The sequence below is a fragment of the Nothoprocta perdicaria genome, unplaced genomic scaffold (assembly GCF_003342845.1).
Source record: "Nothoprocta perdicaria isolate Ctin4 unplaced genomic scaffold, notPer1 scaffold_49, whole genome shotgun sequence".
NCBI lineage: Eukaryota > Metazoa > Chordata > Aves > Tinamiformes > Tinamidae > Nothoprocta > Nothoprocta perdicaria.
The window spans coordinates 3,614,327-3,685,168 of NW_020455743.1; the positions used below are offsets into that span (position 1 = coordinate 3,614,327).

A 70,842-nucleotide genomic window follows, 5' to 3' on the forward strand; every position below is an offset into this window, starting at 1 on the left:
CCGGACGTGTCCTGCCTTGACGGAAGCTCCTTCTGGGGCAGCGGTGGGGAGGAGGCCAGTGGAAAATTCCTGTGCACAGCAAGAATCCTCATGGATCACATGTATTGGCTTTCCATGTTTTTTAACTGTCCAAGCCACGAGAAACAACTGCAGCAAGAGCCTGGACTGACCCAGGCTATGCTCCGGGAAGCAGTCTGGAGGACCAGGACCTTAATGCAAATGGGAATGAAGCCCATTGAAAACATCCATCTGAATTCCTGCTGGGATGCGGATGACCTGATCAGATATTTCAAACTCAAATCCAACTCTTGCAGAAAAGAACACTTAAATCCAAAGGGAGCTACGGAAAATGTGCCTAAGTACCGCAGCGGGTGCCCGTGGGCCCTGCTGCTTTGCCGGGTGAGGCAGTGGGCGCATGCGGGCACAGTGTGTCCGGGGGGCTAACAGGCGCCAGCGAGATTCCTCTGCGGGAGGAAACGCGCCCCGACATCGGGGAATGCCGGTGCGAGATGCAGGAGTGAGCAGCCAAACGCGGGCCGTGCAGAGGGCAGGAGGCACCGCGTTCCCTACCGCTCCCCAGCTCGGCACCTTGCTGGGGGCAGCTCCTCTGGAAGCTCGCTGCTAACGCCCAACTCCAGCTTCGTTCCTAGCTTCCATCCTGACTGGAGAGAATGGAGGAGGAGGAGGAGGAGACGCCGACGGAGAACGCAGGTGACAAGGAGCCAGGCACGTTCCCTTAAACCAGCTGTGATTCTGAAAAGGAGAATCATGATCATTGCACAGGTGCCAAACGCAGTGAAGGGAAACAGAAGACGGGCAGTAACAACAGTGTGCAGAGCAGCAAACCAACCTAGGAGCAAAGCGGTTTTAATTATTTTTTATTTCAGCTTTCCTTAGTAAAAATCAAGGTAACAATCTGGGAAAGAACTGATTCATTTTTTAAATGCAGTGTGGTTTTTAAGTGCAGAGTCACTAGAGCAATTTTTTTTTTCAAATTTTTCAAGTAATTTCAAATTTGGAACAAGTATTCTCTGTAAATAGTTTATATATATCATATACATAATTCCTTTTTTTCTATATAGTCTTTTTCGTGTAAGAACTTGAATCATCTTGCCTACAGACAGAATTAATAAAAACACTGCTTGTGGGAGTGGGTTATTTTCTGTCATTCACCAGTATCAGTTTTCAAAGAGTAAATGGTTTCAAATGCCCTTAAAACCACCTTAATTCTGCCCATTCCAGATAATCCTCAATCTACACAAAGCTGGAAGGGGCAAATTCCCGTATTCTGTGCCAGCCATTCTGCACATCCATGGGGTCAGAGATGTCACAGACAGGATACGAGGGGATGGGCTATAAAATGCCCTTCTGTCGTATCAGTCACCTGGCCACCACCAGCCCCAAGGGCCCCCAGCCCTCCCGAGCTCAGCATGCATCCCTCTGGACCTCCCACTACATCCTAATTATTCAGGGAAATAGTATTTTATTATCTGCTTCAATCTAAACACCTTCCTCCTTTCTTTCTTTCCTTTCTTGCTTGCTTGCTTGCTTCCTTCCTTCCTGATCTGTTTGACCGTATCATTCCCTGGAGCCTTAAAAAGCCACCGAAACCGTTCTCCTTCCCCTAACTGACATAGTAAGTTGAATATCTAGGATTTTCTCCAGTGCCTGGCATATTAATGGCAAGCAATGGTTTAGCAGTCTGAACCACAGGCCCCACCAATATAAGTCTGACCCACAGCATCCTTGAGCATGTGCTTTACATTAAGCACCTGACCCAAATGCCATACTGAGTTCATAGAATCACAGAATGGTTAAGGTTGGAAGGGACCTCAGAGGTCATCGAGTCCAACCCCCCTGCTCACGCAGGGTCACCTAGAGCACGGGGAACAGGGCTGCATCAAAGCGGGTTTTAAAGATCTCCAAAGAAGGAGACTCCACAACCTCTCTGGGCAGCCTGTGCCAGGGCCCTGTCACCCTCACAGTGAAGAAATGCTTCCTTAAGTTCCTTAAGTTCCAGCCTAATTTTTAATATCCCATCCAAATTTATATCTCAGCACCTGAACATTTTGCCTTATCAACAGGGAACTAAAATGTCTTCCTGCTTAATTCATGATGCTGTAAATTATTTTTGTAACATTGTTTTTTTTTAAAGGGATATCAAACTGAAGAGCAGAAAAGCAGAAATGTGTAATGGCATTCTGGCGTGACCTTCTACTACGATATTGCCGACTTTATTTATCAAGGACAATGAGGGAATATTCATATGCCTAAGGTAAAGTCCACTCATGGAATAATTTGCTAGATCACAGTTTACCCACTGAAGGGTGCAAAGCAAAGCAAAATACACATGCTTAAAGACCTAAAGCAAAATATATGTGCCTTAAGTCTAACAATACTTCATATTATTTCAATTTACAATTTCAAACCACACATAAAGCTTGCTCCTACTAAAAAGGAACAGAGTAGAAAACTGCTCATTTAGGTTCCCCTCCTTGGACACTGAACACACAGCACCCAAATGCTACAGATCAATCTTCATACAGTCTAGCACAGCTTCTGTGCCTCACGTCAGGCTAACATATAGCACAGAATGAAGCCGGACAAGGTACTATGTGCAACTGCAGTAAATGTATGTGAACAGCAATTGATTTTGAAATGTTCTTGACGCCTTCCTTAGAGAACATTATCACTGACTTAGAAGTGGCCTACACATGGCTTCAGGTCTCTAAAGGACAGGAAACTCTGACCTCCTTAACTGGTGAAGCATTATTTTTCCCATTTTCAGTTCAGCGGCAAAATCTATATAATAAAAAACTTTTATAGTTGCTTAAAATACAGTGGATCAAGAATATATGGAGAACTGTGTTTTGAAATGTGTCAAAACATCTGTAGCTCTCTTAAATGACAACTTCATTTACTTTCAGGGTCATAAACGGCACCACCTGTTCCATTCTTTGACAGGATAGTAACTCCACCTCTTGCTCCGCCAGCTCCTTTTATGTGTTAATGTGTTCCTAGGTCTGCAGACCTCAGAGATCATTTGTCAGGACCCTGTGGAGAGAAGTCAGCATCCTGCTGGCTCAGGAGGGCATCTAGACCAGGCTGCTCTCACTTGCACAAACTGGCACCAACGCACTTTTGACTCCATATTTCCTAATCTCAGCTACTTCATTCCTTAAGTTCTCCCGGATAGAAAGTTCTCAGGAACAACCTCACATTAAGATTTTTCCCTTTTGAAGAGCCAGACTCACCTCAAGGATGTGTTAGTTTGAAGAAAGGACTCACCCAGAGGAGGTTTTGTTTCCTGTCCATGTGTGCGAATGCACATGTGCACGTATCTCATAACTGACCCCACATCGCCCAGTACAATGCACTCCTCAATTACACCGTGCTCAGAGGGTCACACATGGTCAGTATGAAGGGCCAAGAAGGGGATTTTAATAAAGAAAAAAAAAAACAGGACTTAAAAATATTCCATAAATATTCCATCCAAGTGTGTACCTGACTTCCTAGCATATCAGCGTGTCACTAAAGAGGAACTTGTTTCTGGAGGGAATATCTGTGCTCCAGGACATCCAAGACATAAAACCAACTTCATTAATGGGATTTAAGATCTCCAAGAACTTTCTTAACAGACTTAGTGCTTGAAACGTCAACTGTATATATTACTATCCAGAGCTTTCTTCAGCTGTTGCTTTTTACTGTGAAATCTTACTCTGAAATAGCGTAAATTCAGTTGTTGACTAATTATGTATCAACTCATACCTTAGGCATATCTATAGAAGTTGGGATTTTCCCTTGTTCCTGTTTTTTCTTTATCCTTGCAGTAACCTCGTATATTACTTAAACATCTGTGACTGACATCTTTAGCTCCTACACTCACCACAAAGTGCAGTGAGCAACTAAAGAGCGGAGCTTTATGCGTGGAACAGAAGAGGCTGTGAGACTGTGGGAAGCATCTGACAGCAAGTTGTTCACAAGGAAAAATGGGGAAAAAACAGGAGGCAATTCAATAAAGTAAACAAAAAGGTACATGCTTAGGCAGGAGTTATCAACTTGCAAGGTGGGAAACGACTAGTTAGAGAGAAAGTTTATAAGACAGATTTGTGTTTATGGCAAATCAAAAAATTACCATTAACACAGGCAGTTCCATCTGCACGTGAGGAGGAACTTCTTTCCTTTGAGGGTGCCAGAGCCCTGGCACAGGCTGCCCAGGGAAGCTGTGGAGTCTCCTTCTCTGGAGATCTTCCAAACCCGCCTGGATGCCGCCCTGTGCCCCGTGCTCTGGGTGTCCCTGCTGGAGCAGGGGGTTGGACTAGATGATCTCTGGAGGTCCCTTCCAACCTCAACCACTCTGTGAATCTGTGTGACCATGATGTCACACATAAGGAGGTAACCAGTAGATAGGCACGTATCAACAGCAAGGTACCTCAAGGTACGCACTGTATGAGCTATGAAGTTATCTTTTGGCTTTGCTTAGTGCTAGCAATGTTTTGCCTGGCGTATTCTCCATTCTGGGCACTGCTCTTCAAAAAAGACAAAATAAACTGGAGGGAGGCCAGAGGGGAGGGCCAGGCATGGGAAAGACTAAACGGAATGAAGCTCTTTAGGCTGGAGAAGACTGAGAGGAGACAAGTTTATAGCTGTCGAGGGCTTTAAAGTCCTGTAGGTCCGTGCTGAAATGGACAAAAAGAAGCAGGGGGGAGAGTTCCCCCTAGCAAAGTCCATTGAAGCTGGACTCTAGAAAGCTCCCTAGCAGTAACACAAGGATCAGCTCCTCTACGCAGACTGAATAACCTACAGCATTACAAAGCTTTAAGGACAGGTTAAGGAGACACCTGCCAGGAGTGGCGCAGTTATGGATTATCCGGTCTTTCGGCCTAGGGGAGAAGGCATGAACTCATTTTCCGCCCACATTTTCAATCACTTCTGGTCAGGGGAAGGTTGCAGCCCCAGGCACCCTTGGGATTACACGTTGGCAGTACGAGTTCCTGCATGAGGGTCAATCAACTCCGGCATTTTGGCAGTCTTTCCAATGCTCCTCTGGAATAACATGTTTGGACACCTGAATTTGATCCTCTGCAGGTAAAGACAGCTGCATATTAAACTCTCACATCAAGCAACTCCAAATGTACCTAAAGGCAAGAGGCATCGGAGCACCTTGCACTACATATAGAGCTGCTTGTAACATTGTAGGATGTTTAAAGAGAAGCAGCCAGGATTATTAATGCATCTGGAGCGCAGTACATAAATATCAGGCGCAATAACAGAGCGGCTCTTACCCAGCCATGTGTTGTTGCAGGCAGTCACATATTCGAGTAGTACGTGGCTACTCTCTAAAAGCATGATTTGTTAATAGAGGTTTAACATTTCCATCACATCCAGTTGCTGAGATAAGCTAGGACAAACCAACAACAAAACACAGACAGGAAAAAAAAAACGAAGCAAAACATCACTGCTAAAAATATTTGCTACTTTCAAGTAAAAGCATCAGTTGATTTCAGATATTGATTTTTGTTCTTGTACTTTGAAACAGTTCCAAATTCCAACTCCAAAGAAAATGTTACAATTAAAATCTTGGATCTCACACTGACATCAGTTGTAAAAGAGCCACACTTGCGCAAATCTGGAATTGACAGTGTTTTACTGACAGACAAATTAGTAAGACAAAAATAACTATTTTGCTTTGATGTCAACAGTGGAGCCCGCAGCCAGATTTTTTGTTTCCTTAATCTGTCAGCCCATGTCGGAACCACACACAGAGCTGCAAATTAACCACTGCTCTCTGATCGTGTAAAAGCACTTGTGCTTCGTTAGAATTCATCTTGAATGTAAAAAATAAATGGATACAACCTGCTGGATATGGAAGCTGCAGACTGTGATAGACACTTCTGCAGGGAATAAACTCCATCATCCTGCTGGTTTGAAGGGTTGGTTCAAGCTGAAGGAAGGAAGTATTCCCATATTCTAGGAATAAAAAAGCTAAGGCTAAGGTTCAGGTAATGCTCTTTTGAAGTTACATTTTTTTTTTACCAATGAGGCCAAATGTAAAATGTCAAACTTCCTGCTCTGCTCACAGCCTTGGCATTTGTCAATAGCCATGGGGGGATTTACCAGCTTATAATAAACGGACAGTAAGACACAGAGCTACTGCAGAAACTTAATACTTTTCTCTCAATGAAAAGCCTTCAGACACTAATGGCTGCTTTGATCTACACAGAAGCCCTTGCTAAAATTAGTCTGCTTCTTCAAATAGAAAATGGGAAAATATGTAAGCAGAAGTAATTCTGCCAGCACTTAATACTCCTCTCCCCATTTTCATCACAACTCCCCACATTTCTAGCCTTGCTCCCCAAGCAGGCAAGGCACAGGTGACCCAGCATGACTGTCTGCCTGCCTACCAGTCATTTCCCACCATCATTTTTTATCCACCAGCTAATTTCAACAAACTAGGACAGGAAAGAGCCTCAAAGCCCTTAAATTCCTGAGCTTCATGCACCTGGGAGGATGGAAACTCAGTGCCCCCTGGGCACCTAACCCAAAGCTACTTCAGCTCAGCCCCATGCAGCGCCATGCTGCACGTGCTGCCAGCCCCACGAAGGGGTACAGCCGTGACACGGAGATGGGGCGAGAAGCGCCCACGCAGCACAGGCTTGCGAGTAACGTGGTGATTATGGAAAGCATGGAAATCAATAAGGAACCCGACAACTTTGCTTCTACTGCCCATGGGCCAGCTTAACAATAAATAACAAGTAATAATAACAAATGCAAGTCTCTGAACACAGGTTTCCTGCTAAAAGCACTGGAAACGCTGTTAAGCCAGCCCAAACAGCCTCTAGCAGAGCCTGCTAGAGGGCTGAATCACTGACTCTTGCTGGGAGGTTAGCAGGCAGCTCACACCACTAAGTACACATCTGTTCCCGGAGCAGAGCCTGGGTACGAGCCCAGTTTGTCACTATCACAGATTCACAGGATGGCTGAGGTTGGAAGGGACCTCTAGAGATCACCCAGTCCAACCCCCTGCTCCAGCAGGGACACCCAGAGCACGGGGCACAGGGCGGCATCCAGGCGGGTTGGGAAGATCTCCAGAGAAGGAGACTCCACAGCCTCCCTGGGTAGCCTGTGCCAGGGCTCTGGCACCCTCACAGGGAAGAAGTTCTTGCTCATATGAAGACTGAGCTTCCTGTGTTTTAATTTATACCTCTTACCCCTTGACCTGTCACTGGCCACCACTGAGCTTGGCCCCATCCTCACTACTTTCACCCTTCAGCTCTGGACAGATGTGAAACAGAGTGTAGGAACAAAACTGACAACCATGGGGGCATCCAAAAATCTTGAATGCAAGATTTTATCAAATTTTTTAAAGTATAAAACTATAACAAGTATTTTTAGTTTTTTTTCCCATTTCTCTTTGGCTTTGGTAGTCCAAATACTGTTACACAAAGGAGGTGTAGCAGAAAGAGTCATCCTCACTTCTTACTTGCTTGCTACATCTCAGTTGCTAACCCTGCAGCAGCAAAACACTCTCCATTTGGACAAAAGACTCTCAAGAGCCCTGGAGACGTCCCTCTTCCGCATGCAATTACTGACTCCTTTTCAAGAAATGCTGCAGCATCCTTATTCAGCACTTGTAAAGGACAGTATTGCTAACCCACCAGATTCTCTTCTGGATTTGCTGAAACCCCAGATAATTATCTTTTTGAAAAACGTTTGGAACATTACCAATAAAGTCTGATCCGGAAAAAAAAAAAAAAAAAAAAAAAGAAAGAAAGAAAGAAAGAAAGAAAGAAAGAAAGAAAGAAAGAAAGAAAGAAAGAAAGAAAGAAAGAAAGAAAGAAAGAAAAAAAAAAAAAAAAAAAAAAAAGAAAAAAGAAAGAAAGGGAGAGGGAAAGAAATCCTATAGTGCCTATTCTTATTCTTGCCAGTAAAAAGTATCTGGCACAACCTGTTGAAGTAAAAGGCACCCAGTGGCAAGAGACTGATGCTTAGGTTTTCACTGGTAAGTTGCTTGATCCAAAGCCTACTGCAGTGGAAGGAGGAAAATACAGCTGTGTTATATTCCTATGCTAACTTCTGACTTCCTATGAATTGTGCTGGGGGGGAAAAAAAAAAAAAAAAAAAAAAAAGTACCTCTGAGTTCATGCTTTAAATACGCTTAGCTACCTACTCTGAAATGAGGATCTCACTTTCATCACTTTAGACTCAAGAGGAACTGGAATACGAGGAATCCCAGCTGCGTCCAGAGCTATTTTCAAGCTTCTTTAGTACCTTACATGTCTAAGAAAACCTTTTCAATTAATACTGACGGACAAATAGATTTGACAGCACCTTGTCTCCCAACTCTCACCATGTTCAGAGACCAGGCAGAGCCAGGACTCTCTCTTGCTTCCCACGTTCCTGATATTTCGCCTCTTGCATTCCATAGGCCAGGCATTTTGTACTGCTTTCTTTGCTGCCATCAGCTCTGGCTGGAAACTCTTTCCTCCTGCTCTGTTTGTGTAGCTACTTTGATGGCTTCTCCTTGCACCTTCCAGTGTGGAGACTGAAGCTTCATCTACCACCAGACCCACCTCCAGAACTGGTGTCAGGGACACACAGCTGACCAGTCCTGGATCTCGATGCCAAATTCACTTGTGCTAGTTTACATAATCACAGATACACACGGCTGTGGTACATTTGTACCATGTGAGAGTTGCTCTTAGAAAATCTGCTTCAGGCTTTTTCTTTCTTTTTTTTTTTTTTTTTTTTTTTTTTTTTTTTTCCAAACTGGAAATCAGGACAGTGGCCTAGAAGATGAGTTCCTCCCAAGCTCTGCTTGGCTTGCGAGTGGAGGAAAGGGGCCAAAGATGGCCTGGTGCCATCGCTCGTCTGTCGAGGACATGCTTAGCTTTCCATGTACATCAGCCTCAGGCTGCTCCTGCTCAGATTGGGCTACATCGTTCAGGTTTGGCTGCCGCAGCCCCACAGGGGCTGTCCCACAGCCCAGAATCGCTCGCCAACCCTCTGGCCACCCTTCCCTTCCCTTCTCTAGATGACTCCTGCAAATCTGCCACATATCCCTGAGCCAAATCTTTCGGCAGCCCAGAGGCGAAGGAGGATGGAAAAGCGAGTAACCTCTTTTCCTCACAGACGTGCCTGGCAGCAGAGCTTGCCGGTGGTGAGCTCCTCTGGGTTGCTGGACAGGTGGGAAGAAGGTAGAGCAGGGATAACGCAAACAGAGCAGGGAGAGGCTGCCTTTACCTTTGGCAGTGTGAGAAAGGAAGCAACGCCAGGCAGGACTGCCCAAAAGCGTGAGCAAGAAGCCCGAAAGGAGGCAGCCTGACCGCATGAGGTTTTTGGCTTCCAAATCGGGGTTAGTCACTCCCACTTCTGGGCTGAATTCTGCCAAACCTCCACTTAGGAAGCTCCGCTGGAAGCAGGTGCTAGGGCGAAGGGGGAAGCCGCCGCGCTCCGCTCTGCTGGCCCTCACTCGGCAGCCGCCGCTGCCGCTTCGCAGCGGCACCGCAGCGCCCGCGCCAACGGCCGCCGGCCCCAACGGCCGCCCGCGCCAACGGCCGCCGGCCCCAACGGCCGTCGATCCCAAGAGCTGCCCATCCCAAGGGCTACCGGCCCCAACGGCCGCCCGCCCCAACGGCTGCCCATCCTAACGGCCGCCGGCCCCGAGAGCCGCCCGCTTCATCGGTCACCGGCGCCAACGGCCGGCGGCTCCCGCGGCAGCAGGAGGCGGCGCGAGGCGCCCCCTTCCCGCCCCCCTCCGCCGCCTTCCCTCCCTCTGCCCTTCCCGCCTCCCGGCGCTCCCTCCCTCCCTCTCCCTCCGCCTGCGCAGCCCCCGCTGCCGCCCGCTGCGCAGAGCGCCCGCCGCGCCGCGCCGGCCGGGGCATGGCGAGCCAGCGCTGCTTCGCCAACCGCTTCGATGACTACCAGGGCAGCCCGGCGGCGGGCAAGGAGGCGGCGGCGGCGGCCGGCAAGGAGGCGGCCGTGCCGCTCGTGACGGCCACCATCGAGCGCATCCTGCGCGAGCTGCCGCCGCTGGGCGCCTGCCAGGGCGGGCTGTACGGCGGCGTGGCCGGCGTGGCCTACATGCTCTACCACGTCGCGCAGTGCCCGCTCTTCGCGCCCTCGCGGGACGCCTACCTGCGGGCCGCCCGCCGCCTCGCGGACGCCTGCGTGCGCTACCAGGAGGGCGGCGGCGAGGCGGACGCCGACACCCGCGCCGCCTTCCTGCTGGGCGGCGCCGGCGTGTACGCCGTGGCGGCGCTCGTCTACGGCGCGCTGGGGCTGCCCGAGGCGGCGCGCGCGCTGGGCAAGTTCCGCGAGCTGTGCGAGCTCTGCGCGCCCCTCTCCTTCCTCGAGTGCGGCTCCGACGAGCTCTTCGTGGGCCGCGCCGGCTACCTGTGCGCCGCGCTCGTGCTCAAGCAGCGCCTGGGCGTGGAGGTGAGCGCGGCGGCGCGGCGCGGCGGAGGCCCGCGGGGTCCGGGGGGAGACGGGGCGCCGTGTCGCTCTGAACGCTTCGGAGCTGGGCGCCCCTGCGCGCGGAGGACGCGGCTGAGGATGCCGTGGGTCTCGGCGGGGAGGGGTGGCTGCCGCCGCCGGCTGCCCCCGGGGGTGGTTGATGCTGCCCGCGCCGTTTGCCGTGGTGATGTTGCGAGCGAGTGGCCCGGGCTGTATGCGAGCGGGCGTTCCTTAAACCGCGTTCCCGTTGCCTTGTCGTGTCCCATCTTTGTTTCCCCTGTTAGACACGGATTGCGAGTTCCAGTGCTTCTGGCATCGCTGCCTCCTGGGAGGAGAAGCGAATGCTACGAGTAAATAAATGCAGTAAAACCAAGGAGCTCTGCCCTATCCAATACCAGCCATTGCAGCTGGAGTCCAGGGAAATCCATTTATTGTAGATACCCATCTCGAAAGGGCAAGAAGGATGTTAAATCCATTGATTGTTTTTGACCAGCTTGCGCAAAAAAAAAAATTTACAGCCCGAAACAGTTGAAGTAGGAGATGTGCTAAGTGTCTCTTTGGCCAGGATTTTGTCGGAAGAAACAACTGTAAAGGGGTTGTGTTCTGGTGCGAGTGCCATAGCCATGCCTTTGCAGTCTGGCAGTGTTTTCTTGTCCTGTGGGGCGCATGGCTCTTTGTAGCTGCAGCCCGAGGGTCTTGCACAGAGCAGAGCGAGCAGCAGCACCGGCCTCAGGGGACGCATGGTCGTCCTCGTAGTGCGGGTTGCTCTGGTGCTTACGATGGCAGGGTGCACGCTGCCCGTAGGAGAGAGCACCCTGCTCCATCTCTTTCCCCCTCCTGTTGGTCTGACACCCTAGAAGCAGGTGTAATCTCCTGGTGCCTTCTGACCGCCCTTCCGAAGAAGGGAAGAGCCCTCCTCCCCGCTCGCCCGCTGGCTGAGGGTGTGAAGTCACACTTCAGCGCAGCGGTAAAGAGCTAAACTTCCCCACAGCCAAACACAGGTCTGCACGTGTTGTGGGCTCCCTTTGGCAGCTGGGTGTGAGGGCAGCGGTTTGGCATTTATTTTGACAGAGTCACAGCAGATGACAGTCGCTGGAATACCCTCAGTCCAAATCCTGTCTCCTCCTGCTGACGTTTTCTGCAGTAAGCCAGGCATCCTTTCCTAGCATTTGTTCTTGTTACCACATTGTAATTTTAAGTGTGTAGCGAAAGAGAGAAGCAAACTAATTATGACTGTTAAGTGCTAATAAAAATAACTTTTTTATTATTGATTTTAATAAAAAAACACTAGAACTTTTAATTAAAATACTTTAAGCCTAAAGTTTTTTTTCTCTTTTGCCCTTTGTAATAAAATAATGATCTAGAGCCATGTGTAGTCATAGCCAGGCAAAATCTGTATCCACTCATGAGAGTTCCTGTTCTAACCCAGAACTGCTTTAGTTAGCAGACTGCCAGGCCAGATCCTGCATCTTTTTACACTGGAAAAAAAGATGCCCAGAGCAGGTGCACGTCGTTTATTACTCAAGGTCAAACAGTAAGTGAGTTACGACCTAGAATAGCAGCGATGTCTTGTGACTGTAACGGCTAGAAAATGCCATCTCCTGTAATTTGATTGTGCACAGCCTCACCTGGATCACTGCAGTATGTTTCCTTCCTTGCCGTGTTCCTTTCCGAGGCTGCTGTGCAAACGTTTCCAGCACCAACTGAAATCCATCCCTTAGGTCAAACTGTGGTCACTGCAGTCTCTATGGCTGTCTTTTTTGATTGTTTGTTTCTTTGCTTGCTTGCTTGCTTGCTTTTTTCTTTCTCTGGATCATTAAATATATGAGAAATCGATTGCCCTTGAAAAGCAGTTTTGTGAACAAATTTTACAGTTTCTTTTGAGGGCTTCATGTCTTTTCTGGGCAGGGAAAAGAGGAGGCTGCCTTATTTCAGTAAATGCCAGGTTAGCTCAGCTCTCCTTCCCACGTTCTGCAGCTCTTTGCTCAGCAGTCTGGGTGTTTCAGAGCTTCTCCAGAAAGTTCACGGGCTGCCCAGAAAGATCCAGTCTGTTGAGCAGCATTGATCTCAGGTGAAGCCAGGATTCCCATTCCACTCATTTTCAGAGTTGGAGGCTAACGCAGCATTTTCTCCTGGTGAATATTGATTCGCTGGGGTGAATTGGAAGGCAGACGTTTGCATGAGTTACTTTTGCAGTTACTTTGGCGGGTGAGACTTGGTGGGACTTGCCATAGTCATGCACGAGGATGCTGTTTGTTAGGAAAGGTGTTTGTTTTGAGCTGCTTCTGCTACACTGTAATCAGTGCTTCCTGGAAAGAACCGGCTAAAATATTGTTTTGGCAGAAACAGTGTTTCCTTTTTATTTGTGACATATAAACAAGATGCATGTCCTTTAACGTTTGTGCTTTCCTTAGCCTCAGCGTTCTCCGTGTTCAGGGAAGTTTTGTCTTCCATTCTATCTTCTTTAGGTACATCTGATGCTTCTAATGTTACCTTCCACAAAGATGTTACAGGTGTTTAGCACAGCTTAGGTTTGCTTTTGGTAACTGACTGGTCCAGTGGGGTTGACTGTCTTCCACTAGCTTTATTTCAGTAAAAATGATGCAAAAAATGCAGAAAAAAAACATGCAGCACCCAACAGCAGGACACCACGTAGGAGGCAAAACAGTAAAAAGCAGCAAGGCAGCCCTGTGCTGTGGCTTCAGTGAAGGGGCAGTAGTTTTGAGTCACATCTCAGATGCTGTAAGAGACCCTTCCTTGCCTGTACCCAGAGGGCTGGTCTGCTGAACGAGCCCCCGAGGCAGCAACATAGTCAAAGCAGCCAGTTCCCTGCTCTGAGTAACTTACTGATTAACTCATCTCTGAGCGGAGTAAGTTTTCTGTCACTACCCATGTTTTCTACCCATATATTGGGTCACATGGTGCATGGAGAGGCTGCAGAAGGGCAGTGCTCTTCTGGAAGCCCTCGTGTGGCCATAGGGCCCTGCCAGGAAGCCTGTCTTCCCTGGCTGCCGTCTGTGACCAGAGCGTGTCACACAGGCCACAGCACAGACTCAACGTGAGATTTTGGCCATGCAGGATTTAAATGAGATACCAGTAATGATAAAAAGCTTTGGACCTTAGCCTACCTCTTTTAAATACACATGTACTCTTTTATCTGTGGTTTTCCAGACCACACACTTAGGCTAGATTTTTAATTAATTTGTTTAAATTGCTGAAATTAAATCAGGAGTTTGATTTTATTTTTTTTTTAATATAGAGGGAAACAAGGAGACTAATTTATATCTGTTTGGTTTTGGAAAGCACTATGAAACAGTCTGGGTCTAAATTTCAGAACTGCTCCATTTATCTTCAGTAGAATAACACAAACCTGTTTATATATTGTCTATTTATTTATTTATTTATTTATTTCATATGTATGCAGATTCTCAGCCTGAATAACCTAGAATGGTTGGCCCCATGGATTCAGTTCTGTACAGCAGAAGCTGAATATCCAACTGCAGAGACAGAGACTATACTAATATACTTTGGAGAATGTTGAATTGAAGTGTATTGTTTAACTAGCAATGGCAAGCATCATAACACAGACATTGCAGAGTCGATCCTGCCAGCATTGGGAGTTTAATGGACTCAAGTTTGTCTGTACACATGTATTTTACTGGAGAAGTAAGGACTTTGACAACTAATAGCTGAGGAGTGGTAGCAGTCTGCCATTCCTGTCTTCCCTAAGGACAGTCTCGTACAAAAGCTGTGTCAGGTTTCTCTGTACTTCTTTGTGCTGGTGTAAAAAAGATTTGCCTATGCAGTATCATCTTTTTGCTGACAAAGCAAGCGAAGCTGTGCAGAACCAAAGTTACAGCATCTCTGTTGAACAAAAGAGAGAGAGAGTCTTACCCAGGAGAATCTTCTGTACCCAAAATGAATCTCTCTGCCACCCCTAAACCCTTTAAATTTCACATTCTGGAAATTAACTCTTAACCCTGGACAGCTCAGGCATCCTCCTCGTCCCTGCGGAGAACTTTCAGGTCACACTTTTGGGTCTGTCAGCACCACTCCTTAGCCTACTGGAAGCACCTGTGTTCCACGCAAAGGGTCCTTCCCCCCTGCCTGGCAGCCAGGGCTGCCTCTGCAGCACTGCCGGGCTCGGGATTGAGATCTGAATTGCAAAAACCAGGGATCAGAATGGGGGTGGTTTTGTGGACACAGTGCTGCTCAGTCCTCTGGGCCTGGTGAGTGTATCTAGTGCCTCCTTTCTCCAAGCAGCCAGAGCCTTCAGAGCAGCTGGACTGAAGAACCAGGGAAGATCTCTGGTGGAGACGGAAGTTTTGGGGTGGCACCTAGTGCTACCCACAGCATTAGTCACTTAAGGTCAGTTTGATGCAATACAAGAAGTTTTTCAAATGTGCTGCCTTAATAATTTCTAGATTTTTATATTTTATGGTTTGTACATATGCCAACGATCCCTTTGATACAATTCTGTGTTTCATCAGCTTTCTCTGGTTTTTAGGTCTGTAGTGATTCAGGGCACGGTGTTTTTGACGTGATCTTCACAAAGGACATAGAGCTTCACCCCTGCAGTTGTGCAGTGCGTGTGTTGGAGTGCGTGAAAGGAGAGACAGTGAAGAAATGGAAAGAAATGAACTTGGAAAGAGACTGAAAAGAGAGGAGACTATAACAGTCAAGAACAGAATGAGAAAAAGGTAGAAGAGTAAGATACTGACAAAAAAAAATATAGAAATCTGGAAAGGAGTAATAGAATTCACAGTTAAATGGAAGAAAAACAGGAAATAACTTAGACCCTGGAGCAGGAGAGATTAAAAACCTTAAATTGGGTCCTCTGGCAAACTGGTGTGAGAGAGTGACTAATGGACTTGACTTAAGAGGAGCACTCAGCAGAAGATTCAGGGGCAGGGAGAAAGCAGCCTCAGGAAGGGCTAGAGGAGTAAATGCTGCATAGGCCGAGGAAAAACAATTTTTTGTCTGCTTAGTCTTTGCTTGTGGCACTTCAGCTACTGTATTTTCTTTGCATAGGTTTATATGTGTGTCTACTCACATAATGGTTGCCTTTATATCCAGTGCTTGATGATACCAAATGTAAAATTGTTTGATATTATATAGTTTCTTTCTCTAAGGCATAACTGAAATCACTACTTGATGTCTGGAAGTAAATATGGAGATTTCCTGAACATTTCTGTACTTATGACTTGTCCTAGTGTGTGCAGATACAGTAAGTTAGTAGGTAACCCAACCTGCAGTGCTGTTAGGAAACCTTACTTGTCAGACTAGCGAAAAAAAAAAGTAAAAGATGGAACTGCTCTGAAAGCAGAGAAGAACACAAGAGGTCAAGAACAGTTGCCAGTGAAAAAGTAACGTGTTCAGCACTTTGCAGCATTAAAATGGTGGGGTAAAATTAAGTCTTAAGTATCTTGGCAGTCATTTAATACTCATCATTAGGACGTTAGAAATGTAGGTAAACCAGTGCCCAGCTGTGCACCCCAAGTAGCAGGGCTCAAATACAGAAATGACGCCCTTCTCTCCTTCCACCTTCTTAAGACAGTCGGTCCTGCCTCCCCTGTCTGCTAATGCAGCTGGGCAGCCTCAAAACCAGCCCTTAGCTCTGTGACCAGCCGTGGGGAGAAGGCCGAGGAGGTGCCGGTGCCAGGGGCTGCTCTGAGCCCGGAGCGCAGCCCAGGCGAGGCCTGTGCTGCAAAGGGACCTCTTGCTTGTCAGCCAGCCCCACCATCGCCTCCCCCGCTTCGTGTCTGAAGCTGAGTTTGCTATGTGCAATCAGGGCACCGCTTCTGATGCGGCAGGTTGTCAGAATGCCTCTTGGTCCGGGCCCGTCAGGCGCTTCCTCAGCCTCGGACAAGCATGAGATTAAGCACTGAGTGCTGTTGCGTAACCTTCTGTCCCCTCCGCCACAACAGAGCGCGAGGAAAATACCCTGTCAGAAACAATCATTTCTTATCTGTATCCTAGGATTATTTCCAAGTAATAGTTACTGAACTGATTATTTTTTGTCCAGGAGCAGCAAGGCAAAATAATTAAAATAATTAAAATTGTCATTTCAGGCAAACATGATCAAGAAAAATCTTAATAGCAATCCAAGCTGTTACTGAGTCATTTGGTGTTTCTCAATTCAGAATATTACCATATCTGAGAGCAGACCCATAAATCTGTTTTTTTCAGCAGATCAGCATTCCTGAATCCCTCATTTTAAAGTGTTACTATCTCTTGATTCAGAACAGAGCATCACCACTGAGACAGAATGGGTATCAGAAAACAGAGTGGCCAAGGAAAAAAAAAAAAAAAAAAAAAAAAAGGAAGGTAGAGGTACTTTCCAGATGTTCAGGGCGTTTAGCTGTTTTGTGTGGCTGGTGTGTTCTTCACAGAAAACTTTGGTTTACTCACTGGCACAGAAATGTTTATGACGCTGAAGGATTAATTGTGAGAAGCATAATTGGTGACGGTGAGTTAGGGAAGTGCTGGCTGGATTTAGATTTAGGACTGTGCACGGTCTTGGCACAGGCTTTTCTAGTTGAACAGAAAGGTAACTTCATGTTTCCTCCAGGTCTTACTTCTTTTGTACAGTTGAGCGAGATGTTTGCATCTCACCCCAGCCTGACACTGACTCACATCTGCCTCGTGATGTGCCCTAATCCAGATCTTTTAATAGGCTGTTGCTACACAGCCGGGTATTTTAGGAAAGGCCAGCAAATAGGAGGAGTAGGTAGAGGTGAAGAATGCCAGGGAATCACTGAACCACAGGCTTTGTGCTGGCAAGGGCAAAATGGGAAGCTCCTGCAACTGGAGGAGCTTTGTTACTTAGTGCCAAATAGTTTCCCTTCCTTTCCGCCCTGAAGAAAACCGAGGGTAGGTCATTCTGCTCTGTAACACTACACGTGCCCTGATAGATTGAAGGACATCTATGCAGAACAGGGTTCCTCTGCTGAAGTACAGTTGGAACAGTGTGTGTGAGAAGACCGTGTTAAGTCATCCTTTTATCCATATTAGAAAAAAATGAGATCTAAAGGAGTGCATGCAGGTTAAGCCTCTGCTCTTCTTGTGATTTGCCTTGGTTGCTAATGTAAGAATGCAGGTTATAAGCACTTCTGTCACCACCAATTCTGTCTTGCAGCCTCGTGGTTGTCCCGGGAGGTCTTTGGGCTTCGTGAGGGATGTTTCATATGCTCTGGGACCCACCACCAGCACGAGGCTATGGAAGCCTATCCTTTTCTCTTTATAAATAACGTTTCTTATGGCTTCATTCAGCATCTCCAAAGGTGGTTTTCGGCTTTCCAGAAGTAAAGACTGTCCTGTAGAAAATAATACCGTGTGCAGAGATTGGAAACATCATCCTTGCCATGGACATTCATGAGTGTGTCATTTTCACTAAGGTTTTAATCTCTGCCATCTTCTCTTTGTAAAACTAACCCCTAATTTCTCAGTGTTTCTAACTGCCATCTCTATATTTTTGAGTATTACATCTCATTGCTTTAGTTTTGAAGGTTGAAGAATGGAATAAATCAAAATTGCAGTTATAATAGCAGTGGGTCCCAAAATACATGTTCCCAAAGGTAACTCTTTAAATCTAATGACATATAAGACAGTCCAATATGACATTGAGGAATATTCTTAATGACAGAGCAGCAAAACAATCTCCCTTCAGACTATTTAAATATTGAATAAATATTTGGGACTCCTCCCAAATCAAGTGAATATTGATTGGTTTGTAAATGTTGGTTTGTTTGTTCTTAATCTTGCAGAGCAGAAGCAGTCAGGAGCCATCTCCTACCAGGCTGCCATTTTTGTACAGAAGCATTTTGATGATAAAAATATCTGTGAATAATGCTTATGTAATTGCTACAAATTTCGCCAGAAGGGAAAACCTAGACAGAGTTATAGTAGGAGAGCATCGAGCCCGTTTTGCTTTTGGTCTCTAAAGATTACAGAACCGATAGTTTATTTTGGTGAACAAGTATTGTGGTTTTTTTTTTTTCAGTGAGGTAAGTTAAGTCAAATCAAATTCAGAGTTAAATCTGAAGATATTTAGAGCAGTAAATTCACACACACAGAGCCTCAGTGAGTTAATGTTTCCTCCTTGCTGTCAATCTTTGCTGTACCAGGGGATGGCAAAATTTTTCCCCCAGTGGCTAAGTATTAAGATTGACAAAATTGCTCCTAGCATTTGCAGACAAGTCTCCTGATGCTGAACAGCTTTAATATAAAAGAAATTTTAAAAAAACAACCCCAGACTTGGAGTGTGCTGTGATTGAAGGGCACCTTCAGAGTCTTGCGTCCCTGCAGCACTGAGTGTGTTAGTGAAAACGCCCGGATGATCCTATGATGTGGATTGTACTGCACAAGTACAGGAGGGCCAGAAATGCCCTAGCAATGCCAGGGGAAAAGTATTGCCTCAATTCACATGTTAATCAAGCACCTTGGATATCTCTTTGCCAGTAGTCCCATGTTATGTGAGACTAGGCTTGGATGTGGCAGGGGAAGGAGGCACCTGGAGAAGCTGAGCTATGGGCCAGAGGTGATAAAAGATTCTGGTTTCTGTGCACAGCCAGGACATCAGTCAAGTGCAGGGGCTTGGGGCAAGGTCCTTTTGTCATCTCCTCTCCCTCTTCCCTCCCTCCTTTCTTCCTTTCCTCCCTCCTTTCCACCTTCACTCTTTTTTTTCTCCCTCCCTCTTTTTTTTTCAAAAAAAATCCTTTTGCAGGGCATCCCCCAAAGTAGTCAGCAGCTGGAAACCCTTCCGTGTCCTCCTGAGGCCTCGAAATGAAGTTGCCCTAATCCAAAGGGCATCAGTGCACTGTAAACATACAGAATAAGACACCTGGCAGATTTAAATACCTGTAGTTTAACACCATAAGCTTGACTGGGAAGCACACCTTTTGCCATTCCTAGCTCCAGATCCTGCTTGCCACGTCTTCCTGTCTCTCACCTTCTCTGCACAGGGCTGTGGGGAATAGCCATGTGAAGCAACAAGTCCCTGGAAACGGAGCATGGGATTGAGCACTCCCGGGGGAGCTACAGCACGGGGTGCTTGGTAGCAGGAGGTGGTAGTGGTTCCTGTTAGTTGTTCACACAGCACTTGGAGACGTTCAGCTGCGAGGTAACAGCCAAGTGCACTCACGCAATGACTGTTGTCACTGCTGGTCATGGGGCGGCTGGTCTTGTGACGGCTCCTCCTCTTCCTTGGAGAACTCCTTGGAGTCACATCCAAGTCGTATCTGCAGGCCCGGCAGTCTCTTTTTCCTGAGGTGTGTTGGCTTTGCAGACTGTCACATCGGGGGGTGAGTTCTGCAAAGGGAAGATGGAATAACACTGTATTTTTTTATTTCAGGATCAAATGGTAAACTTTTAACAAAGCAAACAGTACCATTGTGGCCTCATCAGTCAGTGACTATGTTTTCCAGAGTGTGGCATCCCACGCTTCCTCGGGTTGATCCCGTCACCCTTATTCTGCCCTTGAAACATGGCACTATTGAATTCTAAGTGGCTGTCTGTATTTGAAGTGTGACTTGAATGCGAGCTGGCTTTGCAGGCGTGTTTAGAGACAACGAGAGAGGCACGGGGTGCCACTGGCAACTCTCGCCACTGGCAACTCTTGCTACTGTCCTTGCTTCAGGATTGGCTTTGTCCCTGGGCAGCCCTGGAAGGCAGCATGGAGATCCTTGGGCTCACTGCTGGCTGCTACCACCTTTGGGAGGGAGGTAATGTTCTCACGACTGAAAGGACTCGCTCTCCTTCATCTCCTTTCCCTCCGTTACTCTGTCAGCATTCTTCTGGTCGCTTAAGTTGATATTTCTACTCCGAGGCTTGTCGGCATGACACAAGCTGAGGATCATGCTGCCAACATGGAGCTTTCTGGAATTATCTTTGCTTGAAAGTGGGGCCGGTCCCACTTCAGAGTGACTTGCTTGTGCACCTGTGGCCTGCGAATGGTCCTGGCCTGTGGTTTAGCTCACTGAACCTTTGCAGGTAGCCACACTGCTCCTCAGCAGCCAAGCACTAGGCCTACCTCTAGGCATCAGGCGCCCTGTAAATGCCTACACTGTGCATATAAAGCAGCAGGACTGGGGAGAATTAAGAAGTCTTGCGAGACAAACAAGATCACTTGCTGGAAGTAACAGACTTAGGGAATTAGGGGCTGATGGAAGAACAGCGGCCACTATCTTGTTTACATTTGAATGAGGCTTTTGAGGCGGTGTCAAAGATGATCGTCCCTGGGAACCTGATTCGCGCTGCCTCGCATGAGGCCCTTGTTTGTGGAGTTCAAATTGGCTGGAAGGCTGTAAGCAAAGCCGAGCATAACTGCTAATAAAGGGTGCGAACTCAAACTAGGGAGATTGATGTAGGATTCAGCCTAATAGGTTATCTTCATTAATGCTCCAAAAGAGGCCATTTACTGGATAAGAACGACTTAGGCTTTCAGACGGAGACAAGTGCCAAATTCGCTACACAGGCAGAGGAGAAGTAAGAAGACAGTTCAAGAGATTAAAAAAAAGAGCTAAAATGAAGTCTATTTTTAGCAATGTGAGTACATGTATCTGGGGAGAATTACCTACAATACTTATGCTCTGTGCTAGGAAGAATCTGAGAGCCAAGCACTGAGGAGCATGAGAGGGCCAGAGTTACTCGTGTGTCTAATTCATGTGAGTGTTAACATATGCTCTACATAGCTCTTGCATTGCAGCTTGCACATCTGGATGTAACGTGATAGCTCATCAGAGTGCTACACTTTGATGTAAATCAGCATCCCCGGTTTCCTTGCATTTATTCTGCCTGGGAAGGAAGTGCTCTTAAAAATGAAGTGCTGATCAGCCAGTCCTGATAGGGGACCATGCAATGCAGCACCGAGGAGGCCAGTGGAGTTTGGACTGCCTGCACAGATGCACCATCCCACAGAAACATCATGGTTTCCCACTGTGCTTCTCTTCAGATCTTCCCATTGCCTAAAATCTATTCTAGATGCCCAAGTCCAAAAGTTTTATCATCAAAATTTTGTCTTGCTGCTGCCTAAGGTTGGAGGTGCAGATGTCCAAGGCAAGTCTCCCTCCTGCGGCATTGGTTGAAATTGCTTGAGTAAAATACTCAAATGTGCTGTTTTCAGGGCCTGAAGGGAAGTGCCCAAAACTCCAGGCTCTAAAGTCATTCAGTTTCTCTGTCACCCACGTGTGTTACCTAAAGCACCACCATGGACATCATCTGTACAGACAAATACGCCTGCACATTGCACACTGCTTGTGTGCGGTGAGGAGCTGGTTCCTCGCAGCCGTCCACGAGCAGAATCTTCTTGCAAACTGCAGGCTCACAATCTGCGGGCGAGTGGGACACGTCTTCAAATAGCAGGAGTCTGGGGACTAACTACTACTCACATCAGACCAGAGACATGGATCTGTATTCCCCATATCGACCTGAGTGCCCCACTCTTTGGGCAGTAAGAAACCTACTGCTGTGATGAGAGAGTAACCTGAGCTGTTGGTGTTTCAGTTTGGGTAGAAGAGGACAAAATGGAATGAAAGTTTTGCCTGTGACTGTCCTCTGAGCCACTGCCCTCCTCTCCCATGATCTCCTTTCTTTTTTTCCCTTCTGTCATAAGGCTTAGAGAAGGCATATTTAGTTCTTATTTAGTTTACTAATCTTATGAATGAAGTGTGCTCACTTGCAGAGAGAGAGAGGAGGTGAATATCTGCAAAGCAAGCCTAAAGGCGTTGCAGTTAGACTAGAAGTTGCTGCATGGGGAAGATAAGAGAACTGGATGCTGATGACGGGTGAGTAATTCAGTACTTTTAACATAAGCAGAAGAAAACCATAAGACTGCCTCATGGCATATAGCAAAAAAATGTGTCTTCTTTTGCTTTGAAAGTAGCTGGCATATTTTGTGAGTTGCAGCCAAGTAAACAATGCTAAACATAACACTGAGGAAGCCAAAAAAAGGGAGAACAAATAACTGTTCAAACAAATAAGGCAGAGACTTCATAAATAAATGGATGTACTTTGGCTTGCACTGTAATATTTGATCAGTTAAAAAGTTGTAATATGTTTTTGACTGGTATGCTCCAACCGTAAGGCCATAGACCTTAAAGAAAAAAAAACATGCCCTGAAAAACAGTGGAAATTTGACGTGGACACTACAGTCAAGGCATATCTGCATCCATGAACCTGAACCAAGACTTAAGAGAACAGCTTGAACAACAAATTAATTCTTTTTGTTAAAATGGATAGCAAATGCAGTAAATAAAGTAGTTTTGTCTTTGTCCAGTATATTTTGATGTCAGGTATTTAAAAGCCAATCTGTCATTTTGTTCCTTGGTTTTTAGTATCTTGTACAATGTATTTGCAGAGTAAGTAGCTTTGCCGTAAGAGCGATGGATCCCGTCTCAGAAGAAATATAAACCTTAATTTGGAAATCTGGCTTCAAGGCAGCAGTGACTCATACCTGCGCTGAAATCAGTGAGCTCCTTTCATTTAGAGACGGAGGAAGGAATATTGGGCAGCTTGTTATGGGAAATAATCTTCTTCAAAATATTAATTGATGTCAAGCAAAATTCCTCCAGGAGTTCCAGGAAGGTCTCCTGCTTGCTTACAAACCTAGCTTTATTCATGGACTGTGCATATCCTTGGATTGAAGCACAGAAAATTGCTTTACTGAGTAGGACTTAAAATGTTAGCGTGTATGACTTGAGATGTGGAAGTGAAGGCATGAGCTCTGCCCTCACTGAGGAGTTGAGTGTTGACTCTAATGTATTTTTTAGGTTTCTCTAATCAGCTTCAGAAAGCAGGGTCAGCACTTTACCCTGCCAAGGGAACCGTATTCTTGTAGTCTCGGTATTAGAGGCTAATCTCAGGACAAAATTAACAGTGGTCTCAGAGGACCGCGAACCTGCTCGACAGCGTTACTGGCAAGACGTGGGGCTACAGTAATTTGGAAGAGTAATTACACGGCATAGCAAACCTGGTTTATTGATCTAATTACTAGAGTGAATTTTTGAAGTCCATTCCTGGGGGTCATGAAATTGCTTCTTTTTCTTTTATCTATGTTAAGACTGATACTAGATGAGCCAGTAAAATCTCCAGCTCTTCTATAATACTTGCTAGGAATTACATTCCCCAAGTCAAGACCCATTCAGGTCAATGAGGACTTTGATATTAAAAGCTGCATGAATGATTTAACAAGTGAATTGACTTTGACAAAACGGAAAAATAGATGCTGGAAGGGACTGTGCGGCTCCATTCCATCACTCCGAGTGATTAAGATGACAGAATTACTTAAGATGAGTTGCACTACAGATGTGCTTAAAGATACTGTCAAACAGATAGCAATCCATCTTTCTCAGTCTCTATCATGTACATTTTTTGTATTGTGTGGCATAGTTTCTTCCATTGTAATCTCTTGTTTCCATTCTGCTTTTCCTTGATCTTACTCAAGCAACATACCCACTTGTTTGTTGTTGAAACAAGTGCAGCTTCACTGACATACACAACTGCACAACTGATATATGCTGCAAGCGGTGCCTGTGACAACCCCCAAGGAGGCCCTCGAGCCCGAGAGACCATGCGGGCTTCATGCAGTCAGTCAGTCATAGAGATACTGCTGTGAAGGGTGCAGTAGAAGACCCTGTAACCATAGGAGTCTGCCATGTGCAGGCTGCTTATGCTCTTCTCCAGGCCAGCTCCAGGCTGAATTTGTGTGTGCAGACCATTCTCTTCTGTCACAGATAATTAGCACTGACCTCAGGGACCAAGAGCTCTTTTATTCTTCATCTTCCTCCCCCTCTTTCCCTCCTATTCCTCTCTCCCAGGAACCGTTATACCAGTAAGTTTCTGTTTTGTGGCACCTTTGCCAGTGTAATTTTCATTGGCATCTTTCACAGGAGCCCCCAGCTGCCCTTCAAATCCAAGGCCAGAAACAGTAGAACTGCAGAGCACAGAGCCTCTGAGAGATCGCTGCAGGAGTGAAGTTCTGTAAAATCAGATCTCAGAAAGGATGCACTAGGTTGTCTGTTGTCCCTTGTTCTTCTTAACCAAACACTAACAAACTGATCCTGTCCAGGCAGACCTGCCTAAGCTGCCATAGGAAATGACAGTGTCCAAGTAAGCTGCACTTGAATCACTTTAAGTTGAGACCAAGGGCAGTGCCAGGGCTCCTGCATGTTTGGGAGCGCTCTGCCATCCACGGTACAAAGTGTTAGTCTTTTGCAGCGAGGACTGTGTCTCATGAATCCTCTCTCCTGCTGCATGGCAGAGTTGTTGATGGCTCTTATGCCTAGGTTATAAGCACTGCACATACCACGGCAGCTCTGCCACAAGAAGAAACATCTGTGGAGAACATGAGGGCAAGGATTCCCCTCACAGGAGCCAGCAGACCTGCTGTTACGGGCAAGTAAGCTGATCCAAATGCATTGGTAGAGCATATGTTGCTTGCTTGCCGGCGTAGGAGATGGGATGGGATGCTGGGGCAGCACAGCCCCAACACACCAGGCCGCCAGTTGCTCGGTGCAGGGTGCATCGTGTCCAGCCTGGAAGGTGTATGGGCACGTAATGAAACATGGCCAAGAAGGCTGGCAGAGCACACGAGAGCTCTCCCATCAGCATGGGGCTGCAGCTTGGCGCGAGTCCACGGCAAGCCTCATGTGCTGATGCACTTTCTGACTGAGGCCAAAGCCAGGGAAAGGGTTTCCCACTGATGAAGAGGCTGTTCCATGAATAACCTTCCTCTTGTTTACGCAGGGAGCACACACAGAAGGGAGGCAATTTCTAAGCAGCACCAATCTGTGCTCATTTGTAGCTGTCATAAACTGCAGCGATGTCTGGAGGAGGCCGGGTCCAAGAAAGGACTTGGGTAGCAGGCAGGGGACCACCAATATTATCCATTCTGGGCAGATGCCAGAATCTCTTCCCCAGGAATGGCTTGGCCATAGCTTGTGAGCATGACCAGTAATAATAAAGAAGGAAAACAATTTAGCTTCTCTGTTGAAGAAATTTTGGATAGAATTCAGTAAGGTAAAATTAGTCCTCTCTGAAGTGTATAGCTTATTTAATTGTAAATCTTATCTGTATCATTTTTAAATACACTAATTAATTCAGAATCACAAACTGGTTAAGATTGGAAGGGACCTCTAGAGATCATCCAGTCCAACCCCCTGCTCCAGCAGGGACAGCCAGAGCACGGGGCACAGGGCGGCATCCAGGCGGGTTGGGAAGATCTCCAGAGAAGGAGACTCCACAGCCTCCCTGGGCAGCCTGTGCCAGGGCTCGGGCACCCTCACAGGGAAGTTCTTTGCACGCAGATGGAGCTTCCTGTTACCCCTTGTCCTGTCACTGGCCACCACTGAGAAGAATTTGGCCCCTTCCTCCCTGCATTCTCCCCTTAGGCATTTGTATCTTTATCAGATCCCCTCTCAGTCTTCTCTTTAGGCTGACCAGGCCCAGGTCTTCCCTCACTAGAGAGATGTTCGAGTCCCTGGGTCATCTTCATAACTGCATTTGTCTGCCAACATTAAGTCCTTGGCTCTGTGTTCCGAGGAGACTCTAATGCCCCGCTAGGAGGGACGGGACAGCAGTGCAGCGGGTGGGCAGGAGGCGCTCGGGAGAACAGGAAGGAGCTGCTGCTCTGTGGCCGTGCTCTGCCTGCGCGTCCTGCAGCGGTGCTAACACATCGTCAAAGGGAACCGAAGCGGTGCCTTTCCTGGTGATGTTACAGCGTGACGCCTGTTGGGTATGAAATGGTACCGTCCCTAGTTCGGGGAATAACTTTATTCCTCAAACAAAGTTTCCAGGACAGCTAAAAAGCTCATTAAAGGTGGCCTTGACCTTGCCTGGCTGGAATGCAGCCAGCTGCACAGTCTTCTGCAACCCAGTTCTGAATATTATGCCTAATTCCCAGGCTCCCTCTGCTGGCTTTCTGGAATATGGCGCTAGTGACACAGCTTCCCTTAGCTCTTCTAGACTGACCCCTTTTCTGTCAGCTTGTTTGTGATACTCTTTACAGCACGACAAAAAGCTTCAGATCAGGGATCAGCCTCAGAAAAGGGATCAAATTCACGTAAGTGACTTTTCAGAAGTGCCTCAGGGAGAGGGCTGATGTATTAATGTATATTCAAAAGATTCTATCTGCACAGAAGGCTTTCTCCCTCATAAAGTAAGTGTACGTGTTGCCTCCGAAAACTACTTTTATGTGCAGAAAACATGTAATATTCATCTATAAGTAGATACTATAAGCAGATACGCTCCAATGCCTTCTGTTACATACGTTCAGGAAAGATTTGTTAGAAACAAATCTAAATCTCTGAACTCAAAGTTTGCAATCTGCAAATCCATCCGATATGAATATGCAGCTTTATGTAGCCATGCTTTTCAAAAGGTAGATGATGATGCCAGGGATTAGTAGCCAGCATTCCGAGGAATGATAAAGCACTGCAAACTCTACTGTAGTGAGACGCAAAGAAGACTGAGTTCTGCTTCCTTCTGCCTAATCCTCAAGGTCAAACTGGCTGCCTGCAATTTGGAAGACGCAAATTTTTGGAAGATGCAACCAAGGCTTAACGTTGGTATAAACGGTAGATTATGAACTCCCTCTTGATGGGTGAAAAGGAGCTGGGAAATCACTTACTTGCAGCTAAACAGTCCCGGGCTGCAAAAGGCTCACAGCAAAAAAAGCACAATGTTCCGTGGTTATAGGCACAGCCCATCCTAGCTGTTTTTTATCAGGGATTTACTGACCACCGGGCAGTAAATAATTCACAAATTTGTGGGATGCTGTAGAGGAAGGCGGCACATGGTCCGGAGTGACACGCAAGGAAAAGGGAGAGACGGTGGACACAGCCCTAGCGGCGCCCGTGGCTCTACGTGGGGCTCCTGGGGGCAGTGCGAACCTAATGCAAACACCAAGGGCTGCGGCGCTCCCAAGGTGTTGTGCTTAACACGGAAGATACGTGGGAATGCAGCTGCCACCAATGCAAACAGAGGAGCTTTTCAGCAGCAGGCAGCATCGCTGGGCAGTGCAGGAAAGCAGGAAATAATTCCGGCAACCACCCGAAATGGAGACGGCAGGGGAGGTGTAAAATCCTCTGCGTAAGGTCTTCTGAACTGGGAGTTAGTGAAGACACCAAAATGAACAAACACTTCAGTGACAGGTTGGGGCATCTTTAAAAGCACCAAAGGAGATTGCTGAAAGTAAAATGACCGGCAATATGAGATGTCTTGGTGTCAGTAGTCTTTTGGATTAGTATTGATATAACGAAGAACAGTTTTGCCTACTATGTAGCCAATTCATATTAAATAATAGTAAACAAATTTCTCAGATACCCAGAGATCTCAAGCATGATTTTTTTCCTGACTGCTATATTTTATTATAGGCTTTATTCTCCATATGAGAAACATCTCACAAGTTTCACCAGAGGATGCGGTATCAATAAGTAGTTTTTCCTTTCAGCCTCTTTCTTTGCTCTTCCTAATTAAACATCCAGCTTCAGTAATTCTCTGGGGCAAGGAGGAATTGTGACTACAACGAAGTGAAAATGAGCATTAGGGGCCCAAGCAGCCCTAGGTCTGCTTTGCACTACTGCAGTGGGAAAAAATGAAAGAAATCTTGCAAAGTTTTATCCGAGACTTTGCTGAAATGAAATGTAGCCACCCAAAGGGGATCTGAAATGTGATATCTAATCATTAAACCTTTAGAAGGCCACTAATAACCAGCATCTCTATTCTCAGTGAACCAGTTACTGGAATAAGAGGTAAATAAAAGTCTTTCATATCAAAATGTTTTGGAAAAGGAGGCAGCAGCCTTCACTGTCTGTGGAGCCAGGTGCTTGTAAGAAATGTTTGGAGTCCTCACAGATGTTTGGAGTCAAAGCAGGGCTCAGTGGTAAGAGAGAGAGGGTTATTTTAACAGAAAAAGATAAAATTCATTTCCGTTTTCTTTTTATTGATCTGGAAATGTCTCAAGATGGATTGATTTTAGTCATGCCTTTTAACTGCAATTTGAATGGTCAAGCTAGAAACCTTGATTTAAGCAATCAGTTTGCAATTAGATTTGCATTTAGGCTTTTTGCATTTTGGGAAGGAGGTGATATAAAACAACATATAATAAATAATAAATAATGAATAATAAATAATAAATAGAGAACAGTTTCTTTATGCCAAGAAATACACTAGAATACACTAATTTCTTTATGCCAAGAAATACAGTAGAAAGAATACACTATGTATACACTTAAGTAATCATGGAGCTTAGTATCTTTAAGTGTTACAGAGCCTAAAGCTTAACTTTGTACACTTGTATTAAAAATAGTGAATGATGCATTCCTTTGTATGTGTCACTACATTACTTCGTAGTGTATAAAGGTGGATTTTGGTAGAAATAAGGGTCCATTTAAAATACACACATCAGCATTTTAAAGGGCTCCTGAAGTCAATTAAAAATTAAATGTGATGAACATAAAAATAAGTTTATCCATGATTTTTATTGAAAGCTAGTTGATTTCTAAAATGGAGGAACCATAACACACAGAAAATGAACCAATATTTTTTTTCCAATCCTTGCTTTTCAGAATTACAACTAGAAGATATTACTCTTTGCATTTATTTTTAAAGATTTTTAAATCTTACTAATCCTTTTACACAGTATATGATTTGGAGGATTAGATTCAGGACTGCAAAACTATGAAATCAGAACCCTAAAGAGAATGCAGTGTCTGCCACCAGCAGTCTGTGATTTGCTCACTTGCTTAGAAATTAAACTACCTTTGTAAATTCAGTGAAGCTAAAACAATTCATTTAAAATTGATGAAAAATGAGTAGAGTCTTAGCAACTTGTTTACTTCTATTGCAGGGAAATTACAGATCATTTATCAAGACCAGAACTAGGTTGTCCTCCAAGTTGTCCGAGTATTGTCATCATCTGGAGTAACTATAACGAAAGGCGTTGCTATCAGGGAGCAAGATGAGAGAGGCAAAGAACATTTTTCATAGGGAAGTTCCAAGTGGTATTAATTATTTGTAGCATCTTTTCTCTGTCGAACAAGAGTATATAGCTGATAATAAGCATTCCCACCATATTTAATGCTGAAGATGTTTTTTAATCTTAGAGAAGTAATTGAAAGTCCTCTGAAAATATAAATTATATTTTCAAAGGAAATGTGTTCAGAAATGTTTTATAGACATGCTCTTGACATTCGGGTTAGTTTTAAGACAGCTATTTGTCTCATCAAAGCTATTTATTCAGCCTTCTTTCCTGCCTTATTTGGACTTTTCTTTCTCAATTCTCTTTTTCTTTTCTTGCGTTTTCTTTTTCTCTTCAAAATACTGCTCTCATACTGGTTGTCCCTCAAGCCAAAAACACAACCACAGGTGACTGACGTAATGAGGGTGGGTGACATGCGGTGGTGGCTGACACAGGGAAGTTGCTGATGGGGCAGTGCAGAGCGAAGCACAACCCTCGTAGCTGACGCCTGCAAAACAGATTCTGTGTTCAGTGCTTCAAGCCAGCCACTCAAACAAGTTCATGGCTGGTGAAATACAGGATTTGTCAATCCCGTTAACCTTCTGGCACCTCGGAAAGTGGTGCCCTTAGATGTCTTATTTAGGACTCCCATTCAAACAAAGGCATTTGACCTTTTCACGGTGATGACGTTCAACAAATGTAACTGGCTTCTGTTCCTACAAGTCTGCCTTCTGCATCATTTTCATTAGCATTTTCCAAAGTAAGAATGCCTGATTTTTTATTCAATAGCGAGCTATCTCTAAAGCCAAATATTTAGTATTTATATAGAACAGAACACACCATTTTTTCTTTTTTGGAAGAACAACTGTGCTCTTCAGTAGGTCCTGATAAAGCCCATAACATTGACACTTTTCCTAAGCCCATCCCTGCTGCATGTTCCTAATCTCTGTCCGTGCAGCCTCCGGGCTGTTGCTGTGCGGCGCGACTGGTGCTCGCGGTCGCTGTCACTGCCGCCGTGAGGTGGCGAGGGAAGGGCGGGACCGTCTCAGCGGGCTCCTCTCAGCCCATCTGCGCGGCCGGAGATTTGACACGGGCCTTCCCGAGACGGGCTGAAGCTCTGTTTTGAGAAACATTATGGGAATTTATTGTGTTATGTAAGGGAGTTTTAATAGTGGGGTGTGTTATGGCACGCTCCCGTGGTTAAAGGCGTTACTTTATCTTTCACACCAGGAGAAGAGCAGAAGTCTGGAAGACGTCTTAAAAAGAAATTATAATGGACTTTGTGTTTGTTTTGATGGTTCTGTCTAGGTATTGACTCCAGCACAGATAAAATCCATTTGCCTGGCCATATTAGAGTCGGGAAAGCAATATGCAGTGAAAAAGAGGAAGCCATTCCCGCTCATGTACTCCTACTACGGGACGGAGTATCTGGGTGAGTAGAAATGAGCAACTGCATCTTAGTGATGCAGCGCTCCGATGCTTCGGCAGCAAACGCTTTGGAGAGAAACTGTATAAAACATCCTGTGTGGGATGGATTGCTACTGAGTTGGGACCCATTCCTTTCTTTTCCTCAAAGTAGTGTTTCTAGCCATGTTTTTCCCTGAGGGGAGAACAGGGCTCCAGCTGGTCAGCCCCCACCGGCCAGGAGCAGCTTAGCACATAGTTGGAGCTCATCTGAGGCACTGGTGACACATCATGGAGCACGTGGGGTCCTCGAGGTGCAGGATCACAGCGCAGGAGGCACGAGATGGGTTTGCAGACGTTAGTGCAGTCTCTGGCAGGGGAAAGGACAGAGAAGTGACCTGCTGACCAGAGAGTGTGATCCTGCTCCACAGACGCTGGCAGGGGCAGACAATTCTTGCCCTGCACTTCAGGTTGCAGCTAGTTGTTGTGCTAGTAAATGGAAACATCTTTTGTGGTCCAGGTTCAATTTAGCTTCAACGAAGACCTCAGAGTAATGAACACAGTTCTGTGCCTAGAAAATGAAATATCTTTCAGTTGAGACACAGTTCAGCTTCATGACTCAAGTCACTTATAGGGAGAGCAGACAAACTCCATGTGAAATTTTTGCTTAATTGGAGGAGTGGAAAAGGCAGAGGTGGTACCAAATCATAGTGGCATGTACCTAAAATACGTCAGGACACAGAACCCAATTGTACCCTCCCTTTCTCCCTGCTGCTGTTCTTTCCAGGCGCAGCACATGGGCTTTCGTCAATCCTCCAGATGCTGCTCTCCTATTACGAGTACCTCCAGCCAGCAGATCAGGAGCTCGTGTGGCAGAGCGTTGACTTCCTCATGGACCAGGAGCAGAACAGCAACTGGCCGCCGGAGCTGGGAGAGACGATTGAGCGGGAGAACGAGCTTGTCCACTGGTGCCATGGAGCTCCAGGTCCTTCTCAAACTGATGCTATGAAATAGGCAGATGCCGATCATGTTGGTTTTCCACATTAGGTGATTCCATGTACAAGATAAGCCAGGTTAAATGTGTCTGATTTTGACAGTTTATGGGGAGCAGGCAGATTTTTTTCCCCCTTGCAGTTAGGAGTGATTTATGTCTTGCTGAAGCAGCTGCAAGGGCAGACTTTAAAAGGCTGCGTGATCAGAGCTCAGTGAGCTCTGCCCGGTGCCTTGGCGTGAGCTGCATGTTCCGCGCTCTTGCTCCCTGGAGTGACAAGCCTTTGAAGAATGGCACAGGTGAGTTGAAAGGGAGCATCTGACCAGGTGGAAAAATTGTGAACAAAGCTACACAGGTGCAGAGACAGCCATGAGTTGTGGGAAGGCCTTCAGAAGAGTTCCTGCCCCCCACACTTATCAAAATGCAGGTTTACACCTGCAGGTATTACATAGATAAAGCAGAAATCAGACCCTAGAGGAGGGTTTGTAGTAGCATGAGCCTTTTTTTTTTTTTTTTTTTTCCTGAAATGTACCCATATGCAACTGCTTTTGAGACAGAAGAAGAGTTCTTAGTTTGGGTTGATGAACCAAGGGCGATGTCTTACATGATCAAAATGTAATTCTGTACCCAAGTGATTGTGGCAACCACTGCTGCATATTGAGACAGTGTTTTGCTGCTGGGCGGAATTTTGTGGCTAACGAGTCATGATTCTTTAACCTGAACCCCACGGGTTGCAGGAAAGCCGACTTCTTCTGAAGGGTGTTGCCGAGCATCAGTGCATTGCTATTAAAGATGCTCCTTTTAAATTACAAAAGGTACCTCACTGTACTAATTGTTCATTCTGCTGGTGCTTTATCTTTTTCTTGGTATGATTAATGAACAAGCTTCTTGCTTGTTCCACTCTGAATGGAAATCAGTTTTTGCATATTGATTTTTTTTAAATTATTTTTAAGAGAAGGAAACTCAACTTGTGGGAGAGCTGGACTAGTGATGAAACGTGGGGGGAGAAGCCCTCGTCCTCGTATCTTGAGAGTGGCCTTGGCCTGGGTTTAAGTTACTGCCGGCGAAAGCAGTGAGACTGAACCAAGGAGACAAAACCCCAAAGGCTATAAAGAAGTTATTATAGAAGAGGCATTTTACAGCTATTTAAATTCATTAAATGTTATTTTTCTCTCCTATAAAATTTACTCTTGACTGCGGGTAATAAAACTCAGGTAGGTTACAAGAACATTTTTCAGCTGCTCCAGTGCGTGTTCAAACCACAATTGAACATTTCCTAAGGGGTTTGAGTTGGCTTTATTTCATATGAATTTCTTAACATTACATTGTGCAGCTGCGCAATTTTGGTTTGGGGGAATTATGATTAATATATTTGAATCCTTTCTTAAATAAGTGAAGGAACAAGAATTCAAAACCAGTAGTAGACAGTGCTAAGTGCTTGCTGTTTTAAAGGCAAAAAATGCAACTTAAATTGCTGAAGGACTGGGAAAGTTACAGTAAACCCTGAAATTAAGTTAGACACTGAGAGGATTGAAAGTGCTGTTGTTAAAGACAGTGGCTGAGTTTATCTTACTGCATGCTTTGAGTGTAGCAGATAGCATCTGCCCCTATCTAGCACATAGACTTGTAATACACGCACATATAGGGCACGAGGCCGCATTTTTTTGTGTGTTAATCTTGCAATTTATTATGCATTCTTTTAAGCTCCTGGCTGTGCTTATTATAAAGGACAATTTCTCTGCTGTCTCCTAGGCATTGCATACCTGTTTGCCAAAGCTTACCTGGTGTCCAAGAAGCCCCAGTACCTGGACACTTGCATCCGCTGCGGGGAGCTGACTTGGCAGAAAGGCCTGTTGAAGAAGGGACCAGGGATCTGCCATGGGGTGGCCGGCAGTGCCTATGTGTTCCTGCTCCTGTACCGGCTCACTGGCAACTCCAAATACATTTACAGGGCACAAAAGTTAGTTCCTTCCTACCCTTCTGCATGCAGGGTGGTAATCCTGAGTTTCAGGAGCATTTGAGGGGCTGCTGCTAGTCTGTGATCACAGCGCTCTGATGAAACACAGAGGTTTAAACCTCTCGTGTGATCCTGTTTCTTGGAAGTGGAGTCTGAGTCGTGGGGCAAATGCACTTTGCAGAGTGCCCCAAAGTTCTGGTTCGGGGCTGCCCCAAGTTTGATTTCAGTTGGTTTCAACTCCCTTCCTGCCCAGAAGCCTGGGATTTTTCTAAGGGAAATCTGAGTGGGTTGGTGGAAAGCAGTGTTGCACCTCCAGGTCTCCTTGTATTGGGAGGTCAAAAAGCTACCAAGTTACATACCCAAGTCGAGGAGTGGGATAAAATGAGCTGTTGTTTATTATAGTAATTCATTTTGATTTTCAGAGCATTTGACATTGTCCCTATAAAAGTGGAAAACAAGGAAATAAACACAGCTCTCACCCTAGTCTTAACCAGATGAGCCTTGTGCTGCTCATCTTGCTTCAGTAATTATGCCATATTGCAGCAGATAACTTCTTTAATTTATATTTCTGTGATTTACTTTACATGTTCAGAATGATGGTATTCAGTCTTCATAACTGTTTTTCTTTCAGCACAGAATAATGAGGATAAATGGTGTGGTAATTAGGGAGACTTCTTTTCAGCCCAATGTTTTACAGGAAGAAGATTTCATTTTAGTTATTTCAGCATTACACAATTAGTTACATCAATACAAAACATTGCCTGAATTCCACTAAAGTGATAACCGGTCTAAGAGTTATCAATAAGTTAAACAAATGTTTAATGAGATGTATTATAGAGACATAGAGAAGAAGTTTATAGCTCTTAAGGAAGCATGTGCAGATTGCAGAGGTCCTGCTCGTCTTGAGCTAATGATGTCAGTTTAGTGTGGAAGCCAGCGCAAATCCGCAGGTAAGGTTAAATAACAAACATCCTATTTTTTTCAGTTGCTCACAGTACTGAAGCGATGCTTTCAAACGACGAGCAAGCGGATACCCAGGGATGCCAAGCGCTGAGAAGCTTCCTTTGCTTTTCTGTTGCCTAGGTTCGCAGAGTTCCTGTTCACGGAGGAGTTCAAGGCTGGCTCGCGGGCGCTGGAGAGCGTGTACAGTTTGTACGAAGGCTTCTCGGGGACTGTGTGTTTCCTGACCGACCTGCTGCAGCCCAACCAGGCCGAGTTCCCGCTCTTCAGCGTCTTCGTGTAGCGGGCGGCAGGCGGCGAGGCCGCGGCCGCTTCCCCCGCCCGCCCGGAGAGGTTCTTTGCAAAACAAGCCCGTGGCACCACAAACGCCAGCCTTAATGTCGCGGGGGGCAGGCGAAACGGGAGACACCCGGGGGCTGGGGAGGGAGGCGTGGGGGGGGGACGAGGATAAGATAAAACACGGTTCTGTGGAAAAAAAAGGGGGGGGGGAGGGGAATGACTGATGGGGGGCGATATTTAGCTGTGATGAGAAGCAAAATTCTTCTAATTACTCAAGGGAGAGAGAAAGGGGCATTATGTAACTTTTAATGTGGTGATTACACAGGGAGGGGAAAAAAAAAAAAAGGCGAGATAGACTTATAGGAACATTCAAAGAAAAAAAAGCAAAGTGATCTATTCCGTGGGTTTTAAGAAGAGACCTGAGGAAAGAAATCTTTACGCAGCAGCGCACGGGCAGAAGGAGGGTGGCCTAGATATGTCACTGCGCTGCACAAACGCAGAAGCTGCGACTTGCTACGTCAGCCCCATTTGCTAGTACTAGAGACGTGGTAAAAACGCCCGTACCTTGGAGCTCCTTCATCAGCCCCTTCATCCTCGCACGCGTGCACGGGTAGCTGGGCGGTCGGCGGGCGCCGCTGCGGCGGGCGGGCTGGAGGCGCGTGCGGGTGGTGAACGTGAGCGCGCGGGAGCTCGGCGGCGCCGGGCAGCTCAGGGGGCACCGGGAGCTGCCGTCACCCGCGCCCGCCCGTGGGTGCAGCGGGCACCTGCTTTGCTGCCGCTGCGGCCCTGCTACATAACTACCCGTCAGCAACGCGAACGCGTCCTTTAAAGCATCCCCTTCCCTCAAATAATCATTTCCCCTAGCGGGGTCTCTGAATAGTAACGTACAGGTTGCACAGGGTGGAAAAACGGTCCTCCTCCTGAGTTGCTCAGTGCGAACCCTGCAGATTGAAGGTGAACTTTGGATGGCAGTATGGAGCTTGAGAAAATCCCGGGAGAGCTCCAAATGGCTTCTTCCCTTGGGTAACAAAATTATGCGTCTGCCCAAATGATTTGTAGCTGTAGGAATCCAAGGTTTGCTCAACACTAGTTGCACTAGCACTTAAGGGTTGCATTTATATCCTATTTTTATATACATTGTAGATATATGATAATTGAAAGCTAAAGAGCATAGGTCTGTACTCAGAAAGCTATAAGAGCAAATATCTGTATTTAAAATATACTTGATTTTATTTATTTATTTTTATTTATATTGAAATACTGGAATACAGTTACCTTTAAAGACATATGGGGGAGAATGGTGGGTCAAAAATTGCAGCTAGAATGAAAAGGCATCTACATGCACTGCTAACATGGCAGCCTCCCTCCCTACATTCTCATCTGGAGGAGAATCCAGCTCGCTTTATTCTTAATGCCTAATCCATCAGAGAGCTCCCTTGATTGCAGAGTGGAGTCAGGTCTTGCAGTCCTTCTACACTGAATACAGTAATCCCATTCCTACCTATGCCACGGTTATTTTAATGGGATGACTTGCCTTATTATGAGCTGCAGATTAAGATTGCTGCTGTTCAGTCTTGCACTCTGGGGCTCTGGTTAGTTACTTCAGCCCAGGAGTAAACATTTCATTGGTGAATAAAGCATCACCATTCAGTATTCGTTTCTCAAATACTTGGGAATCTTTTGATGAACAAAAGTGTTAAAATTCAAAATATGGTTGTTACAAATTGTTTATTCTGGGGGATTAAAGATCTTTTAAGATGGCCATTAATGTCCCCTAGCTTCATTAGGCTGAGTGAGGAGATGTGCTCACATAGCAGTGCCCATTTCGTAGGGTGAAACTCTGATTTCCTCTGTGTGAGGGTAGCTCCAAGGGCAATGGGGATGCCCATAAGCTTTGCACAGCTGGGTTCTAAGGCTCCTGTGAGATGACAGCAAAATCTATTTTCAGCAAGGCAGATTCTAAGTCCATCTGGATTTTTATCTACTTGCTGTAATTTGGGTTTTGGAATACCCAAATTAGGAAGTTAGGAATATACTTCTTAACTTGAATCTTTTTAAACAGATGGCTAAGGAAGGCAAAGCTTTTAGCCTGTCCACTTTGCCCTGTGATCAAGACCTTTTCGATCTGATAGAAGGCCAACCTTACTCAGCTAACACATACAAGTAACTGTATTTGAGCCACACCATTTAGGTAGCCATACAATTAGCCATTCTAATTGTATTTTATTTTAAGACATTTAAGAAATGAGTTCTGCTATGATCTGGACTCAAGGCTGCTGTAATCTTACACATATTACAAGCCATGTTATCTACAGATACATACTTAAAAAAAAACCAAACCACCAACTGTTTTGATAACTGAACATCAGAAAAAGCTCCCAGACTGAAGCCATAAAGGAATCTGTGCAGACCAGCACAGTGATCATCACCTTTTGATTCTGTTTCCAGTGCTCTTTAATTTTCCCTGGGATACAACATTGAATTGTATCCAGTTAATTGTTTCTCAAGAGGTGCCTGAAGGAGATCCTTGCTGACACTTCAATAAATCTAGAGCACAATAAATAAATAAATACAGTAATTTAGATCCTGACCAAACCAAGAGCGCTCATGTTGTAACACAGAAACCACCTATATGTTACAGTGTACCATAACAGTTGTTAAGATCGCTCTGCTTCATATGTTTAACTTCCAGCGGTCATGTTTGTATTTATCTTTTAATGTAATTCTTCACAAATGGCAAGAAATGTATGTTAAGAATCCAGCATCAGGCTTCTGGGGGTTTTCCCGCTGACTCTTTATGGAATGAATTCCCTCTGGTTGCCGTTCAGAGAACAATCTGGTTTGCTCTGTATTGCCCTCTAAAGCACCAGCCAAACAATCTTCTCTCTTTGCATCTCTTCTGTATGCGTGCGGTCCTTAGCGTTGGGTTTGGCTTCATGTGGTACGAATGCTGGGAGAAGGAAGAGAGGGCCTGTGTCCTTACCCGCTGAGCAACGGGAAGGGTGATGGCACTGCTTGGTTTGCAGACCCCTGTCCCAAGTGGAGCGCTGCGAGTCCGCACGAGCCTGGCCCTGCCTTCAGCAAGAGCAGCGTGCAAGCTTTGGGGGTAGGGTATAAACAGCTAGCACACAAATCCAGCCTCTTGGGATGAAATCCAGCCTCTCGGAATACATCTTTTAAAATCTTGGGGTGTCCTTGGGGTTATTGATGAGCTTCACCAGGCAGCGCCTTTGGCGCTTGGGGCTCATTCTTGCTGCTTCATGGCTTTTCTTACCTGACCTAGCTGGAATACGGTGGTTATGTTGGGAGGTAGTGCAGTTAGAGCTTCTGACATGGTGAAAAAACATCTATGGGCTCTTCTGAAAATGTGAATCATTACCTCAATGTGGTTCTTTTAATTTTCTCCTCCTCTTAATCTTATTTCAGAATATTTCAGAATATTTAAGGTTGGAAGGGACCTCTACAGATCATCTAGTCCAACCTTCCTGCTCAAGCAGGCACACCTAGAGCACGTGGCACAGGGTGGCATCCAGGCGGGTTTTGAAGACCTCCAGAGAAGGAGACTCCACAACCTCCCTGGGCAGCCTGTTCCACTGCTCTGTCACCCTAACAGTAAAGAAGTTCCTCCTCACCTGGAGACGGAACTTCCTGTGTTCCAGCTTGTGGCCATTACCCCTCGTCCTATCGCTGGCCACCAGTGAGAACAGCCTGTCCCCTTCCTCCCTGCATTCTCCCTTCCTGAACTTATACATATTAATCATATCCCCTCTGAGCCGTCTCTTCTCCAGAGAAAACAGGCCCAGCTCACTCAGCCTCTCTTCATACGAGAGATGTTCCATTCCCTTAATCATCCTGGTTGCCCTTCTCTGGACCCTCTCCAGAAGCTCCACGTCTCTCCTATACTGGGGTGCCCAGAACTGCACACAGTACTCCAGGTGCGGCCTCACCAGAGCTGAGTAGAGGGGCAGAATCACCTCCCTTGACCTGCTGGCAACGCTCCTCCTGATGCAGGCCAGGATGCCATTGGCCTTCTTGGCCACGAGGGCACACTGCTCACTCATGGTTAACTTAGTGTCAACCAGGACTCCCAGGTCCCTCTCCGTGGAGGTGCTTTCCAGCAGGTCGACCCCTAATCTGTACTGATGCCTGGGGTTATTCCTCCCCAGGTGCAGGACCCTGCCCTTGTCCTTATTGAACCTCATGAGGTTCCTCTCTGCCCAACTCTCCAGCCTGTCCAGGTCCCTCTGGATGGCAGCACAGCCCTCCGGAGTGTCGGCCACTCCACCCAGCTTGGTGTCATCCGCAAACTTGCTCAGGGTGCATTCCGTGCCCTCGTCCAGGTCATTGATAAATAAGTTGAACAGCACTGGGCCCAGCACTGACCCCTGGGGGACACCACTGGCCACAGGCCTCCAGCTGGACTCGGCCCCATTTATGACCACCCTCTGAGCTCTGCCATCCAGCCAGCCCTTGATCCACCGCACCGTGTACTCGTCTAGCCCACTGTCCCGGAGCTTCCGTATGAGGATGTTGTGGGAGACAGTGTCAAAAGCCTTGCTGAAGTCAAGGTAGACAACATCCACGGCTCTCCCCTCGTCCAGCCAGCCTGTCACCCCATCATAGAAGGCTATGAGGTTCGTCAGACATGACTTCCCCTTGGAATCTTCTACGCTTTTTTTTTTCCATTTGCACTGTTTTAAACATATGCTGTTGCAACCTTTACTTGTTGCGTTTAAGACCCGAAAGCAACATGAGTAGAGCCGAAAGCACTTTTCAGCGTGATTAAAAGAAGTAATAAGTTCCCTTATGTTCCCTCCTTGCTGCTCCGAGATATTGCTAATGCAACCTTTGCTATCCATCCCCAGCTGGATGATGGCTCCATCCTGCTCCAGAATCAAGCCCTAACAGACCCAAATATTGTATGCCTGCCGAGCAGATTCTGCCTTGGTACTGTGATGAAAGGCTCTATGACCAGAACCTTGACAAGCCTCTTTCAAGGTGTAAAACACAAGCTACTCAATCTTGTTTGCACATCAGTCTCTTTACTGTGCTTGGTTTCTGTCTCATATGCAGTAGAAGTTTAGGCCATACAGTAGTGATTAGGCTTCTAAAGCAAAGAGGATGTGTTTGGTGTGGTTTTGGTGCTCTTCTGTGATGTCCTTGTGCTCGTGTGATGCTCTTTGTGAGTAAAGCTGTAGATTTACAAATGAGCTTAAGGAGCTATGTACTAATCATGACTGTTGGTAGGTTATCCGCAGATTGCTGCCTTGGGACACTTTTGAGGGAAAGTAGATCTGAAATGTCAAGATTTAAGCATTTCAGCATTCCGAGAGCCAGATGCAATACATGCTCCAGCAACAGGACAGTTCTAACAAATACATTTTTTTTTCATACTATTCACAGATTCTTAAGATCGCAATATATTTGTTTTTGCCACTGGTTTACATACCTGCTTCGTTTCCATTGTGTTTCCTTCAGCTTCCTCTCTTTTCCTTCCCAATCTATGAATTAGTTCACAAGGATGAAGAGGCAGCCCAGGTCTTCTGCTATTGAAAATGAGATAGATTCTTTTTATTTAAGAATGTCTACTTATTGTTGTCTATTTATTTACATGATATTATTTTTATACTCTCGGCCAGTCTCTTTTCCCTGATAAGTAGAAATTATTATACAGTGTAAGAACTGGCACTGCTGTTTTGCATCATTGGATAAAACACAAGAGTGGCTTTCTAGGAACTGTGCTCACTTCTCTAGTATCTCAGTTCTCTTACGACAATCAAAAGTAATTGAGTAAAATTGCTAAACACTCCAAAATGTATGTTCAAATAGTTCTGGAAAATATGCTCCAAAGAATGCAAGTAAAGTGATCACACTTTTCATTAATCTGTGTACATAAATAATGCCATTTTGGTGTTCTGATATTCTTTATATGGACATGCAGAGAATATAAGAAGAGGATAATAAGATTATTTTTCAAAATCCTGCCAAGAAACTAAATGTGGATAACTGACATGCTAAAAAACATACAGGCGAAATAGGTACAAATGGAAAATTTCATAGGCTATCCAATTTTTGTAGGCAAATCACTATTTGCATGTGTAGCTACAGCCTCTGCCAAGACACTGCGTGTTTTGGGTGAGCAGTGCCCTATCTTAGCACATGCAGGCATGTTGAGAAAAGAGCCTCGCTACTCGTTTGGAAATCCTGACCTCTAATATCCATGGACAGAATGTGAGTGTGAGGTCTGCCATAGAAATCACAGCTCCGGGGATTTTTTCCTACCTGCCTTGACAATCTCCTGGCATGTGTACATCTTCTAATCTGTACCGAGATTAGTATGTGAGGACTAAGAATTGCTGTGTAGATCTGAAAGCGTAAGCGTCCTGTAAAGGACTGCACAGTCGAGCAAATGTTGGCTACTAGCACTGTTCGGATTGTCCTGAGAAGACCTTTGCATCTACACTTAATGTCCTGGGTTAAGTAGCATGCAGCATGAATGCTAAATTGAATTATGAGAAAATGACCAAAAATCACGTTATTGAGGGAAGACCACACTGCAAAGCCATAAGCCAAAAAAGCTCAGGGCCCACCAAACAATACAGTTTTGAGACGTGATGAGGCATTTTCCAGGGGAACAGCACGGAGGCTGCTTCACTGCGCACATACTGGTGCAGTAGGTGCTGGACTTAACAGGTTGTGGCTGCCTTGCACAACCTTTCATTGCCATGAGAGTGAAGCCATCGCAAGCAAACCCACTGATAAACCTCTGCCTAGGGAGGGACTGCCCATGGTTGAACCTACTGCCTCCAGCCATCATTTAATGGAATAAAAGTGGCATATGCTATGAGTGCTTAAATGGTCGGGGGGAAAAAAGCAAGAAGCCAACGTGCACACATTTTTGACTTTTTAATCTTCAAAATTTCCTGCCCAGTCACTGCTATCACTGATGTCCCTGCTGGTTCTGTACACTAAACAGCAAACTGCTTTAAAATATGAACATTTAGTTACCTTTCATAAATACGAGGAAGTGCCTTGACTTGTTCATGGCGTGACTCAGAGGGAAGATGGAGGCAGTCAGGTGAATACAGCGATACCATCAAAAGTGGCAGAAAATGAGCTAAAATCTTACTTTGTATAGTGGTATAGTGATAGCCGAATAAAGTGTGTTGTATAGTGCAGCAATACTCATCAACAGCACTGCATGACTGTATCCCTCACAAACAAGCTCATATAGAAGCCATGAAGCCAATTACATCCTGTTTTAAGCGTGAAGTGAATCCTATTCAAGTGTTTAGTTCCATTTCATATGGAAGAGCAATACTGTCAAACCTGCAACTGAACTCAGTTCCTGTCTTCATTAACAAAAACATGAATGAGAGAAGAAAGATTTCCCCTGAAGAGGTCTGATTTTTCCACTGATTTGGCCTCGAGCACTCGTTTTTACAGGCTGATCTGCCATGCCCATGCAGGGAGAACGGTGACTCTCCACTAGACTTTATGGGTGCCGGTCAGTCCCTTCTACTGTGTGAAATCGGGGCAAAACTGCATCGTTGCAAGTCCCAAAAGTGCAAATATTTGGGCCCATCTGCTCATCTGAACCCATGGGAGATGCATGTTGCTCCTGAGCCCCACGGGGTGAGTGAGACTAGTGCACAGAGCAACAGGAGAGCCCAGGTGTTTGCCCACAAAGGCCCTTATACAGCAGCAGTTTTATACCCGCTTGGACTCTGTATGTCTGCAATATCCATGAGTGCCAAGGCCAATCAAAAGTCCAGGGAACTTCAATGGCATTACTCACAAAGGGAACAAAGGGTGTTACTCCATATCTAGTTTGTGTTGGTGCCACTTGGTTATTCAATAGACCGTAGCCCCTGGTGTCCATTTCCTGAGTACGTGCTGCGTCCTGGGCTCGTGCCGCGGCAGCGGCTCGCGGCCACAGCGAGGTTCCGTGTAGTCCCCGTAGAACCTGCGTCCCTTTGATTCTCTAGAAATGCACCTTATTGTATAAAGGCAGAAGCCCTGCTGTTCCGACGTCTTCAACACTGTGATCTCTCAGAATGTGTTTATTGTACTAGTTTTGTATTGTAGATTATGATAGAAACTGGATTTTATAGCTTTTTAAAAGCAGTGTTCATATTAGGCTTCATAGTGACAAAACAAACTCTGTGTATACCCATATTATTAATATAAAAGCTGTGATTATCTTTTGCCTTAAATAAAACCCAACCTTAACGATTACAGTTTTGCACTGGATTGCTTAATTCCTTACTTGCCTTTCTGAGCACCAGCAACTTTTCTTTCAGGAGCAGTAACAATTCAGCGCCCCAAAAGCTTCTCAGTGGTACCATTTTATCAAAGGTGAAACTGTTCATCTGAGAATTAGGTAAAACATCCAGGTCGCACACAGTAATTAGGTAAAACTATCCCATGGTAGTTTTCCTAGGAGACAGGAGAAGGTTTTGGCCCATGGGTTGTTTCCCATGCAGGCATTTACTTGCAGCCTACTTAAATTCCCACTACACATGGCCTCTTCCTTCTCCAGCAAGATCCATCCATTGCTGGTGAAGAGCAGTGGATGATGGAGGCACCTGGCCCCTTCCTTAGCTCAGCTTCCATCTTTGCCATGACCAGTGGAGCCCAACCAGAGGCAAGCGACGGGGATACAGGTTAGCCAGAGCTGCACTGAAGGATGGTAGCTGATAAACAAACAGCTACTAATATTATCCCCTTAACAGGCCATTAGCTTTTGATATCCCACACCGGGCCTTTCCTGTCGCAGAATCACAGAATGGTTGAGGTTGGGAGGGACCTCTAGAGATCATCCAGTCCAACCTTCCTGCTCCAGCAGGGACACCCAGAGCACAGGGCACAGGGCGGCATCCAGGCGGGTTGGGAAGATCTCCAGAGAAGGAGACTCCACAACCTCCCTGGGCAGCCTGTGCCAGGGCTCTGGCACCCTCACAGTGAAGAAGTTCCTCCTCACATGGAGATGGAGCTGCCTGTGTTGCAACTTACACCCATTGCCCCTTGTCCTGTCACTGGCCACCACCGAGAAGGGTTTGTTCCCATCCTCTTCACATTCTCCCCTCAGGTGTTTGTACACGGTCTCAGGTGTCTGGTTCATCTCCCCATGCAGCCCTGCAAATACCTGGCAGCGGGCAGGCACAAACAAGATCCATCAGGGAAGGCATGAGAGCCACTCGAGCACCGCCCAAGTGGGCATCAGTGCTACTTGACCCCGGGCTCCCGCTGGCGCAGGGGACGCGCTCAGGCCGGTGCACACAGCCCCTGCCAGCGGCAGCGCAGGGCAGTGGGTTTCGTCCCTGCAGGGGCCTGGAGGCAAAAGGCCGGTGGCAACGACAATGATCTGAGGAGCAGGTACTTGTGTGCCGGGCCCCGGCACCACAACAGTTAAACGTGACCGTCAGGATGCTACCGTTAATACTGTCTCTCCCAGGTACACAGTATTAATACTGTAATGCTTTCTAATTAATGGCGGCAGCCCCCAGGCAGGCAGCATTAACCCGGACGGCGCCGCAGCCTCGCTCGGGCGCTCGATCCCGGCCGGGGAGGGCTGCCCGGGCCGCCCCCGCCCGCAGCCCCTCAGGCTCCCCCTGCTGCCGCCGCGGGGCTGCGCGAGCGCGGCCGCCGGCTCCCCCTAGCGGGCTCCGCCGCGGCCGTTGGGCGGCGGTTGGGGCGGCCGTTGGGCGGCGGCGGCGGCGGCGGCGGCAACGCGCCCCGCGCGCGCGGGCGGCGATGAAATTCCCGGGCTCGGTGCTCGTCTCGCTCGCCCTCTTCGTGGCCGAGACGGCGGCGGCGCTGCGGCTGAGCGGCGCCTACGGCGCGGCCGGGGACCGCATGTGGCAGACGCTGACGCTGCTCTTCGCGCTGCTGCCCTGCGCGCTCGTGCAGCTCAGCCTCGTCTTCATCCACCGCGACGTGAGCCGCGACAAGCCGCTCGTGCTGCTGCTGCACCTGCTGCAGCTCGGCCCGCTCGTCAGGTCGGTGGCGCCCCGCAGCCTCCCGGCGAGGCGGGCGCGCACGTATGCCACGCGTTTTATAGATGCACATACTTTTAAATATATAGATAATGTATATATGCCTGCTGGGTAGGGGCCTAATGCGGGGCGTGGAGCTTTCTGGCCGCAAGTAAACACGGTTGGGGGTAGGAAGCCGGGCTGCGTTGCGCCTGGGAGGCTGCGGATGGCGGATCCGCCGCCCGCCCCGGCCCGGGGAGCCGTGTCCTGCGCTGCTGCGGGCGCGTTTGGCGCCGCGCAAACGTGAGGGGCCGCTCGGCGGGCGCGGTGGCTCCGCGCCGCGTTGCCCTCCGCGCGTGGCTGCCGGGCCCGCGCTCTGCGGGCGGGCAGGGCAGGGCAGGGCAGGGCAGCGCTGCGGCGGCGCCTGCTGCGGCCGGCGGTGGCGGCGGGGCCGGCGCTGCGGGCTGGGCGCGCTCGTGCGGCCCTGGGCTCTGCCAGCGCGTGGGAAAACACCCTGCTGCGAACGCCCCAAACCCTCGGGCGTCTGCGCAACTGCCAGTGCGAATGTCCCTGGGAGGAAGGGTGGCCGGGTGCAGAACCGGGGCGGCCGCACGGCAGGTGTTTGCTGGGGACTTCGTCTTGAATTTATGTTCATATAATTCATTTAAAAAGAAAGGGAAATGGATACTTTTTCTTTTTTCTTCTCTCTCTCTTTTTTTTTTTTTTTTTTTTTTAGTACAGTTAGGAGAAACATCCCCAACTTACCAAAATTCCCAGGACGTGGAAATAAAAGATCTGTGATGCTGAAATGAAAGGATGGATAAATTGGTAGAATTTTCTTTTTAGAAATCTTTCTTTTTTCTTTTTTTCTTCTTCTTTTTCTTCTTCTTTTTCTTCTTCTTTTTCTTCTTCTTTTTCTTCTTCTTTTTCTTCTTCTTTTTCTTCTTCTTTTTCTTCTTCTTTTTCTTCTTCTTTTTCTTCTTCTTTTTCTTCTTCTTTTTCTTCTTCTTTTCTTTGGCTTTGACCTTAACTAAGTCGTGCTTCACTTTTTTTCCCCCTCTAAGTCTAACCTAGATCCCCCTTACACAGAAGACAATTTTTCCTGTGTGGATCAAGTGCTAGGTGCAGTAGTTGCTGCAAAATTGTGCGTGAGCTTATGGAAGCCACCCCGTTTCCACGAGTCTTGGTGTGCCAGCAGCCCTGTGTTTTTGCCTTTCCCAAAGATTTATTGAACTTAGAATTTCCAGAAAGTTGGAAGATTTTTGCAGAAAATTTACTGTGTATTTATATTACATATTACATATATTACACATTACATATACATATATAATTATATATGTATATATATTGCATCACAACATTCTATGATTCTATGATTCTGTGATTACAGTTCCCAGTGTCATCATTTAAACAGTACTAAGTGATGCCTGGTAGCCTCTCTCTAGACCCAGGATAACTTTATAACTAATGATTAAAACAGTATTGTCATGCTGCCTGAAGAACTTGCTTTTAGAAATCAGATTCCCTTTAGATCCAGAGAAATGTATCTAGTCATAGGACAGTTGGAAAAAAGAAGTGTGAGACGGTGACTGATCTGAGACAGACATAGTTACAAGGCAGATAGTTATAAGCTCTTTTCTTCCTTTGCATCGCCTTCCCATCCACTGCCACTAAATATTTTGTATCCGTCAGAAGAGGGAAGAGATCATTTTCCAGCAGATGTAGAGCTAGACTGTAGATGTCTATGTGATTTTTTTTTTTAATCTCTATGATTTTTCTTTTTCAAAGCTACTGATGCCTAAGAGTTGCTAAGGGCTGAGGAGAAGGGAGGAGAGGTAGATGTTTTCTGCCCTGCCTTCTGCGTGACGCCCTGCTATCGCCTCTCGCCGTGCGCCACGGGCTACAGCACACAGGGCTACAGCGTGAGCCCTGCCGAGCTCTGGGAATTAGGTTAAAAGGGCTGTAAATAAAAGAGGCATCCCAGGCTCTGTTCACTTGTGGCACCACAGTGAAGCCTGGAATAGGCTGCAGATTGCAGCAGATGATATAATTCAATCGAGGGCAGTCTGCCTGGGATGACCATAGGAAAAAGCTCCCGTTAAAAGCTAATGTTTGTGACATAATGCAGGACACCTAGTGTTTCACTCTTCAGACTGCCAACTAAATATCACTGCACTGGTTTACCGGGTCGTGCCCTTGTACATTTTGTGGTGCTTTTCTCATAGTCTTAAAAGCTAGTCTTTTTCCTCTATCTTTTTTTTTTTTTTGCTTTTTTCTTAAGGAAAAGAAATTAGAGTTTGAAGAATATGGAGATACCTTGGAAGGGGATAGAGGATGTTCAGCTTAGCAAGCCAAATGATCCAGCCTGTTCTGAATCCTCTATATGACAGAAGAAAATATGTTCCCTTATGAACCTTTTTTACATACTGCCACCTTCCCCAAACACCCACATTCCGCTTGTTCAGGAGGCATTTGCTGTCCTGGCGCTGCCTCTGGAAGCACTAAAATTGGAAGTTTCCCGGGGTGCGTGAGGCGCTTCAGAGGGGTTGGCTGGGTCGCTCTGGCTGCAGATTTCTGGGCACGGTGAGTGCAGATTTCTGCAGCAGTTTGGGCTACTGCCCAAACGCCTTGAGAATGCGGTAGTTTGTCCGGATGCTTCGAAAATATATTTAGATATTTTCTCCTTTTCTCCTCTTTTTGTTTGTAGGAGGAGTTGGGTTTTTTTGTTGTTGTTTTTTACTGCATCGAATAAATTAAAAAAGCAAGAACTGTCTTAAAGTAGTAGCCACTATTGGTTGGACCTTTTTCTTCAGAAATGACCACATTTCTTTTTGGTCTGTTATCGGCAGCTCTTGGACTAAGGTCGACCTCTTTGTGTTTAGACAGCACCAGCAGCATCGAGATTACCTCAGGATCTTGGGCACTGCTGCAATTCCCATGAATAACAGCGGGAAGTATCGCTTGACCGCTCTGGAATATCCTATCTCCCTAACCACAAACATTCCTCAATGACAGGAGCAGGAGGGGCTGGTGGTGCTTCCTTCTGATAGCAGCTTCAGAGGCAGGAAAGCGACCGATGCCAGGATGTCTTTACAAAGAGCCTCCTTAGTGCTCTGCCAGCTGAATGTGCGCCCCCAGAGCCTGGCTTTCAGGGAATACACAGGTAGGAGCCGGCTCTGCCTGCCCGGCAGTGAACTTCTCTTGAAACAAAAACTCACAGCGAAAGAAATGGGCCCCTGTACGGGCTGAACACTAGTGAGTGTCTGCCTTCTGCTTTTAAAAGGACAAAGATGTAATCCGTAGATTTTATCTTGATGGGGTCAGACTTTGTTTCTCAAGGCACAAGGGAGAATAAAATCACATGCTGCCCCACGGGGGAAAGGGCAGAGGAGAAGTAGTGGGAAGTTCTCATCCAGCTGCTAGAGGAGCAGCTGTTACAGGTGAAGTTAGATTTTTTTGTGAGCTGCAGGGGAGGAAAAAGAAAAACAATGGGCTGAAACTTTCACATTCATTTAAGATCTTGGACGCCTGTTCTGCACTTAAAATCTAGTAGTCCAGAATGCTTCAGGTTTGTTACACACAAAGATTGTCTCTCATTTGGTGACCTGCTTTATAGTTTAGAATAGCACAGATCTCAAAAAAACGATCTTCTTGCAGGGCTTCCTTTGGCAGACCTTACTTGGGGAAATCCTGCAAGCTTTAAATTTTACAGATATTGCTGCATCTTCCTCTTTCCAGATGGGTTGCATATGCTTAGTCCTTCAGGTTTCTTTTCTCTCTGTACTTCAGGAGATACATTAGGTGTCCCAGATGAGATAAGTAGAAAGTCAACACAGATGGAAGATAGAGCAATGAGTGAGGAGCAGATCTTTGTATTTTCTCCTCATAGCATCCTTATTTGGCCTGTATTAAATCCCCTGTATCTGTGAGGAAGTGAGGGAATGAGGTGCTCGCTCTCGGCGGACCTGTAAGGTATAAGGATAGGGCTGTTCCTCCCACTGACTGCACGCAAGACAAATGTGTTGCTGCTGAGTCACTCTTTGCAGGCATCATCGGGAGCCTTGGGAGTGTAATGTGCAGCTCTTCCCTCTGCCAAGCCTTGCACCATCTTTCTCTCATCTCTTACCTTGTAGTGTGGAGGGTGGATGGACAGTTTTTTCTTTGAAATAGCAGCAGTTCCTGCTGGGCCCCTGCTACATCTGCCATCGCTCTGAATCATAGCACAGCACAGGGGCTTTGATTCTTCAGCACGGTGCTGACCCCTTTGCTCTAGCTGGCCCTCGAAGTGCCCGTGCTCGTCTTACAGCCTCTCACCTCAACACTGGAAGTGGGAAGTGCTCCCTTTTGCAGTGTATCAGGTGCCAGGCTGCCCCCCCTTGAAGCAGATTGGCCTGTGGCAGCAGCCGGAGTCTTGAGTACACTCAAGTACGTCAGCCCCAAAAGAAGCGACTCCAAAGGCACCCGTGCCTGAGATGGGCAGGGTTTGGAAGAGGGGCATCGCCACAGACGCAGTCTGAGTGTTGCTTTTAGTACCGTGCTGGTAAAGGTCCCCTTTGGCTGTACTGATCAGACGTTTCACCCTGTATTGGTAGCTTTTTGCTTACATGTATGGACCTAAAATAGCCCATCACAAGCGTGGTGCTCAGTATACTGCTGCTCAGGGTCTAGCTAATAAATCGAGCTACAAAGATGATTAAGGAGAGCTACAAGATGATTAAGGGACTGGAACATCTCTCATATGAAGTGAGACTGCGTGAGTTGGGCCTGTTCAGCTTGGAGAAGAGAAGGCTGAGAGGGGATCTGATTAACATGTATACATGAAGGGAGATTGTAGGGAAGAGGGGGCCAAGCTTTTCTCATTGGTGGCCAGTGACAGGACAAGGGGAAATGGCTGCAAGCAGAAACACGGGAGGTTCCATCTCCGTGTGAGGAAGAACTTCTTCCCTGTGAGGTTGACAGAGCCCTGGCACAGGCTGCCCAGGGAGGCTGTGGAGTCTCCTTCTCTGGAGATCTTCCAAACCCGCCTGGATGCCGCCCTGTGCCCCGTGCTCTGGGTGTAGGAGCTTCTGGGAGCGGGAAGGTTGGACTAGATGATCTCTAGAGGTCCCTTCTAACCTTGAACCTTCTGTGATTCTGTGAAATACATATCAAAGGCTTCATGAAGCCCCGCATTTTGTTGGCTGTAACATTTGCTATAGCCAGTAGCTTCATGAATATTATCACTTCTTTTTCTGGGATTACTGCTTATTTGTTAGATGGATCCTGAGGCTATATCCGCCTCTAGTCACACACCAAAATAGTTCGTAGGCTGGTGCTGAGATCTGCTTCCCTAATAGCTTCAGGCTTACCCCCAGCTCAGCATAAATAGATTGCTGTGAACACCAAGACTTAAATGCTCCGGGATCTTATTTTGGAATAAAATCAATATGCTGGTTTCAAAATCTCTGCTGGTTCCAGAGGCTGTTTGTGCTCTATTAATTTTTCACACTTTATTTTTGGCTTTATGGATTCCTTCACATAGAATAAGGCTGGCAGGGATTGAGAAGATTAATAAGGGCAAACATAAACTAACCGCTGGGAATGGAGCTTCCAGGCCCTTCAGATGGTTCCATCAGTGAGAGGCTAAAGAATCCTGAAAGCAGCTTCTGTTTGAGCCCTGGAAACTTGGTGGTGGTCCAGTCTGGGGGGTGGAAGGACATCAGGACTGTGAAAACAAAAGTCAGATGGCCTTCACTTGGTTTTTATCAGTGCTGTTGTGCAGGTTGCCCTGTAAGCTTTCCTCCAAAAGGCCATGGCACACTGAGGGACTGGCAGTTTGAATTAATAAAAAAAGAAAAAGAAATTGTGAGGGAAATAAAAATTTTTTAAAAAAAGTAGTCTCAGATAAGCATGTTTCCATGGTGTGTAATTGTGAGATATTTTTGAAAGCAAGACAGCCAAGCCTTAAATTTTTCATTATAAGAACTCATTTGCAGTTGTTTACAGGAGTCAGTGAGGTGACATATGGTGACATAGGCTATATTCAGACTGGTTTATTACAGGAAAGGGATGTTTCCAAGTGTGATACATATAGCCGTGTGTGTGTGTGTGACTGTGACTCAGTTATGCAACTTTTCAAATCTTCAGTCAGTTTGAACCAAATTTGACCTATAGCAGTCTCAAAGGTACTGCACTCGAGTAAGTATTCTGTATGGAGGCAGCCAAGCAGAGGAGAGGAGCCTCGGTGCCACCCTGCACGACCTCCCAGGGTTTAACTTCTGAATAGAAATGCAGGCACGGGCAGCACTTTTATTTGGTCTATGGTAAGTTGGACCTATATGAATGAGAGAGTGGGTTCACCTGCGAGTTACAGAAACTATAAATACTGTATCTTGTTATTCTGAGTATTTTTGTAAGATTCTGCTTAATACTTCTTAAACTGCGGAATAACCGTAAGCAAAAATAAGGAATAGAGCTCTGGTATTTCTTATGCCTTTTTAAAAAGGTTAATATCCTGAGCACACTGTGAGGCTCTAAACTGAGGACAAGGTGGCTGCTGGTTGTCCTCACTGCTGCTGCTGCTCGCTGCTTGTGTCTGGGGATGTGAGTTTGGTAGCTCGGGGGTTAGAGCACCGCTGCGAGCACCCACTTAGAGCGACGGGTGCCCGAGTTAAGGCAGACCTGTCAGTAAGGGCTGTTCTTGCCTATCCTGCTAGGGTGTCACGGAGGTATGGGTAGCACTGGAGAAAACAAAACCAAACCAAAGCTGAGTACCTGCAGAGACCCTTCCACCTCGGGCCCTGTATCGGGAGGCTCTGGTGGTTGCAGTGGGCACATAGTTTAAGGACTTTAATTGTGTCCTTAAACTGGTCTGGTGTCCACAGAGAGAATAGGCAGTTGCGAGGAAATGTCTAAACCTCCCGTGTTTGAGCACTGCTGCAGGCAGCCTAAAGGGCCCTCCTAGGGCCTTGCCCTCTGGTCGCCTGTTGTTCGTGCTTACTGATGGAATCTGTCATATTCCAAGCACGCCAGCAGGGGAAAATGTGCAGGTTTGCTCTCTACATGGAAACTGACTTAGTACACTGAACACTTAAAATACTGAGGAGTGGGAAGATGGATGCTTTTGTTTTATTTTACTGTTCCTGTGTTTGCTCGTTTGCATGTAGGTGTGTGGAAGTCCTTTACATTTACTTCCGTGCGGGCAGAGTTGAAGAGCCCTATGTGAGCATCACGAAGAAGAGGCAGATGCCGAAGGACGGGCACTCGGAGGAAGTGGAGAAGGAAGTGGGCCAGGCCGAGGGCAAGCTGTGCACGCACCGCTCCGCGTTCAGCCGCGCCTCCGTGATCCAGGCCTTCCTCGGCTCCGCGCCCCAGCTCACGCTGCAGCTCTACATCTGCGTCCTGCAGCAGGACATCACAGCTGCCAGAAGTAGGTAGAGCCAGCATTGACCCCTCCGTGTTTTCGTGAGAGGAAGAGTCAGCAGTCAGATGCAGCTGCTGCTGACAAGAATGGAAAACTCGCACCTGGAGTACTGTGTTCAGTTCTGGGCACCCCAGTATAGGAGAGACGTGGAGCTTCTGGAGAGGGTCCAGAGAAGGGCAACCAGGATGATTAAGGGAATGGAACATCTCTCGTATGAAGAGAGGCTGAGYGAGCTGGGCCTGTTTTCTCTGGAGAAGAGGCGGCTCAGAGGGGATATGATTAATATGTATAAGTTCAGGAAGGGAGAATGCAGGGAGGAAGGGGACAGGCTGTTCTGGTGGCCAGCGATAGGACGAGGGGTAATGGCCACAAGCTGAAACACAAGAAGTTCCGTCTCCAGGTGAGGAGGAACTTCTTTACTGTTAGGGTGACAGAGCAGTGGAACAGGCTGCCCAGGGAGGTTGTGGAGTCTCCTTCTCTGGAGGTCTTCAAAACCCGCCTGGATGCCACCCTGTGCCACATGCTCTAGGTGTGCCTGCTTGAGCAGGAAGGTTGGACTAGATGATCTGTAGAGGTCCCTTCCAACCTTAAATATTCTGAAATATTCTGAAATATTCTGAAATATTCTAAAACGCTGTGAGGTGTTCAGCTCCCTGGCACATTTGGGTGGTGATGTCATACTCAGGTTCTTCTCTGCAGCATCGTGTTTTAGACCATGATGCTGTAGCTTGCTCTGGTTGCTGTAGAAATATTAATCTGATAAGTGGCCATTAGGGCAGGAGGAGGAGGCAGCTGCAGGGACTGAGCTGGCTCCTTGGAATGGAAGAAACAAATGCCCTGTATTCCCTTTTTGATTTCTGGGCAAGCTTTGTAGGAAATTCCTGGGGGTACAGTGCAAAGCATCCTTTGCCATGCTGCATTAAGGACAATGTACTTGAAAGGAATGCACCTTCAAATCCGTACTGAGGACACGAGCTGGCTTTGCTTGTGCCAGCCTCTGAGTTTGCATGCAAAAGGCAGGGCTAAATAGCTAAGTATGCAAGTATGGCCCTATGATCTCCAGATTATGAGCTTTCAAGCCTTGTGTTGAAGGCGTGTTGAAAGAGTGCTGAACCACATGGACTTAGCAGGTCGCATATTTCTTTTACCACATCTTGTTCCATGATGTGTGCCAGTCCTAGAAAAATCTTGGTTTACCTATTGGCTGCTAGTAGCAGGATCTGTCTGCCCTCCTGCATGAGGTCTTCTGGGATGCTGTTCACAATGGATTGAGTATAGGAAGGGCTTTGGCACCCATGTCTCTCTGCTGGAATACGAAGTAGCTCTTGTAGCTATGAGGCCCTGCGAGGCTGATGATCTTTATCATCCTCACAGTTAGGGAGGATGAAAATAGGTTATAAACCCATCTGGGGTTTTTTTGCTTGTTTGTTTGTTTGTTTTTGTTTTCAATTCTGATGCCTTAGTAGGCACCAAGATAAAGAACTGAGGTTTTTGGAGAAGTCAACACAGCAGTGTCAGGTGTCTTCCCTCAGCTCAGGGAATGGAAACTCTCAGAGTGCCAAAGCACATAGAGATACTGCAAGCTTAAGTAGCTTAATTAATAGCTTAATACAGGTGTTTTTGTTTGAGCTTGTGACAGTTGACAAGCCCAAGACATCATTCCTGGCTGTGTCCAAGGGCATTGCAGCTGTGGTAGCATCACTGAATGATTGTGGTTGTCTGTGACACGGGAACAAGAACAGGGCATTGAATCCTTTGCTGATCATTAGCACAGTCTCCAAGCAGTTCACTGCAGATATCCCTGCTTGGGAGAGGTCACCATCTTATTGTACTTTTTTTCTATTGCGAATGTTGATATCCTGTGTCTCTCAGAAGCCGAATCTCTCTAAATATAAAGTATGGAAGTCAAAAGTTAAAATGTGGAGCAAAACTCCCATTTCCATTCTGGCATATGTTAAAACCAAAGTAATCATCGCTTGAAACTTCATGTCATGAACGTATTCCTTCTATATGTATTTTATCTTCTGAAATTTTGAAACTTGCTGCTGTCTCTTCAGTTGCCTTATTTCTGCAGTGGTATCTTCTGCCCACCAATGTTATTCAGCCTCCAGAGGAGGCAGGAATGATGCATACTGCAGTTTCAGCTTGGCATTGTTTTATTTATATATATATTTATATATATATTTATATATATTTATATATATATTTATATATATATTTATATATATATTTATATATATATATACACACACACACACACACACAGATGTGTAGGGACATATAGTAGGTTAGCAGCCAGTCCAGCTCTTCTTCCACACACTATCTGGTCTTTATCTTTCCTGTGTTTGACATCGATCTTCCAAACTGTGCGACCTTTTTCATTTGTCTTGGTTGTAAGACTTGTCTCTTCTTCCTGATTTTCAATTTCCATATTTTTTGACTTGCCTCTTCGTGAGTCTGCATCTTTGGGATTCACATTCTACCCATATTCTACTGAATTTGGCTTAGTCAATGGTAGTGAGGTGAAGTGAGAGCTGTGCACCAGCATGCCACACAGCGAGCGTGCCTCAGTCCTTGTAGATCTCTTTGAAAGCCATCATTGCTTCCAGGATTGAAGTGGATGGTTTGGAAACAAGCACGCAGCCTTGCTAACCCTTTTCCACAACTGAACCCATGATGCAGCCCCCTTGGGTACTTCATAGCACTCATTGTGTTCTCTAGATATTTTAGAGCAGATAATTACGTTTTTGCCCATATCAGGTATTCTCCAAATTTGTCATATCCATGTCTGCCAGACCCACTGCAGCCAAGAATGTAACGTGAAGAGAGAGAAAGACAGGAAAAAATTTTGGAAAGAGGCACAGGGTATCGCCAATATTCCTGAATGCACTTGCTTGCTCTTCTGCTTTTAGCTGCTATTTTTGAGGTCGTAACACTTAAAAGTTCTCAGATCAAATGCAGTGCTGTGAAAAGGTATTTAAAAGCACACACTAAAAATTGAAGCACTGCTTATGTATTTGTTTCTTTTCAGGGAATATGTGCTCTACCACGCTGGCATGTATAAGAGTACCATATAAAAATACTAAAATAATTTTTAAATAATTTTAAAATAATAAAAATTACCATATATAAATTTTTCAGGTAACCGAATCCTATTGGCAATTCAGATATAAAGGATTCTTTTTTTTTTTTTACCAGAGGAATTGAGAGGTTTTTGAGGGTTGAGATGGCTGGGAGGGGGTTTGACTTCCATATACTTGTTTCTCCCAAAGTCATGTTCAGGGATTAATAATTTTAAGTAGGAGAAAATGATAATCATTGCTAAATAGTTAAATAATATAGTAAATAATTACAGTTAAATAATATAGCAAGGCAGAGAATCCAGTTCATTTGGAGGCTCGTGACACACACATGAATTGGAGGCCGCGGACAGCCCTGGTTGCCAAGCTCTGCATTGAAGTAGTCAACATGACCAAACATTGACAGCTCTGCCCTCTGTCTGATGCAGTGCAGTGCCCTGCAGCATGGCCACTTAGCTTGGTTACTTTAATTCAGATTTTGCAAGAAACTGCTGAATCATTTCTATTGTACTGAACTCATTTGTGTTTGAGATATTCTTTGATTCAAGCATTGAACTTTATTGAAGCATTGATTTTTACCCTAAAAAATAGTCCCCTAAATCTGCTATTCAGCTTGTTAGTAAAAACAGTGCAGAAAGTATGCAGATGCTAATGAAACTGGGTGGTCAGCACCTCTGACTATTTTTCTCTGAATGTTCATATGGTACATGCGGGGTTCTCCTACATCTGTGCGTACTCAGTTTAGAAACTTTCCCCTAGTTCCTTCCTGTACTCTTGTTTATTCAGCCCTGTAATTCCCACGTCTTGGGCAGCCCTCAGCTAGAAGGTTGCGAGGTCTTTGCTGCGACGTGGCCGTCCAGAGCTCTAGTCCCTGTTTCTGTTTCATTCTTGGATGAGAGACCTGCAGTTAAATGTGCCCAAGAGCTGTGGGACGACGGCGTGAGCCCGTGGAGGGCAAACTGAGCACCCTGCTGCGGTGCCACCAGGCTCTCCCTCTGCCAGGCCCGAGGGAAAGTCACAGCTGCAGCTCTGCAGTCACTTGCTACTGGCACCTCTTCCCCTGAGGGGCTCTGGGCCGTGGGAGGTATTGACACATGATCTTGGAGAACTACATGATCTACATTTAAAGATTTTTGAGCGTTTTTAATGGATTTTTTTTTTTTAAGTGCATGAAGTCAGCATAAGGCATTGGAGCCACATGAGCAAGCAACTGCCTATACAAGCAGAAGAAATGAAAACAACTCTGGGTCTGAGCTTCTGGTCTCAGACTGCAGGCTTTGACTTTCAGTTTCGAGCTCTGGCACAGGCCTCGTCTGTGTGCTCAGATAAGTTGCTTCAGCCCCGTACTTGATGAGCACGGTGGTATCTGCACACCCGAGGAATTCTTAACAGTTTCAGCTTCTGTCTCTGAGTACCTCGGTACACAGAGTGAAGAGCTCTTCTCTGTGATAGGGTACTGTAAGAATCACATTGAAGTCTGAGGCTAACTTGTATATCCTCATGATTGAGCAGTGTAATTACCAAAGACAGTATTTGCACAAACCCCACTGCGTGGGGGGAGATGCCACTGATTACTCAGTGCCTTTCTGCTTTATATCTGCTTGGGAAAGTAACACTGCTTCCCATTCCCTTCATCATTTGTTATCCATGAGTGGATACAATGAATGAATGGTATTAGACCATGAAGACTATCTGCATTACTGTGGCTGCAATGCCTTTAGCTTCTGCTAAGCTGGAGGATCTGATTTGTCTTTTCTCTTGGCAGGTATTTTTATGGTCCTTTCTCTCCTGTCAATTGTCTATGGCGCCTTACGCTGCAACATCCTGGCTATTAAGATCAAGTATGATGATTACGATGTGAATGTGAAACCAACTGCCTACCTCTGCATATTCCTGTGGAGAAGCTTCGAGATTGCTACCCGCGTGACAGTTCTGGTCCTTTTCAGTTCAGTCCTTCAAATCTGGATTCTCCCTGTTGTGCTGGTGAATTTATTTGTCTTTTTCTTTTATCCCTGGGTTCTCTTCTGCCAAAGCAAGTCCCCGTTTCCTGAGAACATAGAGAAGGCCTTGAGCAGGGTTGGCACCACCATCGCCTTGTGCCTCCTCACCCTCCTGTACGCTGGCATTAACATGTTCTGCTGGTCGGCGGTGCAGCTGAAGCTCAACGACCCCGACTTAATTAGTAAATCCCAAAACTGGTACCGCCTGACGGTCTATTACATGCTGCGGTTCATCGAGAACGCCTTCCTCCTGCTGATGTGGTACGTCTACAGAACCGACACCTACCTGTACGTGTGTGCCCCGCTGCTGGTCTTGCAGCTCCTCCTGGGCTACTGCATGGCTGTCTTCTTCATGCTGGTGTTCTACCAGTTCTGCCACCCGTGCAAGAAGCTCTTCTCATCCAGCGTTTCTGAAGGTCTGCTGTCCTGTTGCAAGTTCCTCTGCTTCCTTTGCAAGCCTCCCAAATCCAGTAAACTGGTGGACAAAGCAGATTCAAAATCACCTGCCAGTACTGATGAAGCCTGGAGCAAGACAACAAATTCTCAAAACAGGAATCCCCATCGGAGTGTTTCTTCCAATGCCTAGTACAACTGGGAGCAGCAGGTGCTTTTGGAAGGTGCCACCCCACCTGCTGGGAAAGTTACATGTCTGGGACATTGTGTCTTGTGGATGAGGTGTTTTTCTTGCAGGTTTAACACTACATGAAGAGTGACAAGCCTTCCTTTGGGGGAAACCTAAGTGTCTGTGTATGGACACAGAGAGCAACTGGTATTTGTATAATTCTATCTCAGAGGTCTTTTGCACATGGGTGTGTTATCATTTCTTCATCTTGAAACCATTATAGGTGATATCCTCCAAGCTGGCCTCACGCTGATCTTACTCAGGAAATCTGAAGAGGATTTTATTTCATTATGGCATGCCACCCTAGCATGGAAACAGCCTAATCCTTGACTATATACTGACTGTAGCTGTGGTCTGCTTTGATCAAATTGCAGACTTTTTTACACTCTAGTAAGTGTAATAAGACAATACTTGTCTTTTTTGACTTAAGAATAGGTATTCTGCAATTCACTGTAGCCTAGGTTGCCAAGAAATGACCAACTAGGCACCACTGATACTGAAATGTGACTGCTACTGAGAAGAGCCAGAGGGGTTATTGGCTTATGCACTCTTTTACTGTTGCTATTTGCTGCTTGTTAGTAAGGGAATTAAATCTGAGACAGTAATTGCAAAGTTCTGGAAAAGCTCAATGTCCTGATATTCTCATATCAGTAACTTCCTTTTTGATGTTCTGGTTTAGGGGTGGGATTCACATAATAGAATTTGAAACGTCTAGGAGCTGGGCAAACAGTGTGAGCTAGCAATGTGGCTGCCCTCACACACCTCCAGGGAAGGATTGAGCCCATCCTAAGGTGATGTGCTAGGCAGGCAATTTAAATAGTACCCTGGAGAGCTCTCACTGTATTGACTGGATGTCCCTTAGCTTAGCTTACAGTTAAGAGAAAAGTACCACTCAGAGTGTCAGTGCAGCAAGCAGGATGCTCAGAGACTTGTCATGTGGAGACAGAGGCTCTCGAGTCCTTTTCGAGCCTGTGTTGTATTACGTTAGTTTGATGTCAATAACTTAAAACACTCTGGTTTCTTTACCTCAGAAGTACTGAAGACCTGAAATCTTCTAAAAGGGGAACCAGAATACACCGACTTTTTTCTGTGCACTGTGTTACCACAATTAATAGTCATTTCTGTACTTTGCAAGTTGCTGATAAAGTTTGGACGGATGGACAGTCAAGAAGTGCTATGTAGTGGAAATACACACAAGCAATTGTGTTACAAACAGTAAGTGAAAGGGGTTTGCACTTTGTCTGCTCAGCACCTCGCAATTCTTGTGAACATTACACATTATAGCTGCTATTGGAAACAAATAATTCATGACCCAAAGCACCTTTTAGTCTCCTCAGTTTTGTCTCCGTCCTACACTGATGGAGGATGTGAAGTTCTTCAGAAGAAGGGGATATCAGCATCACTTCACTAGGAATGTCACAAGTTGGGGACCGAGCTCATTTATAATCTGTCATATGCAGTGCTGCAAATATCTAAAGTGTCTTTGTTCTTTACTGCACTGTAAATGAATGTCTTCGTACTTCACTTTTATAATGGAGCTGTGTGGTTTATTTTGCTTGATGTCTGTACATGTGTGATATATGTATGCAGATCTCATTAAAATATTTGTGGGTGGTAATGGGAGTTTTTGGCCTGAGCTTGCCATGGGAATGTACCTCACGTGTCCGGGAAAGGCACCAAGCCCTTCTGTCTCCATATTGCTCCTTGAGGACGTTTAGAATAGTGGAGTGATTTCTTGGAGACACTGTGGTGTCCACTTTTCTATACGTAGAAGAGTATTTCAGGAAAACAAATATATAATGGTGAGTTAAAGAAGCAAGTGTGAATGTAAACCCTTGCTTCCAGACCTACAGAGTTTGGTACAGCGGGCCGAATTTTTGGAGGTGCTTTTCTAAAGTGGAGCATCTAGCTTTACAATTGGACACAGACTGATAACTGGGCAATTAAGGTTCAGTTGCCCAAATAAAGGCATACTTAGGTCTGAAACCTTAGCTTTTGAGAGAGAGAGGTTCATTTGTAGAGGTGCAGAGGTAACTTGTGTGAGTTAGATCCCTGTCCCCCGCTTTGCCCGAGCTGTGTCAGCTGGCAGAACACATGTGGCGCAGCCGTTCAGACAGCTCCTCAGCAGCAGGGCTGCTGCTTCTGCTCTGCCTCCCGTCGCCATAGCCCCCCAGGCAGGTTCCTAAGAGTGCTGCTGCTCTCGCTGCATTTTGGTCCAGCTGTGCTGCTATTGCTAGAAGGGGAACGTGGGAAGGATTCACACAGATATTCGGCTGGGTGGAGACCAGTGTTTAACCCGCAAAGGTTATTGCTGTGCCATGTGGCTGGGAGAGGCAGGGCTTCCGTGGGTAGTGACCCTCCCGATGGTGCTGTTACCTCTTCACCCGCTGGCTGCTCGGAGGAAAGGAGAGGCTGCTTCATAAGATGTGGCCTGTATCTGCTTTCAGATCCTGGGTGTGTTTTCAAGAGAATCCCTGGATTTTGTTTTCGGGTGGCTTCGTGCTTGTTCTCTGTCAGCCCTGACCTGCCCATTTCACCCCCATTGGCTAACCTGTAACTGATTTCTTTTAATCAGGGTAGAAAGCTGTGGAAAATAATAGACTAGTTAACTGAAGATTAGAAGCTAACAGGAGGAAGAGAGGTGAGTTGATCAAAAATATTCCTGCTGTTAAAAAATGCTTTGGCATGAGTTATGCATTTGTCCTTCTGGCTGACCACTTAGCAAGCCTTACTAGCAAAGTAATTGGCACTCTCAGCTGCCTGCAGCATCTGCTGCATCTTGCCGTTGCTGTGAGGGAGGCCTTGGGGTGGATAGGTACAGAGGGAAAGAGGAGGATGTCGTAAGCCACATGAGGAAACAGGAGTCACGTCAATGTGCAAGAATCAATGCAGGAATCTCTGTAGGAGATAAGACTTATGGAAATGTTCCCCTGCCCGCAGAATGACAAGACCTACAGAATCACAGCAGCACAAATGAGGTTGGAAGGAACCTCTGGGCATCATGTGGCCCAACGCCCCTGCTCTTGAAGCAGCATCTCCAGGACTGTGACCTGTGCTGAGTATCTCCAAGGATGGAGATGAGTTTCATAATATTGCTAGATCTTTCGGGTTCACCTCAGAGCTAAAGCCAAAATGAAAGGCAAGTGCTTCAAGATGACACTGAGTGCATTTCCTGAATCTATCACTCTATATGAAAGCCACATTATATCCTGTAAATAAAGGAGGACAGTTTTATCCTTTACTGAATTTCTCGCTGTCATAAGGAATATCACTACTGAAATGAAGTTTTACAGAGAAAAGAAGTGTCTGCAATCAGGAGTGAACATTTGACCTTTCAAATGTGACTGCTTCCATGCCTACAGGGCTCTAATCACAGAGTAATTTCCTGACTATTTCGCTTTGCTGTTTGTTGCTTCATGGAGATCACATTAAGCATAGATGCCATAGAAATAGGTATACCTGAAATCAGGAATAAAAGCCAGTTAGTTGGATGCTGCTTACTGAGATTCTTCTACAATAACATCATGGTTGAATCTCGTTGGCCCTGAAAATGAGGTTTGATTCAATGAACTAGGAAGAGCCTGTCTTAAATCTTAAGCCACTGTTCTGCATCTTCACATCCATGATGGTTGAAATTCCTATTTTCACAGAGGGAACAAAATGACAGAGAACAAATGTTGCATACATTAAATTCTGAAAATTCTTTCATCAGTTATTCTTTTTATCTGATTAATGTACCCTGTCAGTATAGAACTTCAATCATTCAAAGAATCTTCAAGCAAAATGATCAAGGATGGAGAGAGAACAATGCCAGAGGCAGTCAGAATAAAGATTAATTCATCTCTGGCTTCTAAAGTGGAGGTTAAACATCAAACGCTCAGTACAACACCTTACTGACAAAATAGCAATGTAATATTTTATTGCATTTATGTATGAATGCATTTTGTGAATTTGCTTTTGTGAATGCATGTTGTAGTCAGGTGTGCTAAACACGATAAGTAACAAAACAGATGCTGGCATTAGCTTAATTTTTCTGTTGATGGCCCTCCAAAAGTCCTTTAGATTTATTTCCTGGCTATTTCTCTTTGCTTTCTGTTGCTTCCTGGAGCTCATGGATGGACCTCCATGGTAATATGGATGCCACAGAAATGGAGAGGAAAAAAAGCCAAACAGTGAAACATTCAGCTGCCATTTTCAGTAAGGTTGCTCTAAGACTCTTGTTGATGAGTTGTTTTGTCAGGTAAAAGTGTTATGGGAGGCAACTGAGTAGCTTCCAAGAAGATGAGCAAGAGATAGACAGGGTATTCAGAAAAACAGAGACAAGGTAGTCAGAAAAATGCAGATCAAGTCAGGTTACCTGCAGCAGGTGCCTGCAGCCAGGAAGCGTGTGTGGGATGTGGCTGTGGAGGATCAAGCTGCGCCCTCCCTGGGTAACCTGCCTGCTCGAATACTTCCCTGAGATGCCTGTACCAATGCATGAAGCATGGGGAATAAGCAGCAACAATTAGAGATCCATGTGCTGTTGCAGAACCATGCTCTCAGAGACTTTCGTCTTTTAGTTTAACCTCTTCAAAATACGCATATAAGATATCCAATCCACTCATTTTAAAGTTTTTTTTTTTTTTAAGGGCATTTCACTGCAAGTGCTAAATCCTTATTATAGGGCATATGTTGTATTTAGCTAAATGTCTGTATGAGTAAAATCCTGTAAAACTCTTACAACGGGAATCTTCGGCAGTTATTAATCCAGCAGTAATTCACCCTGGGAGAAGGTCATCCCTGTCCACAGTCCAGGCTCTCTGTCCATGATGACCCCCTGCAGTTGTGCAAAGAGCTCAGAGCTTCTCCAGAGCACCACGGAGCTGGCTCGCGTCTTCCCAGTGCAGGACCAGCCTACAGACCCAAGAACAGCTCAAGTCTTGCTTACACCAGGTAGGGCTTTGCAGGCTGCACTTTGTCAAGTGTCCTAAAGCTATCGGGGTAAATATCCAGAAGTAAAAAAGAACAACAACAAAAAAGTTTTATCATGGGAAATAAGCAAAAGGATTAATATAAATATAGGAAACTCTATGGCTAGTACATTGTCATTCTGTATCAAGAGCAGCTTAAATGTGGCCTCAACAGTGCTTAGGTTTCATGCTGGGTCATGGTACATTTCAGTAATTTAACTGAAGGATGATTTTAAAGCAGAAGCTAATTAGCCTGATTGTGGTTCATTGCTCCTTAGACAACTGCATTAAACATGACATGATTCCACAGTGTTTCCCCTATTGATGTTACTCAAAAGTAAATGTCACCAATACAAGCAGGGCTGAGCCAGAGGCTCTATCTGCCACTTGTCTGCTTGTGGAACAAGCGCTAACTGAGCAGGATCACCCTGTCGGCGCCATGCTGGGCCCTGCTGGAGAGCAGGATCAGCAAAAGCCATTCATGTTTTAGAAGACGAGTTATCAATGTAGCTCAAGCAATATCAGCCCTTCTAGTTAAGAGGCAGGCACTAAGGTGTCCCCTCCTCGGTAGCTGCTCTTGTGTGAGAATGGGGATACTGCAGTACTTCTAAGTCTCTTTAGTTATGTTGGTGCTATTTCTTCCATGGGTATAACACAGTCACTAAGACAACCAATAAAGCTCTACCAGAGCAGAGTGAGGGGGGAACATAGGCCTGAGATTCCAGGCATTTCTGTTGCTTGTGTGCCCTCCTGGGTTGAGAGGGGCGTGTGTGTTGCTTGGCCCAAGGAGCACAACAATGCCGGAGCTCCCGATTCCAGCTGACCTCCAGCCTGAGGATGATACAGGTGCACAAGCCATTCCCAGGAGCTTCTGAGTGCCTTCATTGCCTCCTGACCCTGTTTTGCCCTTCTGCCCACATATCTCCCTCAGCACAGCAGTGGAGACCTCTGAAATCCCCAGAGCAGATGGTTTGTTGTCTCTCCTTTCCAATGGAGGAGATGGAAAGTGCCTGCAGTAATGCAAATTTCATCTGACACTACTACAAAGAGGCCACATACAGATCCCTGCATTAGAAATGACAGTGGATATGAACATATTTAATATTCAGTCACTGTTTGTTGTAACTAGAAACTAGAAACTGTCAGCTGCCTTGTCTCATTAATGACAGCTTTAGAATCACTCTCAAAATGATTCTTTGCCTCTGTCCAACTCCAGCAGCTCCCACACTCCTGTGGGACACCACAAGCACTGATGTCTGCACCACTGGAAGGACAAACATGAGTGAACAGTGTTGGAAAAAACATGAGTCTAACATCTTTATAATATTGTAACACATGGAGAGCCAAGTCATGCATCCAGCCCTAGGCATGGTGTAAAGGCTGTAGAAAGACAGACTATTTTTCAAAATTTGTTTTTCAAAATCTAAGTTGAGAGACAGGTGATAGATATAGAGCAATAGGAAAATCCCATCACAGGCAACTGTTGCCTCTCTAACACCAGAAGGCTTGCGAGGTGTCAAGTGTGCTAGTCTATCAGATCTAGTAGGGAGTAAACGGCTGCCAGCAGGAGCCACCTGGAGTGGGACCTGGAATCCCAAGGGAAAGGAAGAGGCCATGGCATGTTTTAGTGCTAAGAAGGAAAAAATTAAAAAATATATATTTTTATATATATAAAGGAAATTCCTTGATGGTCAGTGAATCTACCCCGTGCTAATAATTTATTTACATCTTACACTGGAGAGTTTCATTCTGGCTTTTGATTTGTTATCCCCTAAATTATTTCCTGTTGGAAGTGCTGATCCTTGAGCGTTAGCTGCACAGAATGTAGATTTAAATTTGCTGACTGTTGGCTTGTTTTCTTAGTCAACTTTTACAGGTCTCCTAGGAGAAGTTCTCTGACTCTGTCTTGAGATCTACTGCATATGGTCTGCTGAATTCTCACGTGCCCTAATAGACACCTAAGAGTTATAACAGGAGATGTTAGAAAAATCTGTGTTGACCCTTACCACCTTAGCCTGGCATTCCAGGATCCCGTGGGAGCAGAACATCTAGATCTGTCCCTAGACAAAACACAGGTGTGATTCACTGCTAAAACTCATCCAGCGGTCACACCAAAAGACAAGATGGACAGACCCTTACAAGCCTAACCCACTAGTAACATTTAAGTAGACCTCTCCCTCTGATGTGTTTTAAACTAAGCCCCTCTTCACTCCGCACACGCTGAGGAACACGCTGTAAAGGCTGTGAGGAACGCGCTGTAAAGGACAGAGCAGCTTGTGAGTGAGACATCTCACTCATTCCTGACTGTAGAAGTGAGGAGACAAAAGTGTGCCAGGAGTGCTACAGTTCCAGTGCATCCTGTTCGGAAGCATGTGCTATTCCTATTTGGAAACGGGCTGCTGTTCTCTTGATGCCCCTTCCCAAAGTGTGATCACAGGCTGCTAAGGAGGAGTGGGAGCTGACACCCCAGCACTGAACAAGAGACCGTGGACGGGGAAAAGGCAGCAATGACTATTTGAACAGGAGAACAGTTGGCCTGGCCTAGGTGTGATGGGAAAGGGGGCACAAGAGAAGGGACATGCGGCGGGAAGCTGCTGGACAGATGGGCCCGTCTCCTCCAGCGTGTTCAGGTGTCGGTTCCTCCGTGAGGTCCCTCAGGGCAGGCGGCTCTGCCCGGAGCAGCCCGCCCGGCCACCAGGGGGCATCACCCCCCAGGGCTCTGCGGGAGGCACCAGCCGCCCGGGCAGCTGTGCTCGGCCTGGGCAGCGCCGGCCTCTCGCCAGCGGCATCGCACGCGGAGAAATATTAGATCGGTAGTTTGGGGTTCCAACTTTCTGAAGATGTGCGCAGGGAAAGATACCCTGCCTTTTACATTTTTCAGGATGCTTTCCTAAACGGAAACTGCCAGTTGACAGGTTATGGTGGGTCCCCCTCTATAGGCAGAGCGCAGATACAGACTGGGCTCCCCCACCTCAATCTCATGCAAAGCCAGGTTATTTTGACCTTGGCTCAACGCCTGCAAGGCTATGCTGTCCTGTGTGCAGCAGTCCGGACCTGCTCTGTGCCACTGCTGTTAGATTTCAAGCCAGGGCTAACGTGACCAGCAGCATGTGGATCATTCATGGAGCCCTGAAGTCCAGCACATGGATCTCTTGTGATCGTTGTGGAATGCAGTGTGAGGAAGTGTGGGAGCAGGGAGCTACACTGGGCCTTGTAGCGTAAAGTGAAGGCACAGAAGGTCTGTCCGTCCTCACTGCATTCTCACTGACTTTTTTCTTTTCCTTGGTTGATATCTGTACATTTTTCCTCCCTGTCCTCAGCATGGAGTCATTTGTCTTGCAAGCAAACTGCGGGAGTTTCAGAATATGTCATTCCCTTGGGTGAATGCAAATCAGTATGGTGACAGCTTCAGAGTGTGTGTGACGGCAGCTCTTCTGGGTGGTGCAGAAATGGGCCCTTTTGCCAATAGACCTAAGGTTAAGGATGTGGCCTTTTCCCTCAGAAAGAAAGGCTTGACAAAACTCTTGTCTTCTTTTGGTAGTATCATAGGAAGGTTGGGAAAAAGAGATTTCACAGCTTTCAACAATAGATTTCGGCCTACAAAACATGGGAGGCTTTTGGGGGCTTTTCTTTGGCTCTCCTCCTGCTACATGGGTAGGGGCACCAGAGCATTGGCTCGGCAACACTGTCAGCAGTGCAGGAGCTGCATCTCCTTCAGCCCTTTCTGTTAGACTCCCTTGCAGTTTATACGTGCACAGTCCTAATGTTGTCCCTTTTAGCAAGCTTGTGTGGAAAGACCTGGGCCTACTGCAGCTGCCTTGCATTTTATTTTGTATTTGTATAGGATTTAGCATGGGACACTATTGTGGGGATGATGCCCGGAGCTAGATTAATTCATAACCTAGGCAGTAAAATTAGTGCAAGGATAAAGAACCCTGAGACCTGAATACTTTTACAAAAGTGCCATGTTGGAAACCATTCATTGAACTTTTCAGTACAAAAAAGGGTGAAAAATACGGTGCATAGTTAACTTGAAAGAAATTTTAGAGACAAAGATAGAAAGTTTTTAGATAGAAAGTAGGTAGAATTTTCATACTCTTGTTTTACACAATCTTACATTAATACACAGCTGGCAATGTTGCTTTTTCTGGTAATTGATGTACTTTTTTACATAGACCAAATTACAAAACACGCAAGTCTCTCTGTCTAGAGCAGTGTGCTTTCACTCATTCAGAAGGTACAAGCACCACAATTAAATCAAGGGTGATGTGTGGGTGGTTTTGATACCACTTCTGCTCACACCTGTTACTTACAGAAGCCAGACAAGGTTTGCTACGTGTTGTCCTATTTTTTTTTAACTGTTGCTTTATCACCAACAGAGACTTTTCCGTGGCTAATTTACACAATGTAGGGGCAAAGGGTATTTACAGAGCATTAAAAAAATTATTACAACAAGATACTTTTTCCATTCCTTTTGGACATATAAGGTAATTTCAGAGCTGTGGCTGAGCTAAGCTCAGCAGCATCTCTTGGGTTTATGGCTTAGCAGAAACCTCCCAAGCTGCTGAACCCCTGTTTTAGCGGCTCTGGTGCCTGAGGGGCAGCCAGGCAAGCGAGGGCTGCTGATCCTCAGAGTGTCCTGGTGCACATAGCTGCTCAGCCCAGAGAAGCCATAGGCTACTTCAAGTAGTGGAGAAAAGGGAGCCATAAAGAGAGTACTGCCATTCCTGAGCAAGGAGAATTTGCTGATCTTCACAGCGAGAAGGAACAGCCACAGATCAGGATTGACCCCTGACCACTCAAGCTCCCTCCCTAAACACAGGAGCGAAATACAGGGGACTAGAGCCTCAGGTGACATCAATTTGGACAGGTCATCAAAGGAACTGACACCACATGAGAGCCTGAACCATCACAGAGCTGGTCAAAAGAGGATGAACTGTGAACTCAGCTTAACAGATTCTGACGACTTTACCATGGTTTTCAGTTACTGAAACATAGGCGTCTTCTGAGGAATAGCAAGATGATTAAAACATGGACAGTCTTGACTATGTGGTGGGATGGAGGACTGCTCTTACAACCTGGGCTACCAGCTGTTGCTTCTATACTTCTCAATAAAAAATAATAATTTAGAAGTTGCCTGTTGCACTCAGATGCCTTTGTTCATTTGTTTTATAAACACCAAGAAACCTATGACTTTGTTTCTGCAGTGGATCTTTGTTCAAGTCCCAGTTATATAACTTTATGGAAGTCATATTCTGGAAGAAATTTAAGAAAGGCCATAAGTTAGGAGTAGAGACAGGAGGAGATCTGTTATGAAGAACACAGGTACTTACGTTGCATCTCCTAATTCTCGTTTCTTCGTCATGACCAAATGTTACATCTCTACCAGAATCAGTTCCTAAGCTAGTTTCTAGCTAGTTTCTAAGTGACTCCATAGCAAGGTAAATTGTACTGAAACTGATTTTTTTTTTCTGTCTGGTGTAGGTTGCTCAATTTCTATATCTGCCTCTACAGTTCTTGGTATCTATGTGACATCTTGGTCTAAAGTGCAGATCAGCTCCACAGTTACCCCACAGAGCCAGTCTATACTGTTCAAGTTTGACAGGAAGATTTCTATTTACTCCTGTAGGGGCAGGATCGGGCCCTGCAAAACATCTATGTCGTCTCAACTTTGCCTTCTGCTGTGCTCTCTTAGACTTTCTAACGCAGCAAAATTCTGCAGGACAGGAGTGCATTGAATAATGTGTTATAGCTGTAGCAAAGGGAAAATGCTGTTAAAAAAGTGCTTCTGCATAGAGAAAAATTAAAGTTTTTTTTTCTTTAAAGTATAAAAGATTTTTAAAAAAGCATTAATATATATCCAGATCTTTGGAAAGAAGGTAGGCTTGTGTTACCCACTTTTAGAAGAGCTCTACAATTCTGTGGAGCCGTGGTCATACACAGGAGAAAAAGTGAAGAGGAAGTATGTTTAGAAGCACTTCTCCTCTCTAGGGCTCTGACCTTGCCCAAGGATGTTCACACTTTATCCCCAGTCTCCCTCCAATCTTCCATTTTGTGCTGTTCACCACAAGTTTGAAAACTGTCATACCACAAAGACCAAACATACAGAAATCATTATCTCCCTCAGAAAATCATGATACTATTTTTGAAAAATGAATGCAGTTGGGACAAATGTCCTCTGGTTCCTAAGCTCTAAAATACAGTGGGACAATACAATTTTCCATGTATTTCTCTATAATCACAAAAGCAAAATGCTTCCTTTAAAAATTATCCTCATGTAGTGACGTGATTCTTGGGGCTGGAATCCTATGAAAAACTGGGTTCAGGAGAGGGAAAGTGGCAGAACTTGCGCACTTGCACCAGACAACAGAAATGGTAGGTTACAATCTGGGAGCGAATTACTGGAAGATAAATAACCTTAGTGATTATTCACCAAAGACGATCATCAGGAATAGTAAATATAACATAAGTGATAAAAAAAAAAAAAAAAAAAAAGGCAAGACTGGATAGGGCTCCAGGGCATTGCAGGTTGTATAAAGTGGCAACACCTTTTTGAGCTGAAAACTCCAGCAAAACCCAAACTCTGTACCGCATGAGGAAGAAATAGTTTGTTTCTTTGGCTTGCATATATTTAAATTACCAAAAATTCCATGCAAGACAGTAGAAAGATGGTTTGAAAATGAACTATGATATGATTCAATGGTTAACTTATTTCCTAAATGAATGAGAAAGGAAACAGGTTGCTGCAAGCTTCTACTCTCACTTCCTTATGAGAGAAGACATAGACACGGTCCCAGAAAGAGCAGGGCCACTGTGCACGCTCTTCTCAGGCAACCATGGGTAACTGGGTGGAGAATGAAGGACTGTCCATCTTTGTCGTCGTAAGTACAATTTTTCTTGTGATTAGTATCTAGCAAACCGTTCCACGGAAAGCTGCAACAGGGTAGATCTCCTTGCGTCCGTGAGTGATGCAGTTGCCTTTTCTGAAACTAGGGTAGCAAGTGCAGTTGCATTATACCTGAAGAGTTTATTTTTTTAAGGAGCTCTAGCTGGAATCCAGGTTGCTGCAGGCTACCTTGTCAGCTGAGAAATGATCGTATGTTAACTCCCATTTGCTTTGCTATAAATATTGAAGTGTCCAGAGTTTCTGATGCAATAGTGATTTAAGGAAAACAAATAACGTTACATCTCAGTGTTAAGTACGTGTATTTCGAAAGAGAGAAAAAAAACGATGAAAGCAAACCTCTCTTGCACTTTTATAAACAAAAGTGAATGTTACTGAAAGCACAGTGGGTATTTCTTGATAGTAGAAAATCTGTTAGTATAGTCAGATTCCGGAATTTAGAGCAGTGATTCATAAATCCCTCGTTAAGACAACTTGTATTTGAGCTGTGCTTGTGTATAGCTTGCATGCAGCTGCTCTGAAAGTGGGTTCAGTTAATTCCAGGCAACATCCAAATGTACTGAAAATCATCCTTACATTTAAGAGCTAAACTGTAAGGCAGATCTCCTTCTTCGAGGAAAGAAGTTCGTATTTCAGTGTTCCTTTTTTGTTCTTTTCGCTCATGTTACAACGGCCTGGGAAGAAATGGATGATGTAAGAGCTGTAAGTGCTCAATATTCTGTAACAGCAAAATGTAATACCAATGAGGACATTGTTGCAAAGTGTTGTTAATTAGGCATATACTGAGAGGAATAAAAAGAAGGTATAAAACTATATTTGTGGAGACTAAAATGTGAATATCTTTATTCACAAAGATATTTGCCTTGCTATGAATGATCAGTACTTACATGTTACATTGTGGAAGCAT

General features: G+C 45.8%; 3 protein-coding genes across 3 annotated transcripts in view; all 3 read left to right on the forward strand.

The window, feature by feature from the left end:
- The first annotated feature begins 9,882 nt into the window (after window positions 1-9,882).
- On the forward strand, window positions 9,883-35,085 carry LANCL3 (LanC like 3). The gene is made up of 5 exons (XM_026047304.1): window positions 9,883-10,437; window positions 30,719-30,842; window positions 31,602-31,799; window positions 33,558-33,765; window positions 34,846-35,085. Exons 1-5 carry the CDS (start codon window positions 9,883-9,885, stop codon window positions 35,003-35,005), a joined length of 1,245 nt encoding a protein of 414 aa, XP_025903089.1. The 3' UTR covers window positions 35,006-35,085.
- A 9,672-nt stretch (window positions 35,086-44,757) lies between these two features.
- Window positions 44,758-59,283, forward strand: XK (X-linked Kx blood group). The gene is made up of 3 exons (XM_026047318.1): window positions 44,758-45,002; window positions 52,124-52,386; window positions 57,226-59,283. The coding sequence occupies exons 1-3, from the start codon at window positions 44,758-44,760 to the stop codon at window positions 58,044-58,046; spliced, it is 1,329 nt and encodes a 442-aa protein (XP_025903103.1). The 3' UTR covers window positions 58,047-59,283.
- Window positions 59,284-69,848: 10,565 nt separating this feature from the next.
- LOC112954155 (cytochrome b-245 heavy chain) overlaps window positions 69,849-70,842 on the forward strand; it is an 18,131-nt gene continuing 17,137 nt past the window's right edge. The window contains exon 1 of the mRNA XM_026047298.1: window positions 69,849-69,912. Coding sequence (XP_025903083.1) covers window positions 69,868-69,912 — 45 coding nt within the window. The 5' untranslated portion in view covers window positions 69,849-69,867. The remainder of the gene's footprint in view (window positions 69,913-70,842) is intronic.

Coding starts and splice junctions, on each gene's coding strand:
- XK (XM_026047318.1), top strand. CDS start 44,758: ATGAAATTCCCGGGCTCGGTGCTCGTCTCGCTCGCCCTCTTCGTGGCC. Junction 45,003..52,123: donor CAGCTCGGCCCGCTCGTCAG/GTCGGTGGCGCC, acceptor GTTTGCATGTAG/GTGTGTGGAAGTCCTTTACA. Junction 52,387..57,225: donor GGACATCACAGCTGCCAGAA/GTAGGTAGAGCC, acceptor TTCTCTTGGCAG/GTATTTTTATGGTCCTTTCT.
- LANCL3 (XM_026047304.1), top strand. CDS start 9,883: ATGGCGAGCCAGCGCTGCTTCGCCAACCGCTTCGATGACTACCAGGGC. Junction 31,800..33,557: donor CTGGTGCCATGGAGCTCCAG/GTCCTTCTCAAA, acceptor GCTGTCTCCTAG/GCATTGCATACCTGTTTGCC. Junction 33,766..34,845: donor TACATTTACAGGGCACAAAA/GTTAGTTCCTTC, acceptor TCTGTTGCCTAG/GTTCGCAGAGTTCCTGTTCA.